Below are 72,089 nucleotides of genomic sequence, written 5' to 3'. Positions count from 1 at the left end.
ATTGCTGAGGGCATGTTTGCCCTCCAATGTCGACTCAGTGAAATGTATTGGTATAGAAGACATTAAGACAAATGTGCATCATAGGGAAGTAGCAGTTTCTGTGTTAATGGATGGTTTAAAAGAAACATTGAGGACTAGGGTACAGACCACAAAACCAGATTGGAGAGGTATGTCAGTGGCTGCTTTGGGAGAGGCCGCTATTGGGCATGATCGGAACATCACCAGACACAGGGAGTCACAGGGTGATAAGCTGATGGCAGTAAGTATACAGGCCCTTACAACAAGGCCTCCTCAGCGTAATCCTCAGACCCCTGTGGGTAAGTCAAATGTGGTAACTTGTTATAACTGTCACAAGGAGGGACATTTTGCACGAGATTGTAGATTTAAAGATACACAAAGGATATATCAAACCCCTAGACAACGACATGACATACGTAATTGGGAGCAAGGACCGCAGAGACGGAGTTATGAGCCACACGCAGGGGAAACAAGAAGGTACCCCCCAAAAAGAGACTGGCAAGTCTCTGACAATTCCCACTTACCCCCTTCACAGGTAATAGCTGCCAGCGCGCTGCGAGGAGGTCACCACCTACAATAGTGGTGGGGCCACACCTGTAATCTGCAGCCATTAAAATTGATTGCGAGCCTTGGAAGTGAACCCGAGGTCACAATTGATGTAGCTGGTAGATCTCTACCTTTCCTTGTAGATACGGAGGCGGCTAAGTCAGTGATAAATTCAACAGCGGGTATGAGAACCACTGGTAAAACAATTCCAGCCATGGGAGTAACAGGAGTAGTACAACACTATCCTTTAAGCAAACCTGCAGAGATTACGATAGGGCCTTTGCATACTAAGCACTCCTTTTTGCTGGCTGCATCGGCTCCGACTAATCTACTTGGGAGAGATTTACTGTGCAAAATGGGATGTGTCATATATTGTACCCCTGCAGGTGTGTTCTTTGACATACCCGAGAATCACGCTCAGGAAGTGCAGGATATGCTAGATTCCCCATCAAGGTTAATGTCACACACTGTTGTTGCAGATAGGTGTCCGTCCAAGGTAGAGGAAATGACTTCACAGATACCGGAGTCACTTTGGACCAAGGATGGACAAGACACTGGATTAATGGCAAATGTAGCTCCTGTAGTAGTGCAAGTAAAAGATGGTAGGATAGCTCCAAAAATCCCACAATACCCTCTAAAGCCAGTTAGGAGTTTACCCAGTAATAGAGCGCTTGCTACAACAGGGCATTCTGGTAAGAACGTCCAGCACTGCCAATAGTCCCATCTTCCCTGTGAAAAAGAGTGGGGGGAGGGGTTATAGGCTAGTGCAGGATCTAAGGGGGATCAACAAAATAGCTGAGAGTCAATTCCCTGTAGTGCCAAATCCAGCTGTCATCCTTATGCAAATCCCTCCCACTGCTAAATTTTTCACTGTGATTGACCTCTGCTCTGCCTTCTTCTCGGTACCTCTGCACCCTGACAGCCAATATTTATTTGCATTTACATAGAGAGGAGTACAGTACACCTGGACTCGTTTACCACAAGGTTTCATTGACAGTCCCAAGTATTTTCTCGCAGGCTTTGCATGATTGTTTACAGTCCTTTCAACCTAAGAGCGGATCAGTATTAATACAGTATGTAGATGACTTGCTGCTGTGTTCTGATTCACTGGAATCGTCCTTGAGAGATACGAAACAGCTTCTGTTTCGTCTTTCAGATACAGGACACAAGGTTTCAAAGGATAAATTACAATTATGCCAGACTAAGGTAAAATATTTGGGACACTGTCTGACACAAGGACTGAGACACCTCACCGCTGATAGAATTCAGGCAATTCGTGACATGACTCTGCCACAAACCCAGCAACAGATTCAAACTTTTCTAGGAATGTGTTAGGGTCTCCTGCCCTGTGCTGCCACGTCGTCATGGCAACCGGGAGACAAGTGCTAGCGGAGTAACCTGAGCGCAGCTGATACTCCGGTTCGGGTCTTTTGCTGTGCAGTGGTTACAGGCTCTGTGCACGGCAGGGGATCCGGTGCTGGTTTTTGTGCTCACAGTCTGTGAGGTCTGAGTGGGGCGTGGACAGCACCTGCTTTATAAACCCTCTTCTCAGGTTAAGCAGATGCTGCTGAATCTTTGTTGGTTAGTTAGTTCCTGAAAGTTAGCCAGTACTGTGTAGCTTTGTATTTGTTGTTGCTTACTGCAAATAGGCCTGGGGATTTGGTACTACACTCTGTCAATCCAGACCTAGCAGTAAGACTGGAGTCAGTCGTTTAACTTGCTGGGGTTCTTTTGCTACTCTGTGAACTTAGCAAGTTTGCGGCTGTATTCTCAGACTTGCCTGCCTAAATCCTTTCTCACTGTGCAAGGTGTTCAGGTGTCAGTTTAGTGGCAGTAAGCTGAACCTGTGCACTGCAAGTGAGGATTAGGATTGTGGAGACTATCCTTGTGTCTATCATTCCATCTCTGACCAAGGAGTTTACTGCCACACCCGTTGGTAACCCTTTAGGGTTTTGCTGTTGCCCTTAGCAACAGCATTTCGGGTTCTCTACGTATTAAAACACAACATCTTGCTTTTTCCATCTGAGCATTCCTAATACTAGGGAGACACCCAGTTTCTTAGCCTCTGGGCTTCTCTGTTCACTTTGTGTTTATTTTGTTACCCTATCACCTTCTGTGTACGTAATGTCATATTCCCCAGTCTGTGAGTTCATTTGTTTTGCATCCCTATCCGTTCAGACACCAGTACATTCCTGCAGGCACTGGTGTGCATAACAGTTCAGACACCAGTACATTCCTGCAGGCACTGGTGTGCATAACATATTCAGCAGCCCAATACTCCTGTTGAAATTTTGTGGGAATATGGAGCATACCCCTCAAACTACATTGCAACAGGTGGTCGATCAGGTGCAGGTCCTGATTTGACAATTTAATGATTTATCCATTAAAATGCACACCTCCCAGGCCGCTGGCGGAGCTCCCGCAGCAGCACCTTCAGGGGTTAAGGAGCCGAAAGTAAATCTCCCGGATCGTTTTTCTGGAGATCGCTCGCAGTTCTTTTGTTTCAAGGAGAGCTGCAAGCTATACTTCCGGCTTAGGCCTCAGTCTTCTGGGTCGGAGATTCAGCGGGTGGGCATAGTGATTTCCTTGCTACAAGGAGACCCACAGGTCTGGGCATATGGGTTGCAGCCTGACTGTCCGTCGCTTAAAAGTGTTGATGCTTTTTTTACGGCACTGGGTATGTTGTATGATGACCCTGACAAGACGGCCTCAGCCGAGGCTCAGATTTCGATCCTTAAGCAAGGGCGAAGGCCAGTTGAGGTTTACTGTACGGAGTTTCGGAGGTTGGCCCATGATACCCAGTGGAATGACCCAGCCCTGAGACACCAGTACCGAAGAGGTCTTTCTATCCAGATAAAAGACCAACTGGTACAATATCCCTTGCCTGATAGCTTGGATCAGCTCATGCAGTTATCCATCCGGGTGGATAGACGGCTGAGAGAGCCTAGGCTTGAAAGGGAGACCGAGGTTTCCTTCTTTCTCAAGGGAACCTCAGACTCTGAGGAAATTTCCGAGGAGCCTATGCAGATTGGGGCTACCCGCCTCTCCTCGCGTGAGAAGACGCGGAGGAGACAGCAGGGGTTGTGTTTGTACTGTGGGAATAAAGGTCATGTTGTAGTATCATGCCCAGAAAAGCCGGAAAACTTCAGGGCCTGAGGGTAATGGGAAATATCCTGTCAGGCCAGAAGTCAGAATTTCCCAAGAAGACTTTTATCATTCCGGTGACCTTGAAGATCCTCGGTCAAACTGTCAAGACTGAGGCCTTTGTGGACAGTGGGGCCGACGGGTTTTTTATGGACCGCCAATTCGCCCTGAAACACTCTGTTCCCTCAGTACCCTTGGCATTGAAAATTGAGATTTGTGGGTTAAACGGGGAACCATTATCCCAAGGTAAAATTACCTCTTGCACTAGCCAGATTTCTTTGTTTATTGGAGCCACACACTCTGAAAAATTGTCCTTTTATGTGACTGTCTGTACTTTTGCCCCATTGGTGTTGGGGTTAACTTGGTTAAGGGCCCACAATCCTCAATTTGACTGGGTCTCTGGGGAGATTCTTAGTTGGGGTACTGATTGTTTCAGGAGTTGCTTGAGCCTTCCAGTCAGGCTCTCGCAGCTAAGTTTGCCAGGATTGCCAGGGTGTTATGCAGATTTTGCGGACGTGTTCTCCAAAAAAGTTGCAGAGGTACTACCTCCCCATCGCCCCTATGACTGTGCCATTGATTTGTTGCCGAATGCTAAGCTTCCCAAGAGCAGATTGTACTCCCTGTCACGTCCTGAGACTCAGGCTATGGCAGAGTACATTCAGGAGAACTTGGCTAAGGGATTTATCAGACCTTCACAGTCTCCAGTTGGGTCGGGGTTCTTCTTCGTGGGTAAAAAGGACGGTTCGTTGCGACCCTGCATCGACTTCAGGGAATTGACCCGTATCACGATTAAAAACTCATACCCACTGCCTCTCATTTCGGTCTTGTTTGACCAGCTTCGTACTGCCACCATTTTTTCTAAGATTGACCTACGCGGGGCGTACAATCTAATCCGAATAAGAGAGGGGGTTGAATGGAAGACTGCCTTTAATACCCACTCAGGGCATTATAAATATTTGGTGATGCCTTTTGGGCTCTGTAATGCCCCGGCAGTCTTCCAGGATTTCATGAACGATGTACTCAGGGAATATTTGGATAGATTCTTAGTTGTATACTTAGATGACATCCTAATCTTCTCCCATTCCCTGGAGGAACATCGGAAGCATGTACGCTTAGTCCTCCAGAAACTCAGAGACCACCGGCTTGGGGCAAAGCTGGAGAAGTGCGAATTTGAAGTTCAGCAAATCGCATTTCTAGGATATATTATCTCCCCAGAAGGTTTCCAAATGGAGGGTTCCAAGGTACAGGCAGTCCTGGATTGGGTGCAGCCCACTAGTTTGAAGGCGCTTCAGCGTTTCCTGGGCTTTGCAAATTTTTATAGACGATTTATCGCTGGATTTTCATCTATAGTGGCGCCCTTGGTGGCACTCACTAAGAAAGGGGCGGATGTTGCTCACTGGTCTTGTGAGGCTAAAGTGGCTTTTGCCCGTCTCAAAAGGGCATTTGTCTCGGCCAAGGTGCTGCGACACCCAGATCCAGAGCGTCCTTTTGTGGTGGAGGTGGATGCCTCTGAGATGGGTATTGGGGCAGTGCTCTCTCAGATGGGAGTGTCTGATAATCGCCTTCATCCCTGTGCTTACTTTTCCCGTAAATTTTCGCCTGCCGAGATGAATTATGACGTGGGTAACCGGGAATTGTTGGCTATTAAGGATGCACTCGAGGAGTGGAGACACTGGCTTGAGGGGGCTAAGTTTGTGGTCTCAATTCTCACCGACCATAAGAATCTGGCATATTTAGAGTCAGCGAAGCGTCTCAATGCCAGGCAGGCACGATGGGCTTTGTTTTTTGCTCGCTTTAATTTTTTGATAACATATCGCCCTGGGTCAAAAAACATCAAGGCTGATGCGCTCTCGCGAAGTTTTGCTCCAATCCAGGAGACCACCGAGGAGCTGTTGCCCATTGTGTCCCCATCATGTATTAAAGTGGGCATTACCCAGGACCTCTTGTCATTAGTCCTTAGAGCACAGGAGCAGGCTCCTCCAGACCTTCCAGTAGGTCTTTTGTTTGTGCCTCCTAGGTTAAGACAGCGAGTGTTCCTGGAATTCCATGCCAAGAAGTCGGCAGGTCACCCGGGTATTGCCAGAACTCGGGAGTTGCTATCTAGGGCGGTGTGGTGGCCCTCGGTGGCTAAGGATGTGGATCAGTGGGTTCAGGCATGTGACATCTGTGCCCGAAATAAGACCCCTAGAGGGGTTCCTGTTGGCCCATTACATCCACTCTCTATTCCATCTAAGCCATGGACCCACATTTCAATGGATTTTGTGGTGGACTTGCCCAAATCCTCGGGGATGACAGCCATCTGGGTTGTCGTTAACAGGTTTTCGAAGATGGCGCACTTCGTTCCACTGGTTGGGCTGCCATCGGCCAGACGCCTGTCTGAATTATTTATGCTGCATGTTGTGCGTCTCCACGGGTTGCCACTTGATGTGGTCTCTGACCGCGGATCCCAGTTTGTGGCCAAATTCTGGAGGGCATTTTGTTCCGATCTCCAGATTTCTGTCAGCTTGTCGTCAGGCTACCATCCGCAGTCTAATGGGCAGACTGAAAGGGTGAACCAGTCCTTGGAGCAGTTCCTCAGGTGTTATGTCTCCAAGTGTCAGACTGACTGGGTTGCTCATCTGTCCATGGCGGAGTTTGCCTATAACAACGCGGCTCACTCAGCTACAGGGATCTCTCCCTTCCTTTGTGTGTATGGGCATCATCCTAAGGCCAATTCTTTTGACCCCCTGGACTCCACGCCTGGTGGTTCCTCTGTGGTTTCGGTCCTTAGAGGTATTTGGAGGAAAGTGAAGAAAGCCCTTGTGTCTGTGTCATTAGTGACCAAAAGGGTTTTTGATAAGCGGAAAAGACCCTGCAGCTTCAAATTAGGAGACTTCGTCTGGTTGTCTACCAAGAATTTGAAGTTGAGACAGCCATCTCATAAGTTAGGCCCCCGGTTCATCGGCCCTTATAAGATCACCAGGGTTATAAATCCGGTGGCATTTCAGTTAGATCTGCCCCGTTCTTTGGGTATCAATAAAACATTTCATTGTTCCCTTTTAAAATGGGCGATTGGTAATCCTTCTTCCAGTGGAAGACCTTCCCCTATTCTGATACGTGGCCAGAGGGAGTTTGTTGTTGAAAGGATTCTTGACTCCACGATGGTTCGGGGTCGGCTGTCATTTTTGGTGCACTGGAAGGGGTATGGCCCGGAGGAGCGGTCGTGGGTGCGCAGTTGTGATCTTCATGCCCCCAGACTGATACGCTCTTTCTTCTCGCAGTTCCCCGATAAACCCGGTGGTAGGGGTTCTTTGACCCCTCGTCAGAGGGGGGGTACTGTTAGGGTCTCCTGCCCTGTGCTGCCACGTCGTCATGGCAACCGGGAGACAAGTGCTAGCGGAGTAACCTGAGCGCAGCTGATACTCCGGATCGGATCTTTTGCTGTGCAGTGGTTACAGGCTCTGTGCACGGCAGGGGATCCGGTGCTGGTTTTTGTGCTCACAGTCTGTGAGGTCTGAGTGGGGCGTGGACAGCACCTGCTTTATAAACCCTCTTCTCAGGTTAAGCAGATGCTGCTGAATCTTTGTTGGTTAGTTAGTTCCTGAAAGTTAGCCAGTACTGTGTAGCTTTGTATTTGTTGTTGCTTACTGCAAATAGGCCTGGGGATTTGGTACTACACTCTGCCAATCCAGACCTAGCAGTAAGACTGGAGTCAGTCGTTTAACTTGCTGGGGTTCTTTTGCTACTCTGTGAACTTAGCAAGTTTGCGGCTGTATTCTCAGACTTGCCTGCCTAAATCCTTTCTCACTGTGCAAGGTGTTCAGGTGTCAGTTTAGTGGCAGTAAGCTGAACCTGTGCACTGCAAGTGAGGATTAGGATTGTGGAGACTCTCCTTGTGTCTATCATTCCATCTCTGACCAAGGAGTTTACTGCCACACCCGTTGGTAACCCTTTAGGGTTTTGCTGTTGCCCTTAGCAACAGCATTTCGGGTTCTCTACGTATTAAAACACAACATCTTGCTTTTTCCATCTGAGCATTCCTAATACTAGGGAGACACCCAGTTTCTTAGCCTCTGGGCTTCTCTGTTCACTTTGTGTTTATTTTGTTACCCTATCACCTTCTGTGTACGTAATGTCATATTCCCCAGTCTGTGAGTTCATTTGTTTTGCATCCCTATCCGTTCAGACACCAGTACATTCCTGCAGGCACTGGTGTGCATAACAGTTCAGACACCAGTACATTCCTGCAGGCACTGGTGTGCATAACAGTTCAGACACCAGTACATTCCTGCAGGCACTGGTGTGCATAACAGAATGTGTGGGTATTGCCGTAACTGGATCCCAGGGTTTTCCATACTAGCCCTACCTTTGCAAGAGATGGTCTCATCAAACAAACCAGAGCGGATTTCGCACACAGATGAGTCTGAACTGGCATTTGAGAGACTTAAACAGTGCCTAACGTAGGCACCAGCATTAGGTATGCCAGATTATGGGAAACCCTTTGAGCTGTACGGAACAGAAAGTGCTCGGTGCGCGGCAGGTGTCTTAACCCAGAAGCATGGTGATGCCAGCAGGCCGGTAGCCTACTACAGCGCTCAGCTAGACACGGTAGCGCGATCCCTCCCCACATGCTTGCGAAGTGTTGCAGCGATAGCATTGCTAGTGAGTAAAAGCGAAGATTTAGTGCTAGGACACAACCTCACAATCCATACACCTCATGCGGTGTCAGCCTTACTGAATTCTGCCCAAACCAGACACGTCTCATCAGCACGGTTTACAAGATGGGAATTGGCATTAATGGCCCCGGTAAACATCACCATAAGGAGATGCAGTGCACTAAATCCTGCAACATATCTCCCAGGTGTGCCTGGACAGGCACAAAGGGTGGAGGATGAGAGTGATGGTGAAGGAGGATTTAGTACAGGAAAAGACACACATGATTGTATGGAATATTTGACCCAAAATGTCACGGCAAGGCCTGACATCAGTGACAACCCACTGGAAGATGTTGATGTTACTTTCTACACTGACGGTAGTTGTCACAGACAGACGGACTCAGGAGACTTGTGTACTGGATACGCAGTCGTAGATGACCAAGGTACCATAGAAGCGGAACCCCTAGGCCCACCACACTCAGCACATGTTGCTGAGCTGGTTGCCCTAACCAGAGCGTGCAAATTGGCTAAAGGTAAGTCAGCCAATATCTACACGGATTCTAGGTATGCCTTTGGAGTAGTACATGATTTTGGGGCCCTATGGCGCCTCAGAAATTTCATGACGGCAGCTGGCACACCCGTAGCGCATGCAACCAACATCAAAAGACTTCTAACAGCGATACAGGAACCCGACAGAGTGGCTGTTATCAAGTGTAAAGCCCACATGTACAGCCAAGACCCAGTGTCACTTGGTAACAGCCGGGCAGACGAAACTGCTAAATCAGCAGCCAGTACCCCCATACAGACAGACCTCACACTGATGGTATTCAATACTGTCAATACACAGAAATTGGGTGAAATGCAAGATTTGTGTTCTCCACAGGAAAAGGCAGTCTGGAGGTCAAAAGGATATGGCCAGGAGTCCTCAGGACTCTGGATAGATGGACAGGGTAAACCAGTGGCACCCAGAGCATACCTTCCAAGTTTAGCGGAAGCGGCACATGGGCTGACTCATCTAGGCAAAGAAGAAATGTGTAAGCTGGTAAGAGCTTATTGGTGCACGCCAGGATTTTCTTCCCATGCGGGTAAAAGAGCGATGACATGTCTCACCTGCTTGAGGAAGAATATCGGAAAGGCAATACCAACAGAGCCATCCCATATCCCTCCTACAGATGGCCCTTTCCAGGTAATACAAATTGATTTCATACAGTTGCCACCTTGTAGAAATTTAAAGTATGTATTGGTTTGTATTGATTTGTTCTCAAATTGGGTTGAACCTTTCCCCACGGCCACAAATACCGCTGTGTTTACTGCAAAGAAAATTGTGCAGGAATTTGTGTGCAGGTATGGTATCCCTAGAATATTTGAAAGTGATAGGGGTACCCATTTTACAAGTGAAGTCTTTCAAGCAATGTGTAAATTAATGGGAATTAATAGTAAGCTGCATACTCCGTACCGCCCCCAGGCGAGTGCGAAAGTGGAAAGAGTAAACAGCACTATTAAAAACAAGTTAAGCAAAGTGATGGCTGAAACAGGATTGTTGTGGCCAGAAGCTTTGCCACTTGTACTGTATAGCATTAGAACCACTCCCAGGTCCCCTCTTAATCTGTCCCCCTTTGATATTCTGTTTGGTCGACAACCCCATGTTATGATTAACCCCCAGGATGATTTGAAATGTAACAATGAAGTAACCGTAAAGTATTTGGTTAAAATGAGTAAGCAATTGAGGAATCAGAATGATAATCTAAAGCTGGTGATTCCTGATCTGCCAGACAGTAATTGTCATGACATTGAACCTGGGGATTATGTAATGATACGGAATTTTCTACGCTCAGGTTGCCTTATTGACAGATGGGAAGGACCATATCAAGTCTTACTAACCAGCACAACAGCATTGAAGGTTGCCGAAAGAGAGACTTGGGTCCATTCGTCTCATTGTAAGAAGGTTGCTGACCCAGAGAAGTCCCGTGACAAAGAACAGACGGTAGAGGAAATTGTATCACTAGAGTGTCTGTTTCAGGAAGGTTGAGACGGCACTTGAGCGCTGAGAATAATAAGATCGGAGGCGGTTGTCGAGCTAAATTTCTTTTTCCCTTTTATTATTTTCTCCACTTCCCATCTCACTCATTTTCTCCTCCCCCCTTCTCATTCTTCTCCTTTTCCTCCTATAAGATGTACTTACCCCAAGAGACTGTGATCCGGATTTTCCTGTTGACCCTGTTGTTGACCAGAGCAGTCTGTTTCGGTGAGAGTACCATAGAAGTCGAGGAAGGATCTGGAATGGGTTCTGATGACAAGGACGGGCTCGTAGGATTCCAAGAGCAACACAATCACCGAGTAAAGGCGAGTATCAGAAAACGACCTGGTAGCCATGACAATAGAAGAAATTGTGAAGGATTGTTAGCTGAAGAGAACTGTATCTGTAGGAACTGTGATAATATAGTTGAGGATGGGTGCATCAAGAAATGTCAGTCCAGTTTTAATATCAACATGGACCGGCATCCATTGGGTGACTATCACTCACTAGTGGGTAAAGTGTTAAACCATACAGACTGTTGGGTGTGCTCTCAAGTACCTCAAGATCATAGCAAATCAGGACTAGTACCATACCCTCTTACGATAGGAGAGGTACTTGAGTTAAGTGGTGGGAGGCCGGTGGACAAGAGATTTAATATCTCTAGTCCTCCTAGTTTGAAGCTCCACCAATATCACGTGGATAGGTCCTTAATATGCTTTAACATTTCCAATCCCCGAAAGCTGGGAAATTGGGAAGTGTCATGGAATAACCAAACCATGACATTCTCACACAGAGCCGACAGAATGCCCACAGACACAGAACTTATACGCCAGATAACCGAAGGTGGAAAATATTTCCGGTATAGGTACACTCTAGGAAGTAGGACTATGCGAGTTGGAGAAGTATCATCAGGATACTGTGCACATATCATACAACCGGATACGTGTACTAGACAGATGAGAGAATTAGGGATATGACAGTTCACATGGAAGGTTTGTAACATGCTTATGTCATATTCCGTCCCATATGTTCTCCCCGATGATGCATATTTCATATGCGGGAGAAAGGCGTATAAGTGGCTTGCCCCAAACTCAGAGGGATTATGTTACATTGGAAAAGTACTGCCTGAAGTAATGACTGTATCCCATAACAAAATGAAAGACATTCACCGCAATGCCCAAGCTCCTTATACTCATACTCATTACGAGCACATCGTTAAAAAAGCACCTTATAGAGAGGACAGAGCATCCGGCCTCTGATCTGATCCACGAATCCACCGGGATTCAATACCTTCTCGCGTTAGATATCACTCGTACCGCCAGAGGAGTGATAAATTTTAGGTATATAAACGCACTCGCGAACCTGATAGACAATATCACCGAAATGTATGACGACACGTTCAGGTATACTGGGAGGGAGTTGCAAGCCTACAAAACGGAGCTGGTCCAGCATAGGATGATTCTCAATTACCTCACAGCAGTGACAGAGGGGTATTGTGTCACCCTAGCAACTCAGTATGGTGTAAAGTGCTGCAATTATATTACTAACAGCACAGAGGACCCGATCGAGGTCATAGATCAAAAGATGGATGATATTTTGCAATTGAAATGGGAGTTCCGAAGAAGGCACAATCTTACACTCGCTGCTGTGGGTAATGAACTGACCGGCTGGGTGTCATGGTTGAACCCACGAAATTGGTTCTCAGGTTTGGGAGAATGGGCCCAAGGCATTATCATGGATGTGGGAAAATTTCTCCTGTGTATCCTGGGAGTCGTCATAGTGATTGGTCTGATATTTAGATGCGTTCGGACTTTAAATGATGTGCAAACGTAGTACCAGAGTGATGAGTCTGAGGAGCGAGGACATTGTAATACCAACTGGTTTGATTTATGACCCAACGATTGAGACAATGTTGTGATAAAATGTGATTCCACGATCCGTTTCTTTCACCCGTTTCTCCTTTGTTTTTCTCCAAGGTAAAAAGACACCCACTTGGAAGAAGAATTTGACAACCCCTTTATACAGACCACTGATGAACTGTGTCTCAGACACCCAATACTTAGTGACTTTAACTATCTACGGAAAACCCAATACTTTAGAGACTGTAATTTTTATGGACACTGGAAGAGCTTTTTGTTTGCAACTTATAGCAAAATCACAGCAAGACATCAACCAAGACTACAACAGACGCCCAAGGACGATCACATACATATTCATAAGAATGTTTTTATAACGCATGTTTCTTATCTTCATTTCTATAACCTTCAGGTAGTACTACACATAGTCGACAGGTGACTTTCACATACTAGCATCCACATATGTTTCCCCCCCTCATGTATCATCAACTAAATGTGCTCCCCCATTTGTTGTAACCTAAAGCCGAAAAGAGCTCGGTAGAGTTTGACAGCCCATCCACAGACCCTTAATACAGGATAAGAAGGATTTAATGTATACTTCGCAATACCTCGAAGCTTATTTAAAACATGTATGGCACGATGATACATGCCCCTCAGACATGGATTCCATGCACACATGCTTTTACTATCTCACTAGGTCATACCTTTCCCACCTCCTCTCCTCCCTACTCCCAATCATAATTAGGTATTTCATGATAACATAGGTATATTTTTCTGTTTGATTGTTTTGATAGTGGCAGTTATTGATGACTGCCAAAGGGTGGACTGTCAAAGTCGAAAAATATTGTGATTCACCATGCCTTGCACTAACCCCAATACATGCCCGCTGCTCGTGCACCCACTCCCCAGTGCGTACGCATCCCCTCAGGTTGCGTAGAGGATGCTCTGACGTCTCCTGCGCATGAAGATGTGTATTTACGGCTGAGTTTGTGAGCGTCTAGCGAGCGACTCGATCGCTACATAGTTAACCAAAATGGTGTTTTATAGGTAATATTCCCCTTAACAATATCAGCGAGTTTGTTTAAAATAAATGGTTCGTGGATAGAGAGATTCCTCTTTGCATGATACGAAGGGTCAGATAGGGGTTGAGTGTTTAGTATCCAATTGTAGAGTATTTTAATAGTAATATTTCGGTGTTGGTTAGGAAGAGATTGATCGCTCCAGCGTATAGTTATATGTAAAAGTAGTTTATGGACATTTACTGTATTTGCTGTTCATTATCCATGCCGTGGGAATCCCGAGGATACCTCCCACCTGAGCAGTTGGAGCTAGACACATCCCACCTGTTCGAACCAACCTATGACCTTTTGTTATAATGCAGAGACACATTCCTGCGTCCAATGAACAATGAGATTGTAGGGACCATTGTATTGTTACTGTATGTTGTGTATATAAAGACCACCAGTGCTGGGCCAGCTCACTCATTCTCTCTACAAGGTTTTCGTCATTGAATAACCGAGGGCTGGTTTCCAGGACTGCGCTTGCGATTCATTCCGACGTGTGTAAGTTCTCTGTGGCCATTTTGTTATCCTCCTATGTTTGCCATTTATTCTCTCTCTGTTTGTTAGTATTTACGATCGTTTTGCTATTGTACATTTTATGTCTAGTTATTCTGTTTAGATATTAATGTTAGGTCTGTAGTGTATAAGCTGTACTGTTATTTCCTTTTGTACTAAACGTATCTTCTAAGAAGGTGTTGGAACCTTACCAGGTCTTGTGTGTTTCACCATTTATTACAAAGGGTATTCTGAGCGTCTCAATCGCACAAACAGCTTCCATATTATCAAGATCAATAAGCGTTACATCATTGTAGTATTACAGTACTAAGGTTTACAGTATAAGCATACCCTTTCAGGGTGTTGTTAACAAGGTTTACTGTGTGTCATTCAGTAAGCGTCTGTGTCGCTCGTGTCCCTCTCTCAGGCACAGCGTCCGCTACACTAATAGCGTAGCATTACGGTATTCGGCCGCCTAGAGCGTGCTCGATACTAAGCGTAAGCCCGCGAGCGTATGTGTTGCTCGTGCGTCGCGCCCTCGGTCTAGCGTCTGCTATGCTAAGTGCATACCATTACGGTACTCCGTGCGCCAATTGCGTACTTAGTCTATAATAAGTATATAGCTTATGTTCAAAGGTAATATTTGACATTATCAATATTTAATTAGCAGGGGTATTGCACAAAGACAATATGGTCTGTCCCCATGCTCTGTGAGGTTTCACTGGTTGCCAGCTATATCTGAATACGCCTAATGGCACGGATTTGCTAAACACAGCATAGAGATAAACATGGGCAATGAAAAGACAATTCTTAACCCTCAGTATGTCAGATCGGAGATTTACAGTAGCTGGAAAAGTGTACCTAGCGGGCCTCTATGCTCATGGCTCATGCTTGTGGGCCTAAAGAGGCTCTTTCCCTAATAATCTCTAAGAGGGTGGCAGAGGCAGGGCATGGATGAACCTTAAAAGGTGGGGAGATGCAGGGATGAGTGAGGACACTGAAGGAAGAAAATGTGAATGACAGACTGACTGTCATGGCCACTCTAGAGGTGCATCTATGCGTGGAGACTGCTGGGATTGGATGCTGAAACCTTAGTGGAGATGGATTTGGCTAGTAGTATGTTCTGTGGGGTAACTCAGGTGTAGCAGGGGTCAGTTTTGGGATTAGTGGCTACATTATCCAATTCTGCCCATCCTATAAAATAAATTCAGCACTGAGAAACCACCTGTGCCTGTAACCTCTTATGGTCTTTACCCGTTAGGAAGAGTGACACTGGCTGCAACATGCACCAGGTGCGCAGGTAATAGGAAAGTGAAGTAATACATGTACAGTCACAGGAAGAGACATCAGGCATTACTGGTCACTTACGCTTGCTGGAAACGTCTCATGCTGTCCAGGATATTGAACTGTTGCCACCGTTTAGAGAAGTTCACTTTCCCATCATTGTGGTCTGGATTTCCCAGGTGCACAAACGTAAGGTCTTGTAAGATTAGACCCCTGGGTGGGGAGGAGAGGAATGAGACAAGGTTAAGCAAAGTCACCTACTATATGGTTAAACAATATTGAAAAGGAACTCTTACAAGTATGGTATACACGGCGGCTCAACTTCAGAGAGCGCTGCACGGTAGGCCCGGAAAGACGACGAGCTGTCAATCAGAGTGCAGTATTCAGCAAGCCCCTGAGGAGTGTCACATAAACCGTATTACTAGACCGCAAGACACTGCCACTTCCTTGTAAGCAGCAATTACTCATGACCTCACCTCTGATGTCTGCTTCTGCCACTCCAGCCGACGGATGGGGGCGGAATCCAGGGCAGAGAGGATGTCAAGGTAGGAATTAAAATTGTTCAGTTTTCTCAGGTGCTAAGGAGCAAAAAAAATGGAGACCAGCCCGTAAGCCTCAAAAGCACAGAAACCACAAAAGGCAACAGATCTAGTGTTCACTTGTGTTGGTCAGAAATGGGGACTCTGCTTAGCACAGCGGCCCAACATTGTCACTCCTGCATCCTGTGTGACCTCACCGGTATAACACCAATGCAAACAAGCAGTGATACGCATGCTTATTTCTCTAACGTCCTAAGTGGATGCTGGGGACTCCGTAAGGACCATGGGGAATTGCGGCTCCGCAGGAGACTGGGAACAACTAAGAAATATTTAGGACTACCTGGTGTGCACTGGCTCCTCCCTCTATGACCCTCCTCCAGACCTCAGTTAGAATTTTGTGCCCGGCCGAGCTGGATGCACACTAGGGGCTCTCCTGAGCTCTTAGAAAAGAAAGTATAATTTAGGTTTTTTATTTTCAGTGAGATCTGCTGGCAACAGACTCACTACTACGAGGGACTTAGGGGAGAGAAGCGAACCTACCTGCTTGCAGCTAGCTTGGGCTTCTAGGCTACTGGACACCATTAGCTCCAGAGGGATCGAACACAGGCCCAGCCTCGGTCGTCCGGTCCCGGAGCCACGCCGCCGTCCCCCTTGCAGAGCCAGAAGCAAGAAGACGTTCCTGGAAATCGGCGGCAGAAGACTTCGGTCTTCATTAAGGTAGCGCACAGCACTGCAGCTGTGCGCCATTGCTCCCTCTGCACACCACATACTTCGGTCACTGATGGGTGCAGGGCGCTGGGGGGGGGGGGGCGCCCTGGGCTGCAATCAGAGTACCTTAAATTGGCAAAAACACATAATATAGTCAGTAGGACTATATATGTGTAAAATCCCCTGCCAAAATATCCATAAAAAAGCGGGAGAAGTCCGCCGTGAAGGGGGCGGGGCTATCTCCCTCAGCACACTGGCGCCATTTTCTCTTCACAGTGCAGCTGGAAGACAGCTCCCCAGGCTCTCCCCTGTAGTTTTCAGGCTCAAAGGGTTAAAAAGAGAGGGGGAGCACTAAATTTAGGCGCAAAAACTGTATATATATATATATATATATATATATATATATAAGGCAGCTATAGGGAAAAATTCACTTTTGTTAGTGTAAATCCCTGATTATATAGCGCTGTGGTGTGTGCTGGCATACTCTCTCTCTGTCTCCCCAAAGGACTTTGTGGGGTCCTGTCCTCAATCAGAGCATCCCCTGTGTGTGTGTGGTGTGTCGGTACGGCTGTGTCGACATGCTTGATGAGGAAGGTTACGTGGAGGCGGAGCAGGTGCCGATAAATGTGATGTCGCCTCCTGCGGGGCAAACACCAGAGTGGATGGATATGTGGAAGGTATTAACCGACAGTGTCAACTCCTTACATAAAGGGCTGGATGACGTAACAGCCGTGGGACAGCCGGCTTCTCAGCCCGTGCCTGCCCAGGCGTCTCAAAGGCCATCAGGGGCTCAAAAACGCCCGCTACCTCAGATGGCAGACACAGATGTCGACACGGAGTCTGACTCCAGTGTCGACGAGGTTGAGACATATACACAATCCACTAGGGACATCTGTTGCATGATTTCGGCAATAAAAAATGTTACACATTTCTGACATTAACCCAAGTACCACTAAAAAGGGGTTTTATGCTTGGGGAGAAAAAGCAGCCAGTGTTTTGTTCCCCCATCAGATGAGTTAAATGATGTGTGTGAAGAAGCGTGGGTTCCCTCGATAAGAAACTGGTAATTGCTAAAAGGTTACTGATGGCGTACCCTTTCCCGCCAGAGGATAGGTCACGTTGGGAGATATCCCCTAGGGTGGATAAGGCATTCACATGTTTGTCAAAAAAGGTGGCACTGCCGTCTCAGGATACGGCCACCTTGAAGGAGCCTGCTGATAGAAAGCAGGGGGCTATCCTGAAGTCTGTATATACACACTCAGGTACTATACTGAGACCTGCAATTGCCTCAGCATGGAGGTGTAGTGCTGCTGCAGCGTGGTCTGATACCCTGTCAGATAATATTGATACCCTCGGCAGGGATACTATTTTGCTAACTATAGAGCATATTAAAGACGTCGTCTTATATATGAGGGATGCACAGAGGGATATTTGCCGACTGGCATCTAAAATTAATGCAATGTCCATTTCTGCCAGGAGGGTATTAGGGACCCGGCAGTGGACAGGTGATGCTGATTCTAAAAGGCACATGGAGATTCTGCCTTATAAGGGTGAGGAATTGTTTGGGGATGGTCTCTCGGACCTCGTATCCACAGCAACAGCTGGGAATTAAAAAAAAAATACATTTTTTTTACCTCAGGTTCCCTCACACCCTAAGAAAGCACCGTATTATCAGGTACAGTCCTTTCGGCCTCAGAAAAGCAAGCGGATCAAAGGCGCTTCCTTTCTGCACAGAGACAAGGGAAGAGGGAAAAAGCTGCACCAGACAGCCAGTTCCCAGGATCAAAAATCTTCCCCCGCTTTCTCTAAGTCCACCGCATGACGTTGGTGCTCCACAGGCGGAGCCAGGTGCGGTGGGGGCACGTCTCCGGAACTTCAGCGACCAGTGGGCTCGCTCACAGGTGGATCCCTGGGTTCTGCAAGTAGTATCACAGGGATACAAGCTGGAGTTCGAGGCGACTCCCCCTCGCCGTTACCTCAAATCAGCCTTGCCTGCTGCCCTCGGAGAAAGGGAGGTAGTACTGGCGGCAATTCACAAGCTGTATCTTCAGCAGGTGATAATCAAGGTACCCCTCCTTCAACAAGGCCGGGGTTACTATTCCAAAATGTTTGTGGTACCGAAACCAGACGGTTCGGTGAGACCCATTCTAAAACTGAAATCCTTGAACACTTATATACGAAGGTTCAAGTTCAAAATGAAATCGCTCAGGGCAGGTTCCATGCAAGAACTTTTCAGTGGGACTTGTTGGACAAGTGGTCCGGATCGCATCTTCAGATGCATCGGCTGATAACCCTGTCTCCAAGGACCAGGGTGTCTCTGCTGTGGTGGCTGCACAGTGCTCATCTCCAAGAGAGCCGCAGTTTCGGCATACAGGACTGGATCCTGGTGACCACGGATGCCAGCCTTCGAGGCTGGGTGGCAGTCACACAGGGAAGAAACTTCCAGGGACAAATCAGGTGATTTCCCTAAATAAATATTCTGGAACTGAGGGCCATTTACAATGCCCTAAGTCAGGCAAGACCCCTGCTTCAGAACCAGCCGGTACTGATACAATCAGACAACATCACGGCAGTCGCCACAAGGATTCTCCGATGGGCGGAAAATCACGTGTTAGCACTGTTAGCAGTGTTCATTCCGGGAGTGGACAACTGGGAAGCAGACTATCAGGTACAGTCCTTTCGGCCTCAGAAAAGCAAGCGGATCAAAGGCGCTTCCTTTCTGCACAGAGACAAGGGAAGAGGGAAAAAGCTGCACCAGACAGCCAGTTCCCAGGATCAAAAATCTTCCCCCGCTTTCTCTAAGTCCACCGCATGACGTTGGTGCTCCACAGGCGGAGCCAGGTGCGGTGGGGGCACGTCTCCGGAACTTCAGCGACCAGTGGGCTCGCTCACTGGTGGATCCCTGGGTTCTGCAAGTAGTATCACAGGGATACAAGCTGGAGTTCGAGGCGACTCCCCCTCGCCGTTACCTCAAATCAGCCTTGCCTGCTGCCCTCGGAGAAAGGGAGGTAGTACTGGCGGCAATTCACAAGCTGTATCTTCAGCAGGTGATAATCAAGGTACCCCTCCTTCAACAGGGACGGGGTTACTATGTCACAATGTTTGTGGTACCGAAACCAGATGGTTCGGTGAGACCCATTCTAAAATTAAAAGTCCTTGAACATGTATATAAAAAAGTCCAAGTTCAAGATGGAATCGCTCAGAGCGGTTATTACAAGCCTGGAAGAGGGGGATTTTAGGATGTCATGGGACATCAAGGATGCCTACCTGCATGTCCCCATTTATCCACCCCACCAGCAGTACCTCAAAGTTGTGGTACAGGAATGTCATTACCAATTCCAGACGTTGCCGTTTGGTATGTCCACGGCAACGCGGGTATTTACCAAAGTAATGACCAAAATATAATGCTCCTCCGAAAGAAGGGAGTCATGATTATTCCGTACTTGGACGATCTCCTTATAAAGGCGAGGTCCAAAGAGCAGTTGCTAGACAGCGTAGCACTATCTCAGGAAGTGCAGCATCAGCAGGGCTGGATTCTGAATATCCCAAGGTCGCAGTTGATTCCTGCGACGCGTCTGCTGTTCTTGGGTGTGATTCTGTACACAGAACAGAATATTTCTCCTGGAGGAGAAGGCCCAGGAATTATCGTCTCAGGTCAGGGACCTCCTGAAACCAAAGCAAGGGTCGGTGCATCACTGCACGCGAGTCCTGGGAAAGATGGTAGCTTCTTACGAAGCAATTCCCTTCGGCAGATTCCATGCAAGGATCTTCCAGTGGGATCTGTTGGACAAGTGGTCCGGATCGCATCTCCAGATGCATGGGTTAATCACCCTGTCCCCGAGGGCCAGGGTGTCTCTGCTGTGGCGGCTGCAGAGTGATCCTCTGCTCGAAGGCCGCAGATTCGGCATACAGGACTGGGTCCTGGGGACCACGGATACAAGCCTCCCAGGTTGGGGGGCAGTCACCCAGGGAAGAAACTTCCAAGGAAACTTCCATACACTTAAATATTCTGGAACTAAGGGCCGTTTACAATGCCCTGAGTCAAGCGGAACCCCTGCTTCAAAACGAATCGGTTCTGATTCAGTCAGACTACATCACAGTGGTCGCCCATGTAAACCGCCAGGGCGGCACAAGAAGCAGGGTGGCAATGGCAGAAGCCACAAGGATTCTTCGATGGGCGGAGAATCAAGTGATAGCACTGTCAGCAGTGTTCATTCCGGGGGTGGAAAACTGGGAAGCAGACTTCCTCAGCAAGCACGACCTCCACCCGGTAGAGTGGGTACTTCATCCAGAAGTCTTCCAGTTGATTGTGAACCGTTGGGAACGGCCACAGGTGGACATGATGGCGTCCCGCCTCAACAAAAAGCTTAAATATTGCGCCAGGTCAAGGGACCCTCAGGCGATAGCTGTGGACGCTCTAGTGACACCGTGGGTGTACCAGTTGGTTTAGGTGTTCCTTCCTCTTCCTCTCATACCCAAGGTACTGAGGATAATACGTAGGAGAGGAGTAAGAACTATACTCATTGTTCCGGATTGGCCAAGAAGAGTGATAAAGCTAAAATATTTATCTTACTTAAAACCCTTTAAGAGGCCTAAGAACACTGTACGCTATTGACGTCTGGAGTACCGTAAGGGTACGCACGTTGCGTAACAATCGCTTAGCCGTAGTCGAGACGCTCGAGCGTCACATTCGCTTACGGCCAAGAGATCACAGGCAGGCACGCTATAGGCTGCCAACTACCGTAATGATACGCTATTAGCGTAGCGGACGCTCGGGACCACGAGGAGATCACCAGCGGCGCAGACGCTCACAATGTTAAACCTTTATAACTATACCATAAACAATGTACTTATACTGTAAACCCTTGTGCAGTGATAAGGTGAAAATGCAACACAGTGTAACCTTGTTTACACTAAAGCTGTTTGAGCGATAGAGACGCTCCTATTACCCACTGCAATATAATGAACACACACAATACCGGTCTAAGGGTCTAACGCCTTTTAAGGAAATGAATGAATGTTCAAAAAGAATAATACAATACAAGTCATACACTACCAATATAACATAGACTACCTAACCAGATAACTACACATGAAATACAATAGCAGTACAATAACAATATAAGGGAAAGAGAGAGAAAGAGGAGAAGAGAGAGAGAGATATGGCCCACAATAACAACAAAGACAATATGATTGCGGAGAAAACTTACGCTCAGGGGAAACAATCGCATGCGCCTCTGGATATCCAGCTCCCGATTATCAGCAATGAGAACCGTTGAAGAGTGAGCTGGATATGATCGGCTTGTCTATTTATGCCCCACACACAATACAATTCAATGGTCCCTACAATCTCATTGTTCATTGGACACAGGAATTCGTCTTCGCATTATAACAAAAGGTCATAGGTTGATTCATACAGGTGGGCTGGGACTATTTCCAACTGCTCAGGTGGGTGGGAAACTAGGTTTCCCGCCGCATGGATAAGTAAGTGCAAATAATAGTAAAAGTACATAAACTTCTTATGTCCATAACTATTCGCACGAGCGATTAATCCGCTTCAAACCAACACCGGAATATTGCTAATTAAATACTCTTCCGATGGATACTAAACACCACTGTATGACCCATGTCTGACCCTTCGTATCAAACAAAGAGGGATCTCTCTGTCTATGAACATGCTACCTTAACTAAACTTTCAGATTCTATCAAAGGGACCATAATCTACAAAATACATTATATAGTTAAAATATGTTACGAACGAGTCGCCCGCCAGACGCACACAAACTTTACCGTAAATGCGCACACTGTGCGCCCGCGGGTGCACGCAACAGCGAGTATGCGCACGCACGGCAGGGCTCATGAACGTGCAACAGGCACTTGCATGAGGTGCAAATATGGCAGTGTGTAGCGTGATATTTTTCTGACTTTGACAGTCCACCCTTTGGCAGTCAACAATAACTGCCACTTCCTAAAACATTTCAAAAAGAGAAAAATATATGTCAAGTGTAAATACATTTCTATGGTTGGGTAGGGGAGGAGAGGAGAAGGTAGGAAAAGGGTATGACCTAGTGAGATAGCAGAAGCATGTGTGTATGAATCCATGTTTGGGGGGTCATGTATCATCGTGCCGTACGTGTTTTAAATCAAGCTTCGAGGTATTGCGAAGTATACATTTGAATTCCTTCTTATCCCGTGGTACGGGTCTGTGGATGGGCTGTCAAACTTTACCGAGCTCTTTTCGGCTGTGGTTGTAACAAAATGGGGGAGCACATTTTAGTTGATGATACATGAATGGGGGAATATGTGATTGCTGATATCTGTGCTGGTATTCCCTATCGACTATGTGTGTAATTACCTGAAGGTTGTAGAGATGAAGATAAGACATAATTATGGTAAATGCAGTGGTATTCTATGTCAGGTTAATGAACATTTGTCGGTTGAAGTCTTGTTCGGTGTCTGTTGAATGCAGTCTTCTTTGGGCTTTTGCCAAAAGGTGTGGGCAAAAAGCTTTGTCAATGTCCATAGACTTACAAAAGTGTTGGGCTAGTGTAATTTTAAAATTTCTAGGGAAACTGGGGGTCTATGGCATAGTTCATCAAATATCTGTGTATAAGGTTGTCAAAACTTCTTCTTTAATCCATCAGTTGTCCGTATACAGGGTCATCAAATTCCTCGTCAAAAGTGGGTCTTTTTACCTTGGAGAAACCGGAAAAACAGGTGAAAGAAACGGACCGTATAATCGCATTTTCATCACATCATTGTTTCTACAGTTGGGTCATAAATCAAATCCATTGGAATTACAATTTCCTCACTCCTTAGACTCATTACCCTGGTACTACGTTTGCACTTCGTTAAAGCCTGACCGCATCTAAATATCAAGCCAATCGTTATGACAACACCTAAGATACATAGGAGAAACTTCCCTACATCCATTATGACTCCTTGAGCCCATTCTCCTAAACCAGAGAACCAATTTCGCGGGTTCAACCATGACACCCAACCAGTCAGCTCATTACCCACAGCAGCAAGGGTGAGATTGTGTCTCCTGCGAAATTCCCACTTTAATTGGAGAATATCGTCCATCTTTTGGTCTATGACCTCGACCGGATCCTCAGTACTATTCGTTATATATGTGCAGCATTTCACGCCGTACTGCGTTGCCAGTGTGACACAATATCCACCTGTTACTGCCGTGAGGTAATTAAGAACCATCCTATGCTGAACCAGTTCTGTTTTATAAGCTTGAAGTTCTCTTCCAGTATACCTAAACGTGTCATCATACATTTCTGTGATATTGTCTAACAAATTTGCAAGCGCAGAGATATATCTATAGTTCAGCACTCCTCTAGCGGTGCGAGTGAAATCTAACGCAAGTAAAACCTGAATCCCGGTGGATTCATGGATCATGTCAGAGGCCGAATGCTCTGTCCTTTCTGTCAGTTGCCTTTTAACTACGTGCTCGTAATGGGTGTGAGTATAAGGAGCTTGGGCACCACGGTGTATATCTTTCATTTTGGAATGTGATACAGTCATTACTTCAGGCAGTACCTTTCCAATATAACACAATCCTTCAGAGTTTGGGGCAAGCCACTTATACGCCTTCCTCCCGCATATGAAGTATGCATCATCGGGGAGAACATATGGGACGGAGTAGGACATAACCATATTACACATCTTCCATGTGAAATCTCCTTACCCTAATTCTCCCATCTGTCTAGTACACGTATCAGTTTGTACGATATGTGCACAGTATCCTGGTGATACCTCTCCAACTCTCGTAATCCTACTTCCTAGGGTATACCTATATCGGAAAAAATTTTCTCTACTGGCTATGTGGCGTATAAGCTCTGTATCTGTCGGCATTCTATCTGCTCTATATGAAAAGGTCATGGTTTGGTTACTCCATGACACTTCCCAATTTCCCGGCTTTCGGGGATTGGAAATGTTAAAACATATTAGGGATCTATCCACATGATATTGGTGGAGCTTCAAACTAGGAGGACTGGAGATATTAAACCTCCTGTCCACCGGTCTCCCATCCTTTAGCTCAAGTACCTCCCCTACCGTTAAAGGATATGGTACTAGTCCTGATTTGCTATGACCTTGAGGTACTTGAGAGCATACCCAACAATCTGTTTGATTTAACACACTACCCACTAAGGAGTGATAGTCACTCAAGGGGTGTCGGTCCATGTGGATATTAAAACTGGATTGGCATTTCTTGATGCACCCATCCTCAACTACATTGTCACAGAGCCTACAGATACAGTTTTCTTCAGCTAACAATCCTTCACAATTCCTTCTATTGTCAATGCTATCGGATCGTTTTCTGATACTCGCCTTTACTTGTTGGTTAAGTTGTTCTTGGAAAACTACGCCTTCATCTTTGTCATCAGAACCCATTCCAGAACCCATTCTCGACCTCCATGGTACTCTCGCCGGAACAGACTGCTCTGGTCAACATCATGGTCAACAGGAAAATCCGGATCACAGTCTCTTGGGGCAAGTCCATCTTATAGGAGGAGAAAAGAAGAAATTTGTAATGGGGGTATAGGAAAACAGTTTGAGGGGGAGAGAAACTTGTTACGATAATAAGTTCTCTAATCTTGTTGTTCTTCTTGTTCTGCTGTCATCTCAAAGGTGCTGTCTCTCAGTCTTCCAACCGAACACTCTGGTGATACAACATTTCTTCCAAACTAGCGATCTTTCTGTAAGGAGCAAAAATCTTGCATTAGCATTTGTCTAACTGAGGTGTGACATACCATCTTTAAAACATGAAAACATGAGTGAGAAGAGGGAGAGGAAAAAAAAACAACAAGAGAGAGAGAACCGTTCATATATGTATATATATCACATAAATCAACAATAAACAACAACAGGGAAAAAACATTTTTCAAACATTTTAAAACATTGTCAGATCATCAGGCTGTCATATCTACATGTCCCATGGTTTCCTTGCGCAGTCCCTCCCACCAGCACCTCCATACTCCACCCTCTGTATCTGGCCAGGATACATTGATGTGGGTAGGTCATGCTGGGGTTTGGTAGACTTCTGCAAAGACCAAGTAGATATGCAATGTTTGAGTCCTATCAATAATCGTCAGAGATGGGGAGAGAAAAAGAAACATTTCACAGATACATTTACAACGTTTCACCCGGTCATTCCTGTGTCTTCAAGGAATGACCTCCCAATTTATTAACCATAGCCTCAGGCTTACCATCAGTCCTAATGACCACCTTTCCTGATTGCATGTTACAGGTGCGGCCCAAACTCCTTCCTATGTGATCCCTGATTACAATTTGGTGTGTCATATTCATGTCTAGGGGGTCTGACTTTATGTGGGCTATTGCAGTTACTGGCATAATGCCCTTCTCTTTTACAAAGATAACAAACCCGGGGCTTCCTCCAAGCGTCAGTGACCTGAGGTTTTGGTTGATTTGATGCCTCCTCAAACGCTCGGATGCTCATCACCATCAACCGTTTTCCCTGTACTTCCCTGCTTTCTTGGATATCATGGTTATGTTGTTGTCTAGGGGATTGATATGACTTTTGTATTTCTCTTGATCTACAATCTCTCGCAAAGTGTCCCTTTTTATGACAATTGTAACAGACTTCCATATCTGAATTTCTCGCAGGGGTGTGGGGCTTATGCTGGAGTGGTCTTGTGGTTAGGGCCTGTATACTTGCTGCCATTAACTTATCACTTTGTGACTCCCTGTGTCTGGTGATATTTCGATCATGATCAATAGCGGCCTCTCTTAATGCGGCCACCGAGATATTTCTCCAGTTTGGGTTGGTGGTCTGTACCCTTGTTCTCAATACCTCCTTTAAACCATTCATTAATACCTTAACCGCTATTTCTCTATGTTGTGTATTTGTTTTGATGTCTGTGATCCCAGTGTTTCTAGCCATTATTTGCAGTGCTCGATTGAAATAATTAGAAATACTTTCCCCTTCGTTTTGTCTTATGGAGAAAATTTCATTCCACTTGACAACGGCAGGGAAATATACTTCCAACTGTCGGTTAATCTGCTTAATACATTCCTGATTGTGTTCCTCCGTTTGAGGTACTTCTGTGTCTAATTGGCAATCAGTAATAAATTTCGCAGGGTCAACACTGGAGGGCAAACATGCCCTCAGCACTGTCCGCCACTCTTTGTTGGCGGGTTCTGTGGAGTTTACTAGTTCTTTAATAAACCTTTGACATGCGACTAGATTTTTCCTAGGATCAGGAAATTCAGACATAATTGATCTCAATTCGGTCCGGGACCAGGGACAGCGCATTGCACTGTCCTTGACGGGAATGATTCCCTGATCGTCAGTCTTCCCATTGGGGACTGTGATCACCCTGACAGGACTAAATTCAATTACATCACCTTGTTTTGGTCTTACAATATGGGGTACATTTGTTTGTGCGTGATATAAAACATTGTACGTACCTGTGGACACGACCTCACCTGACCCTCCGTTAGGGGGTTTGATTATTGCCTTTACCGATTTGGTCGTGTCCACCTGGATGTCTTGTGTGATGGCTGCAGGGAGAGGTGCCGACATCGTGTTGGGCTCACTTTCTTGCTTGTATTCCTGAGGGAAGTTTGACATGGGGTGCAACTTGCATAGGTTAATAGTTGTACATTTAACAGTATTACAATTATCATTGTTATGTTTATTACACTTATTCTTATCATCTATAATACAGTTGCTAAGTGCGTTTTTATTGGTCAACATTGTGCCTTTCTCCGCAACCATAATCCTCTCCATTGCCATGTCTCTCTTCCCAAGATAAGAGTCAGATATGTCAGTTAACTCTCTTTGCAATTGACTTTCCTGTTGCCATAACTGTAAACAATCAAAATGTTTAACTCGTCTCTTTGCTGATTTAATGAGACCTATCCTTCTCCTTAGATTTAGTAACACATCTGGGCTAAAGCTGCCTACTCTTGGGAACTTCTCCCCGTCATGTACCGTCATTCTCTCCCATTCATCACATAAAACCTCTGTGTGTGAACCGTATTTTTCACACATTACGTACCTTGCCGACCCGATTGGTCGGTTTACTGAATCAACCCGAACCGAGGTTGATCGCCCCCTACCTGAACAATTGGCCCCCATAACTTGCAGGTGTTGCCTTTCTTCAGCGAACCCTTACAAAAACCAAGATGTCCGGGGCAGGCTGGCGGCGAAGTTTACCGAGTACTCCACTCACTCCTCGCCCACGTTGGCCAGTACTGCAATCACTGTATCCAGAGCTGTTGTACCCAACCTAGGGCCCCTGTGAACCTTTATTTACTGGGGCGTGTTCCCCAGCAAGTATCGGTTGTTGGATAGTTCCCGAGTGACCAGCGAACTTCCCTTTAGAAAATAAAAAATTACACAAATCACGTCAGAATGTACAAATAGTGTTTATGACCCGTTTCGTACACAAATGGTACTGGTCAGATTAACTAATGCACACAATTACGTGCGGTACAATCGTTCAGCACATAAGCAACTGATCTTATGTGCAGAGCGACCAGTGGAATCGAAAATTACGGCTGCGAATTCCTTCAGCATGAGCTTTAATGGTCTATATGGGTTCTGCACCAACCCCCTGGGTTGTGCTCTTTTCTCTATTTATAGCGGGCTTCCTTGTCTGCTGTACCTGGACCTCCTGGTCTGTTCTGGACCTCCTGGTCTGTTCTACAGTATGACCTCCTGGTCTGCTATACTCTAATACTCAGATTTTATGTTTAACAAGGGATGCCTCCCTAGCCACCATGTACGTCACTTACATGCATGTACCTCACGAGAACTCGACTTCTTTGTGGTTCAACCTCAAAAATTGTATAAACTTATATATACAAAACACTCACTCCTCACATGTACACTTTTGTTTCTATTTCTATTTCTGCGCAGAAATATTCTTTCCTTTAGACCAGATGTGTTGTAAATTTGGAGAAGGATCTGTTAGTCTAAATTTCGGACACTAAAATAGATTTGCGCTATTTATCGCGTTGCCACCTTTTCGCCTGTTACAATAACACTAGCGTGTGATTTGTTACGTGGGCGTACCCGGACGCTCCGTTGCGTAATATACGCTGCGTGCGTCGGCCTTTGAGTTGCGTACGCGAGTCTCACCGTTTGTTAGAGACACGTGTACGCAAAGCAAATATCCACCGTAACACAATTTTACACGTTTATCAATGTAGATGATCCTCGATCATCTACCGAACACCACACCAATCTCTCCTTGTATCTTTAGGCAGAGCTGTGTGCGTGCTTTTCACTTTATCCCTTAATGTATTACTTTTACACTTTAACTATGAAATAGCGACAAATCTCTCTTAGCACGTTTATCAATTATAAAATGGCAAACAGGAGAGTGATATGAAAATACACGAATGAAAAAGAAATGCAGATATGTGCGTGCGTATGCAAGACAGAAATAAACAGTTTTAAAAGACACTAGCGTTTTGTTCTTACCTGCGGTTCCGGATTCCTTCAGCACCCTTTACTAAGCGAAGCAGACGCTTATCCAGACAGCACTACGAGGAATATGACCTCCCGCCCTTTGCTGATGGATAATGTCTGCTGAAATTACCTAGTGCAGATATGTGAAGGACGGACGAGCGGCCAATTGATAAAGCTAAAATATTTATCTTACTTAAAACCCTTTAAGAGGCCTAAGAACACTGTACGCTATTGACGTCTGGAGTACCGTAAGGGTACGCACGTTGCGTAACAATCGCTTAGCCGTAGTCGAGACGCTCGAGCGTCACATTCGCTTACGGCCAAGAGATCACAGGCAGGCACGCTATAGGCTGCCGACTACCGTAATGATACGCTATTAGCGTAGCGGACGCTCGGGACCACGAGGAGATCACCAGCGGCGCAGACGCTCACAATGTTAAACCTTTATAACTATACCATAAACAATGTACTTATACTGTAAACCCTTGTGCAGTGATAAGGTGAAAATGCAACACAGTGTAACCTTGTTTACACTAAAGCTGTTTGAGCGATAGAGACGCTCCTATTACCCACTGCAATATAATGAACACACACAATACCGGTCTAAGGGTCTAACGCCTTTTAAGGAAATGAATGAATGTTCAAAAAGAATAATACAATACAAGTCATACACTACCAATATAACATAGACTACCTAACCAGATAACTACACATGAAATACAATAGCAGTACAATAACAATATAAGGGAAAGAGAGAGAAAGAGGAGAAGAGAGAGAGAGAGAGATATGGCCCGCGGGTGCACGCAACAGCGAGTATGCGCACGCACGGCAGGGCTCATGAACGTGCAACAGGCACTCGCATGAGGTGCAAATATGGCAGTGTGTAGCGTGATATTTTTCTGACTTTGACAAGAGCTTTGTACCCAGAACTTCAAGAAATTATCTCAGAGGACCCATGGCCTCTGCCGCTCAGACAGGACCTGCTGCAGCAGGGGCCCTGTCTGTTCCAAGACTTACCGCGGCTGCGTTTGACGGCATGGCGGTTGAACACCGGATCCTAAAGGAAAAGGGCATTCCGGAGGAAGTCATTCCTACGCTGATTAAAGCTAGGAAGGATGTGACCGCAAAACATTATAACCGCATATGGCGAAAATATGTTGCTTGGTGTGAGGCCAGGAAGGCCCAATGGAGGAATTTCAGCTGGGTCGATTCCTGCACTTCCTACAGTCAGGGGTGACTATGGGCCTCAAATTGGGTTCCATTAAGGTCCAGATTTCGGCCCTGTCGATTTTCTTCCAAAAAGAACTGGCTTCACTGCCTGAAGTCCAGACTTTTGTTAAAGGAGTGCTGCATATTCAGCCTCCTTTTGTGCCTCCTGTGGCACCTTGGGATCTCAACGTGGTGTTGGATTTCCTTAAGTCGCATTGGTTTGAGCCACTTAAAACCGTGGAGCTAAAGTATCTCACGTGGAAAGTGGTCATGCTGTTGGCCTCGGCCAGGCGTGTGTCAGAATTGGCGGCTTTGTCATGTAAAAGCCCTTATCTGATTTTCCATATGGATAGGGCGGAATTGAGGACTCGTTCCCAATTCCTGCCTAAGGTGGTATCAGCTTTTCATTTGAACCAACCTATTGTGGTGCCTGCGGCTACTAAGGACTTGGAGAATTCCAAGTTGCTGGACGTAGTCAGGGCCCTAAAACTTTATGTTTCCAGGACGGCTAGTGTTAGAAAAACTGACTCGCTGTTATTCTGTATGCACCCAACAAGCTGGGTGCTCCTGCTTCAAAGCAGACTATTGCTCGCTGGATCTGTAGCACGATTCAGCTTGCACACTCTGCGGCTGGACTGCCGCATCCTAGATCAGTGAAAGCCCATTCCACGAGGAAGGTGGGCTTTTCTTGGGCGGCTGACCGAGAGGTCTCGGCTTTACAACTTTGCCGAGCAGCTACTTGGTCGGGGTCAAACACATTTGCTAAATTCTACAAGTTTGATACCCTGGCTGAGGAGGACCTAGAGTTCGCTCATTCGGTGCTGCAGAGTCATCCGCACTCTCCCGCCCATTTGGGAGCTTTGGTATAATCCCCATGGTCCTTACGGAGTCCCCAGCATCCACTTAGGACGTTAGAGAAAATAAGGTCTCTCGGCAACCTAGGCAAAACTTTTGCCTACTGCCCCTTCCCCCTACCTGCCCTGCAGGAGAAAAGCATGCTGTTGCTCTCCCCCACCCCGTCTGTTGTATGGCTGCTCCCTTCTCCCCATCTCCCAGCCTGTGTGTGCTCCAGCTTCCCCTCCCCACCACCACTTTTTTACATGTCTTCTGCTCTATCCCCTCCACCATCTGTGTGCATGCCAGCTACTCCCCCCCCCCCCCCCCCCCCCCCCCCAGACTGCTGCTCTCCCTCTCATTTCTTAATTAAGTGCAGAGAGTGCACTGTGCAGCCACCTTACCTGCAGGCTGCGATGCAGAGTTGGGACTGAGTAGTCTGTGAAAGAGTCTGGAATGAAGAGCAGCACCGCATGTCACCCCCAGCCAGGACTCCAGGAGTTGTCAAAGTTACTGCCTGTGCCAGGTGGAGCTGGATGCTGCAATACAGGAGCTTAGCAGTCACGGCTATTGTAGATACGAGTGCCAGGGGGAGTGCGGCTGCTATGAGATGTAGGACCACACTACCTTTTTCATGCAGCTGTAACAGGCCGCCCCTTCAGGTCCCGGCGTCCCTAGGCAGCTGCCTAAAGTTGCCTAGTGGAAGCTCCGGCCCTGATGCTGGGCGCCCATCCAAAAAAAAGCGGGAGAATAGTCTGCGGAAAAGGGGCGGAGCTATCTCCTTCAGCACACTGGCGCCATTTCTCCCTCACAGCTCCGCTGGAAGGAAGCTCCCTGGGTCTCCCCTGCAGTCTACACTACAGAAAAAGGGTAAAAAAGAGAGGGGGGGGGCACTAAATTTAGGCGCAGTATATATAACAGCAGCTATAGGGGACATAATTCAGTTAGTCCCTGCATTATATAGCGCTCTGGTGTGTGCTGGCATACTCTCACTCTGTCTCCCCAAAGGGCTTTTGTGGGTCCTGTCCTCTGTTAGAGCATTCCCTGTGTGTGTGCGGTGTGTCGGTACGGCTGTGTCGACATGTTTGATGAGGATAATGATGTGGAGGCGGAGCAGATGCCTATAGAAGGGATGTCACCCCCTGCGGGGCAGACACCTGAGTGGATGGACTTATGGAAGGAATTGCGTGCACGTGTTGACTCCTTACACAAAAAATTTGACGACATGCCAAATGCGGGACAGCCGGCTTCTCAGCTCGTGCCTGTCCAGGCATCTCAAAGGCCATCGGGGGCTCTAAAACGCACGCTACCTCAGATGGCAGATGCAGATGTCGACACGGATACTGACACCAGTGTCGACGACGATGAGTCTAGTCTAATGTCCACTAAGGCCATTCGTTGCATGATTGAAGCAATGAAAGAGGTGTTACAAATTTCTGATATAAACCCAGGTACCACTAAAAAGGGTATTATGTTTGGGGAGAAAAAACTACCCGTGGATTTTCCCCCATCAGAAGAATTAAATGAAGTGTGTGAAGAAGCGTGGGCTTTCCCTGATAAAAGATTGGTAATCTCTAAGAAGTTACTAATGGCGTTCCCTTTCCCGCCAGAGGATAGGTCACGTTGGGAGACACCCCCTAGGGTGATAAAGCGCTCACACGTTTGTCTAAAAAGGTGGCACTACCGTCTCCGGATACGCCCGCCCTCAAGGAACCTGCTGATAGAAAGCAGGAGGCGATCCTGAAGTCTGTATATACACACTCAGGCATTATACTTAGACCAGCTATTGCGTCAGCATGGATGTGCAGTGCTGCCGCTGCGTGGTCAGATTCCCTGTCAGAAAATATTGACACCCTAGACAGGGACACTATTCTGCTAACCATAGAGCATATAAAAGACTCAGTCTTATACATGAGAGATGCACAGAGGGAGATCTGCCGGCTGGCATCTAAAATAAGTGCATTATCCATTTCTGCTAGGAGAGGCTTATGGACTTGCCAGTGGACAGGGGATGCAGATTCAAAAAGGCACATGAAAGTTTTGCCTTATAAGGGTGAGGAGTTATTTGGGGATGGTCTCTCGGACCTAGTTTCCACAGCAACTGCTGGAAAGTCAGCATTTACCCCATGTTCCCTCACAGCCTAAAAAGGCCCCGTTTTATCAGGTACAGTCCTTTCGGACTCAGAAAAACAGGCGTGGAACGGGTCCTTTCTGTCCAGAGGCAGAGGTAAGGGAAAAAGGCTGCAACAAACAGCAGGTTCCCAGGAGCAAAAGTCCTCTCCCGCTTCTTCCAAGTCCGCCGCATGACGGTGGGGCTCCACAGGCGGAGCCAGGTACGGTGGGGGGCCGCCTCAAAAATTTCAGCGATCAGTGGGCTCGCTCACAGGTGGATCCCTGGATCCTGCAAATAGTATCTCAAGGGTACAAACTGGAATTCGAGGCGTCTCCACCCCACCGGTTCCTAAAATCTACCTTGACGATTACTCCTTCAGACAGGGAGGCTGTGCTAGCGGCAATTCACAAGCTGTAGTCCCAGCAGGTGATAATCAAGGTGCCCCTACTTCAACAAGGACGGGGTTACTATTCCACACTGTTTGTGGTACCGAAACCGGACGGTTCGGTGAGACCCATTTTAAATTTGAAATCCTTGAACACATACATAAAAAAATTTAAGTTCAAGATGGAATCGCTCAGGGCGGTTATTGCAAGCCTGGACGAGGGGGATTACATGGTATCCCTGGACATCAAGGATGCTTACCTGCATGTCCCCATTTACTATCCTCACCAGGAGTACCTCAGATTTGTGGTACAGGATTGCCATTACCAATTCCAGACGCTGCCGTTTGAACTGTCCACGGCACCGAGGGTGTTTACCAAGGTAATGGCGGAAATGATGATACTCCTTCGAAAAAAGGGAGTTTTAATTATCCCGTACTTGGACGATCTCCTGATAAAGGCGAGGTCCAAGGAGCAGTTGTTGGTGGGAGTAGCACTATCTCAGGAGGTGCTACACCAGCACGGTTGGATTCTGAATATTCCAAAATGACAGCTGGTTCCGACGACACGTCTACTGTTCCTGGGTATGATTCTGGATACAGTCCAGAAAAAAGTGTTTCTCCCGGAGGAGAAAGCCAAGGAGCTGTCATCTCTAGTCAGAGACCTCCTGAAACCAAAACAGGTATCGGTGCACCACTGCACGCGGGTCCTGGGAAAGATGGTGGCTTCTTACGAAGCAATTCCTTTCGGCAGGTTCCATGCCAGAATCTTTCAGTGGGACCTGTTGGACCAATGGTCCGGATCGCACCTTCAGATGCATCGCCTAATAACCCTGTCTCCAAGAACCAGGGTGTCTCTGCTGTGGTGGCTGCAGAGTGCTCATCTTCTAGAGGGCCGCAGATTCGGCATACAGGACTGGGTCCTGGTGACCACGGATGCCAGCCTTCGAGGCTGGGGGGCAGTCACACAGGGAAGAAACTTCCAAGGACTATGGTCGAGTCAGGAGACTTCCCTACACATAAATATTCTGGAACTAAGGGCCATTTACAATGCCCTAAGTCAGGCAAAATCCCTGCTTCTACACCAGCCGGTACTGATCCAGTCAGACAACATCACGGCAGTCGCCCATGTAAATCGACAGAGCGGCACAAGAAGCAGGATGGCAATGGCAGAAGCCACAAGGATTCTCCGATGGGCGGAAAATCACCTACTAGCACTGTCAGCAGTGTTCATTCCGGGAGTGGACAACTGGGAAGCAGACTTTCTCAGCAGGCACGACCTCCACCCGGGAGAGTGGGGACTTCATCCAGAAGTCTTCACACTGATTGTAAATCGATGGGAACGGCCACAGGTGGACATGATGGCGTCCCGCCTAAACAAAAAACTAGAGAGATATTGCGCCAGGTCAAGGGACCCTCAGGCGATAGCTGTGGACGCTCTAGTGACACCGTGGGTGTACCAGTCAGTTTATGTGTTCCCTCCTCTGCCTCTCATACCAAGGGTACTGAGAATAATAAGAAAACGAGGAGTAAGAACAATACTCGTGGTTCCGGATTGGCCAAGACGAGCGTGGTACCCGGAACTTCAAGAGATGATCTCAGAGGACCCATGGCCTCTGCCGCTCAGACAGGACCTGCTGCAGCAGGGGCCCTGTCTGTTCCAAGACTTACCGCGGCTGCGTTTGACGGCATGGCGGTTGAACGCCGGATCCTGAAGGAAAAGGGCATTACGGAGGAAGTCATTCCTACGCTGATTAAAGCCAGGAAAGATGTAACTGCAAAGCATTATCACCGCATATGGCGGAAATATGTTGCTTGGTGTGAGGCCAAAAAGGCCCCAACAGAGGAATTTCAACTAGGTCGATTTATGCACTTCCTACAAGCAGGAGTGACTATGGGCCTGAAATTAGGCTCCATTAAGGTACAGATCTCGGCTCTGTCGATTTTCTTCCAGAAAGAACTAGCTTCACTACCTGAAGTTCAGACGTTTGTGAAAGGAGTGCTGCATATTCAGCCCCCGTTTGTGCCTCCAGTGGCACCTTGGGGTCTCAACGTGGTGTTGAGTTTCTTAAAATCACATTGGTTTGAGCCGCTTAAAACCGTGGATCTAAAATATCTCACGTGGAAAGTTGTCATGTTATTGGCCTTGGCTTCGGCCAGGCGTGTGTCAGAATTGGCGGCTTTGTCGTGTAAAAGCCCTTATCTGATTTTCCATATGGATAGGGCGGAATTGAGGACTCGTCCCCAGTTTCTCCCTAAGGTGGTATCAGCTTTTCACTTGAACCAACCTATTGTAGTGCCTGCGGCTACTAGGGACTTGGAGGATTCCAAGTTACTGGACGTAGTCAGGGCCTTGAAAATTTATGTTTCCAGGACGGCTAGAGTCAGGAAAACTGACTCGCTATTTATCCTGTATGCACCCAACAAACTGGGTGCTCCTGCTTCTAAGCAGACTATTGCTCGCTGGATTTGTAGCACAATTCAGCTGGCGCATTCTGCGGCTGGACTGCCGCATCCTAAATCAGTAAAAGCCCATTCCACAAGGAAGGTGGGCTCATCTTGGGCGGCTGCCCGAGGGGTCTCGCTTTACAACTTTGCCGAGCTGCTACTTGGTCAGGGGCAAACACGTTTGCAAAATTCTACAAATTTGATACCCTGGCTGAGGAGGACCTTGAGTTCTCTCATTCGGTGCTGCAGAGTCATCCGCACTCTCCCGCCCATTTGGGAGCTTTGGTATAATCCCCATGGTCCTTTCGGAGTTCCCAGCATCCACTAGGACGTCAGAGAAAATAAGATTTTACTCACCGGTAAATCTATTTCTCGTAGTCCGTAGTGGATGCTGGGCGCCCATCCCAAGTGCGGATTGTCTGCAATACTTGTACATAGTTATTGTTAACTAAAGGGTTATTGTTGAGCCATCTGTTGAGAGGCTCAGTTGTTTTCATACTGTTAAACTGGGTATAGTATCACAAGTTATACGGTGTGATTGGTGTGGCTGGTATGAGTCTTACCCGGGATTCAAAATCCTTCCTTATTATGTCAGCTCGTCCGGGCACAGTGTCCTAACTGAGGCTTGGAGGAGGGTCATAGTGGGAGGAGCCAGTGCACACCAGGTGACCTAAAGCTTTCTTTAGTTGTGCCCAGTCTCCTGCGGAGCCGCTATTCCCCATGGTCCTTTCGGAGTTCCCAGCATCCACTACGGACTACGAGAAATAGATTTACCGGTGAGTAAAATCTTATTTTTTCTTGCTTAGAAATACCCCTCCCTTTCGAGCACCTGAATGATATCAATAAGCTAATTGAGCATCAACCAATATATATGTTTGTTGTGAGAGGCAGAGAGGTTCCTGCAATAGGAGGAGGTGCAGTCCCTGACATGCCACAGGGAGCATTATGGGGTTGCTCCAAGGTAGGTAGCTCTTAGCTTAGACATATTGTAGTAAGGAGCCATTATCATGTGGCTCCTTGCTGGTTAATCTTAGACCCAGATTGGGGTAATGGAGGTGTGAGGTGTGGTGCCTCTGGACTGGCTGAGCTGGATGGCCTTAGTGTGGCATACCTTTACATTCTATTAACACTTTTCACTTATTCATTTCTTAACACTATTTCTCTATTTTAATTGCATTTCATTTTTGTATCACTTTCTCTATAGCTTCGGCTTCCTAAATACTAATTTATTAACACTATATTTTTTCACTGGTATGCTACGCTGGGCTGTCTGGCTTATGCTGGTGTTTTGGGGTGCCACAACCTCCACCTAGATATAGCGCTAGGGACCCCACATATACAGAGACGCCTTGATGCGGCTTTGGGGCTTATTCACACATTTGCGCAAATATGTGTAACGAAGATCTCTGAATTCTGTTATCATGTGGAATTTATATCTGGTTACGGTTATCATTCAGGGTGCTGGGGGAAACAAATGCCTTTTTTTCTTGCTTAGAAATACCCCTCCCTTTCGAGCACCTGAATGATATCACTAAGGCCCTCATTCCGAGTTGTTCGCTCGCAAGGCGATTTTAGCAGAGTTGCTCACGCTAAGCCGCCGCCTACTGGGAGTGAATCTTAACATCTTAAAATTGCGACCGATGTATTCGCAATATTGCGATTACACACCTCGTAGCAGTTTCTGAGTAGCTCCAGACTTACTCGGCATCTGCGATCAGTTCAGTGCTTGTCGTTCCTGGTTTGACGTCACAAACACACCCAGCGTTCGCCCAGACACTCCTCCGTTCCTCCGGCCACTCCTGCGTTTTTTCCGGAAACGGTAGCGTTTTTTCCCACACGCCCATAAAACGGCCTGTTTCCGCCCAGAAACACCCATTTCCTGTCAATCACATTACGATCGCCTGAGCGAAGAAAAAGCCGTGAGTAAAAATCCTAACTTCATAGCAAATTTACTTGGCGCAGTCGCAGTGCGGACATTGCGCATGCGCACTAAGCGGAAAATCGCTGCGATGCGATGAAATTTGCCGAGCGAACAACTCGGAATGAGGGCCTAAGCTAATTGAGCATCAACCAATATATATGTTCCTACTTCAAGGACAAGATTGAGGAGATCTGAAATAAAATGGTATGCCAGTGACCTGCGCAAATCCCTAACTAAACCCTCTGCCACATTCTCTTCATTTGATCACAAAACGGAAGATGAAGTATCATTACTCTTCTCATCATCCTACAAATCATTAAACTCGGTCTCCTGTGCTCATCCCAACCTTAACTAAGGGGGTAATTCAGACCTGATCGTTGCTGTGCGTTTTCAGGTCCAAACTGCGCATGCACCGCAATGCGCAGGTGCGTCGCACGGGTACAAAGCAGATCGCCGCTCAGCGATGGGTTTGTGCGATGGATCTGTTTGCACGGGCGATCGCTAGGAGATTGACAGTAAGAAGGCGTTTGTGGGTGTCAACTGACCGTTTTCAAGGACCGTTGTCTGGAAAAACGCAGGCGTGTCCATGTGTTTGCAGGGAGGGTCCCTGACATCAATTCCGGTCCCGGACAGGCTGATGTGATCACAGCAACTAAGTCCTAAAATCTGTTTGTACAGCTCTGCTGCACATGCGTTCGCACACTTGCACAGTTAATATACACTGCCCCTGTAGGCGGTGACTATCTGATAGCAGCAGTGCAAAGATTGCTTGCTAGCGATCAGGTCTGAATTAGGCCTTAAGTCTGTAATCTTACTGTTCAAGCATGAGATGATTACTCCCATTCTGAAAAAAACAAAAACGGTGACCCTCTCTCAAACTACTGTCCCATTTCTCAGCTCCCATGCACCTCCAAGCTACTTGAGAGACTTGCTTACACTCGCCTTACACACTTTCTTAACTCACACAACTTCCTGGACCCACTTCAGTCAGGCTTTCATTCCCAACATTCCAGAGACAGCACTAACTAAAGTAGTGAATGATCTGGTCAAGTCTAAAGGCCATTACTCACTTCTTTTTCTTCAAGGTCTTTCTTCTACTTTTGACACTGTTGACCACTCTCTTCTCATACAAACACTACAATCCCCAGGACTCCAGGGGACAGCCCTTTCTTGGTTCTCATCCTATCTAATCGCGTTTTCAGTGTTAGGTCTCTCAAATGCACCTCCTCTTCACTACCTCTATCAGATGGAGTACCGCAAGGCTCAGTCTTAGGCCCATTGCTTTTCTTAATCTATACCACATCTTATCACTGACCTGGTTGGAGAGTGTTGTGGACTCGGGGATTCTTCCGGTGACCGGGAAGAGGAACCGCTACTGGATCGCAGTAGAGATGGCCGGATGTAGGTCTTCCTCATACAGGATTAAAACGGTAGGCAGGAGGCACGGAGGAATGCTTGAAGGTCTCCTAAAAGACAAGACTTGAAAAGGTGCTGAGGCACAGAGGTGCTGGAGGTACTGAGGTGCTGGAGGCACAGGTATTGAGGCACAGAGGTGCCGGTGGCACAGCGATGCTGAGTGCTGGAGGCACAGGTATTGAGGCACAGAGGTGCCGGTGGCACTGCGATGCTCAGTGCTGAGGCACAGAGGTGCTGGAGGCACAGGTATTGAGGCACGGAGGTGCCGGTGGCACAGCGGTGCTGAGTGCTGAGGCACAGAGGTGCTGGAGGCACTGAGGTGCTGGAGGCACTGAGGTGCTGGAGGCACAGGTATTGAGGCACATAAGTGCTTGGAGGCACGGAGGTGCTTGGAGGCACAGAAGTGCTTGGAGGCACGGAGGTGCTTGGAGGCACGGAGGTGCTTGGAGGCACGGAGATGCTTGGAGGCACGGAGATGCTTGGAGGCACGGAAGTGCTTGGAGGCACGGAGGTGCTTGGAGGAACAGAGGTGCTTGAAAGCACGGAGATGTTTGGAGGCACAGAGGTGCAGGCACGGTGGGAGCTCTGGAGATCTCAGCTTCTGAAGCAGAATTGAAGATACTCAGGCGCCAGAGCTCTGCCCGGCGTCTGAATTTAAACTTCCCGCCTCTCTCCGATTGGCGGAGAGCGCCAATGACGTCACCCGCCCGTCTGACCCCCAGGGACGCTAGGCGCACTCGCGACGCCCGTCCTCCGGACATCCGCCGGGACCAGCGCCAACAGAGCAGCAGGAGCCGGGGACCACTAGCGGGGACGGCCGCCAGGAAGCCCAGCGCACCCGGAGGGGTAAGCGCAGCGGCCGTGGCGGCATGACAGTACCCCCTCCTCTAGGAGTGGCCTCAGGACACTTTCCTGGTTTAGTTGGGTGTCTGGACTGAAAGATCCGAATTAGTCGGGGAGCGGTGACCTCAGAAGCCTTTATCCAACTTCTTTCTTCAGGTGCATAACCCTTCCATTCCACCAAATATTGTAAACACTTGTGATAGTAACGAGAGTCTAGAATAGATTTGATCTCGAAGTCTGTTCCTGTTTCAGTCTCCATTGAGGTGGGGCTAGAGGCCTTTGAATGGAAATGATTAAGGACGAGAGGACGAAGAAGAGAAACATGGAAGGCATTAGGTATACGTAGGTGAGGGCAAACCCAGCTTACAGACCACAGGATTCAGGACTTGTAGCACAGGGTAAGGACCGATGAATCTTGGAGCTAACTTCATGGTGGGCACCTTCAACCAGAGATTACGTGTGGACAGCCATACCCTGTCACCAACCTTATATTGAGGAGCGGCTCGCCGTTTCTTATCTGCGAAGAACTTGTACCGGACAGAAACCTTCTTAAGATTAGTATGAATCTTACTCCAAATTTGACCGAAGTGTTGTAAAGTGGATGTTACAGCTGGAACCTCTTCTATCGGAAGGCTTGGAAATTCTGGAACACGTGGATGGAACCCGTAGTTGACGAAGAATGGAGACTCCCCAGTGGAAGAATGAAACAAATGGTTATGGGCAAACTCCGCCCAAGGCAACAACTCCACCCAGTTGTCCTGTGAAGGGGAGAGATAAAGACGAAGGAAAGTCTCTAGATCTTGATTGACTCGTTCCGTTTGACCATTCATTTGGGGATGATAAGCAGATGAAAACTTAAGTTTAATCTGTAGAGTCGAACAGAGGGCTTTCCAAAACCTTGCGGTGATCTGTACCCCATGATCAGAGACTATTTCTTGTGGCAACCCATGCAACCGAAAATGTTCTTGGATGAACAGTAGAGCTAGTTTCGGAGCTGTCGGTAGACCAATCAAAGGAACGAAGTGTGCCATCTTCGAAAAACGGTCGGCGATTACCCAGACGGTGTTGCAACCCTTGGAACAGGGCAAGTCAGTGATGAAGTCCATGGAAATGTGAGTCCAGGGTCTCACAGGAATAGGCAAAGGACGAAGTAACCCAGCAGGAGGCAGGTGAGGAGATTTATGTTGTGTACACTGTGGACAAGAATTAACGTAATCCTGTACATCCTTCCTCATGGTTTTCCACCAGTAAGACCTTTGCAGAAACTTGTACATCTTCTGGGCACCGGGATGACCGGAAAACTTGGAGTTATGGACCCACTGTAATATTCTTGGCTGGAATCTAGCTGGTACGGACATTCTTCCAGGAGGAGGAGCTGGAGTAGTTAAAGCCGCGGAGACAGAAACTGAATTTAGAATTAAACTCCGCTCAAAAGATTCATCCTCGTCTGTGGAAACTTGTGAACGGGACAGCGCATCTGCTTTAATATTGAGAGTCCCGGCCCGGTACTTGATAGCAAAAGAAAATCGAGTAAAGAAAAGTGCCCATCTCGCTTGGCGAGGATTCAAGCATTGTGCGGATTTGATGTACAGCAAATTTTTGTGATCCGTGTAAATGGTAAACACATGTTTAGCCCCGTCCAAGAGGTACCTCCACTCTTCCAAGGCGGATTTAATTGCCAAAAGTTCCTGGTCTCCAATAGTGTAATTTCGTTCAGCCGGAGAGAATTTACGAGAGTGGAAGCCACACGGATGTAATTTCTTATCAGAGGAGTACTGAGAGAGAACGGCCCCAACCCCGACTGAAGATGCATCAACCTCTAGGAAGAAAGGTTCATCGAAATTGGGTTGTTGGAGAACTGGAGCGGAAATGAAAGCTAACTTCAAGTGGGAAAAGGCCTCAATGGCTTCGGGAGGCCACAAACCCGGATTAGAGCCCTTTCTTGTCAGGGCTGTAATGGGCGCGACAATGGTGGAGAAACCTCTAACGAATTTCCTATTGTAATTCACAAAGCCCAGGAACCTTTGTATTGCTTTCAAAGAGAGAGGCTGAGTCCAGTCACGAATGGCAGAAAGCTTTTCCGGATCCATGCGAAGCTCCGTCCCCGAGATGATATAACCGAGGAACGGAATTGATGTTACTTCAAAGGTACATTTGGAAAGCTTAGCATAGAGATGATTCTCTCGTAAACGGTGGAGCACCTCTTTGACTTGAGTCCTGTTTTCAACAAGATTCCTGGAGAAAATCAGTATGTCGTCCAAATATACCACAACACTCTGATATAACATGTCTCGGAAAATTTTGTTGACAAATCCCTGGAAGACAGCAGGAGCATTACTAAGACCGAACGGCATCACCAAGTATTCGTAATGCCCATACCGGGTATTGAAGGCCGTCTTCCATTCATCCCCTTCTCGGATGCGTATAAGATTATAAGCTCCCCTCAAGTCGAGTTTGGAGAAAACGCGGGCACCACGAACCCTATCAAATAACTCTGTGATTAGTGGCAAGGGGTATTTATTCTTGATAGTGATATCGTTTAAGCCGCGGTAGTCGATACATGGTCTCAACCCCCCCGTCCTTCTTCTTCACGAAAAAACCCCCCCGCTCCAGCAGGGGAGGAAGAGGGGCGAATAAATCCCTTGAGCAGATTGGACTTAATATATTCCGACATAGCTTGAGTCTCGGGAAGTGACAGGGGATATGTGCGACCACGAGGTGGCATCTTCCCTGGGACGAGGTCAATAGGGCAGTCCCAAGGCCTATGAGGTGGTAACAGATCAGCTGCTTGTTCCGAGAACACATCCTTGTACCCTTGATACGCCTCCGGAATATGCTCTTCATCCGTCTTGGAAGAGACACGGAGCGGACAAACAGGAGTGAGACAATTAGCGTGACAAAAGGAACTCCAGGACAGAATTTGTGAAGACCTCCAGTCAATGTGGGGATTATGAACTTTTAGCCAAGGCATTCCAAGGACCAGATCGTGGTGCATTTCCGGAATCACCAAGAGTTCCAGACTTTCTTGATGTAGAGCCCCGACCTGCAGCTTAACTGGCTCCGTGTGCCACATTATGAGACCCTTGGAAATTCTAGTCCCGTTGATAGCCGTCAACGAAATAGGCCGCTCGATAGGCCGTAACTTTAAACCCGTGCTTTGGACGCAGGAGGAAGAAATGAAGTTCCCCGCAGCCCCGGAATCCAACAGGGCTTCACAAGACTTGGAGGCAGAACCGGTGATTAGAGTTACAGGAAGCAAACAGTCCAAAATTGGAGAAGATTTTGTCATAACCCCCAGCTTGACTCCTCCGGAACAAGCTAGGCCTGCCCGTTTCCCGGACGGGATTTACAAAACTTGAGAAAGTGATCTGCGGCTCCACAGTAAAGGCAAAGTTTACCCTCACAACGACGCTGTCGTTCTTCCGGAGACAGTCGGGATCGGTTAATTTGCATGGGCTCGTCCGAGCTAGGCATAGCCACCGGTCTAGGAGTAGGATTCCGGAACCTGGAACGATCTGAGCGGCTACGTTCTTTTCCACGCTCCTGCATCCGAAGATCCACCTTGACGCAAAGGGAAATCAACTCTTCTAATGGATCCGGCAGATCCCTTGTAACCAGCTCATCTTTCAGCCGGTCGGAGAGACCGTTCCAGAAGCCAGCTCTCAGGGCATCATTATTCCAGCGTAATTCAGAGGCAATGGTCTGGAAATGAACCACGTACTGACCCATGGAACGGGAACCCTGACGAACACGGAGGAAGTCGGAAGCAGCAGTGGTCATCCTGCCGGGTTAGTCGAAGATTCTTCGAAAAGGACGTGATGAAGTTGCTGTAGTTGGAAACCACGGGATCAGATCGTTCCCACAACGGAGACACCCAATCCAACGCTGATCCCTCAAGCAGAGAAATTATATATGCTACCTTAGAGCGATCCGTAGGGAAGTTATGCGCGAGCAGCTCGAAGTGCACCTCGCACTGATTTAAAAACCCACGGCAATTCTTTGGGTTCCCATTGTAGCGGGAAGGAGTAGGAAGCTGAAGACGTGACCTGGTACCGGCCGGAGGTTGGACATTACTGGAAACAGCAACTGGAGCAGTTACGGAAGCTGGAGCCGGAATTGCTGAGGCTAAGGATGCTTGGATTTGATCCAATCGGCCGGACAGTTCCTGGAGATATTGCATCACCTGGCCCTGTGTCGCCTCTTGCGACTGAACTCGGGAAGCCAAACTTTGGATGGCGCTCGACTCTGTGTTCCGATTCCCCGGGTCCATGTGGCCTGAGTATACTATCACTGACCTGGTTGGAGAGTGTTGTGGACTCGGGGCTTCTTCCGGTGACCGGGAAGAGGAACCGCTACTGGGTCGCAGTAGAGATGGCCGGATGTAGGTCTTCCTCATACAGGATTAAAACGGTAGGCAGGAGGCACGGAGGAATGCTTGAAGGTCTCCTGAAAGACAAGACTTGTAAAGGTGCTGAGTGCTGAGGCACAGAGGTGCTGGAGGTACTAAGGTGCTGGAGGCACAGGTATTGAGGCACGGAGGTGCCGGTGGCACAGCGATGCTCAGTGCTGAGGCACAGAGGTGCTGGAGGCACAGGTATTGAGGCACGGAGGTGCCGGTGGCACAGCGATGCTGAGTGCTGAGGCACAGAGGTGCTGAAGGCACTGAGGTGCTGGAGGCACAGGTATTGAGGCACGGAAGTGCTTGGAGGCACGGAGGTGCTTGGAGGCACAGAGATGCTTGGAGGCACGGAAGTGCTTGGAGGCACGGAAGTGCTTGGAGACACGGAGGTGCTTGAAGGCAAGAAGGTGCTTGGAGGCACGGGGGTGCTTGGAGGCACGGAGATGCTTGGAGGCACGGAGGTGCTTGGAGGCACGGAGATGCTTGGAGGCACGCAAGTGCTTGGAGGCACGGAGGTGCTTGGAAGCACGGAGATGTTTGGAGGCACAGAGATGCAGGCACGGTGGGAGCTCTGGAGATCTCAGCTTCTGACGCAGAATTGAAGATACTCAGGAATTTAAACTTCCCGCCTCTCTCCGATTGGCGGAGAGCGCCAATGATGTCACCCGCCCGTCTGACCCCCGGGGACGACAGGCGCACTCGCGACGCCCATCCCCCGGACATTCGCCGGGACCAGCGCCAACAGAGCAGAAGGAGCCGGGGACCACCAGTGGGGACGGCCGCCAGGAAGCCCAGTTCACCCGGTGGGGTAAGCGCAGCGGCCGCGAAACTAATCAGTTTGAATTTCAGTATCAACTGTACGTGAATGATACTCAAATCTACTTATCCTCCCCAGATTTGTCAGCATCTATATCGGTCTGCCTCACTGAATGCCTTTCTGCAGTTTCATCTTGGGTGTCATCTCGCCACCTCAAACTTAATATTTCCAAAACAATGAATTATATTTCCACCGGCCAACAGTAGTTACCAACCTGATATCTCTATCACTTTTATTAACTAGTCAATCAACCCTACCCCACAAGCTCACTGCCTGTGTGTCATCCTTGACTCTGTCTCAAAATCATGTTAGATACATCTAAAAAAACATATCCAAAATACGACCATATCTTACACAAGACACTGCAAAAATGCTAATCCATGCTCTCATTGTCTCCCGCATTGATTATTGCAATAGTCTCCTTACTGGTCTTCTCAAAAACAGAGTCTCACCAGTACAATCCATTCTGAATGCAGCTGCGAGGCTAATCTTCCTCGCTAAACGTTCATCGTCTGCTGATCCATCAGTCCCACCACTGGTTACCTGTTTTCTACCATATTCAATCTAAAATACTTTTACTTACACACAAGGCTAATAACCATACTACACCAACATATCTCTTCGCTTATCCCAAAATATCTCCCAACTTGACCTCTCCGCTCAAGATCTACATCTCTCCTCCACACTCATTACTTGCTTCAGGCTGCACCCACTCTGTGGAATGCCCTCTCCAAACATTAATGCGTTCCCTTAAAAGCCACCTTCTCACACAACCTTCATAAGCTTTCCTACCTAAGTACATCCTCTCTGTACAGTCCACACATATCCTCACATTTTTTCTCTTTTCACATCCTCCTGACCCCTGTACAACATTTCTGTGCGACTATATCATACAGCCCACCAAGAACCTTTGCAATCTGTCAGGACCATTATGCAATAGATAGGCATATACACAAGGATAGGTGCTATTTCCCTATAGACTGTGAGTAGGGCCTTCCTACCTCTATGACTTTCTGTTATTACCCAGTTTTGTTCTAACACCTCTGTATCCAGTTATAAAGCGCAACAGAATATGCTACGCTATTTAAGAAACGGTTAATAAATAACAATTCGTGTTAATAACAGAACACAACTAAAGACAGGACAGTTCTTGTTCTAGATTCAGCAAGTGGGTCATTATATATTTATGGACACCCAGTCCATTGCTCACCTTCATAATTTTGATGAATTTAAGCAGCAACCTCTCCCGGTCCTGTGCCTTCTCCTGAAGCATGATGATAGATTGGACCCTGTCGTAGGACAGGTTTCAGAGTTAATACAAAATATCTGGGCTAGGTTTGTCATTGTGAATACAAGGTAGCGTCCTCTCCACAGGCTTTCCCCAGCTAACCCCCCAGCTATGCCCCCTCTCTCACCAGTAGGACATGTTGTTAAAGTGCTCTGTGAACTGTGTCAGATTTGGGCTCTTCTCCTCGTTTTGCTCTTTTGCCCACAGCAAAACCTCGGGGATCTGGGTTGGGAAATGGGAAGAATATTAATACAAGAGGCCAGGCTTTTACAGTGGACACAAGTCACTTACAGTGGAGGCAGCTAGGAGAATGCAGCCCGTTAATTCACTACAAACCAGCCAGTGTCATTTCTGAGGCAGACACACCTCATACCTCAGTAATATCACTAGATCATATTTGGTTAAACACATCAAATGGACTGCCTCCACAATCTGCAGGCGACGGGTTCAGTTTAATACAACAGAGTTGAAGCAGCTGCAGCCTGGAAATTAATAACTTCACACCCTCCTATCCGGCATCCTCACCTCAATCTTGTAGAAAAGTTCTGCATTCAGGAGAGTAAGTTGTTCGGCAATTTCATGGCTATGAAAGTCATGGAGAGTTCCTGGCCTGCAACAGGAATGTATACTTTAATTCCCTGAAACATCTAGTGAACAGCTAGACTCGAGAGTCAACGTTTTGTGCATGTTAGGCCAGGGATGCAGAAGGTCAGATGCTCAGTTGAACATAAACATCTTTATTGACTATGTGATGTACATGCAACAGAGATCTCTGAATTGGCTGCCACCATGTAGTTTTTGAACTTTGTTGCTGATGTCATCCTGTGTGCTGGGGGATACCTGTTTTTTGCTTCTCGTCTAAAATAACCCCTATCTTTCAGGCTCATGGATGACATTACTAATTGGATTGAGCAGTTACCAAATTTCTTTTTTCTTTTGACTGTTTGATCAGTAAGTGGAGATATTCATGAAACATCTTTGAGCGTCTTTATGGCTTGAAGTTTTGCCAAGCTTCAGAAGCCGCAGTTCATGTCCATTCAGGAGCAGTTTAATCAGAAGGTCGGCTGTATGGAAATGGAGCTGTAACTATAGCCAATGGCTAGTGGTATATAATATATATATATATATATATATATATAGATGTGTCCTAATATACCAGTGCTGCAGTCATGCCAAGCAGCCCCTCTCGGCACGCCATGTTCTGTGAGATCGTTAGCATCAGGCGTCTTTTGCGGAAAATGTGTTAGTCACAATGCAATGCGACTAGGATTCATCAGGAGATTATGCTGATTAATTTGGTGTATCTGTGAGTGACGGAGTCTCTGCATCTGTACATGAAGTGCTACAATGTAGCAGCCGCAGCCTTTTTCCAATACAAGTTCTGTTCAATATGCAGTCTCAGTCACACCACTGGCGGATCCAGCAGGGGGCGATAAGGGCGATCGCCCCCTGTAACACACAGCTCTGCCTTTCATGCGCCGTTGTTGTCATCACCAACAAAAAACTACAACTCCCTGCATGCCATGCAGTGCCTTTGGTCGCCATGTTGGTTGTGGTATTCCTAGAGATCGTTGATCAGACGGATTGAGCCTAGCGGCCAGACGCAACTAGTAAATGTCAGAGAATGTTGCTAAATGCCCTGGGGTCCAGAGTGCAGGGGAGAGCGGGAAGGTGAGTGCGGGTGTGGGGGAGCGGGAAGGTGAGTGCGGGGGAGTGGGAAGGTAAATGTGGTGGAGCAGGAAGGTGAGTGCAGGTTCGGGGGAGAGGGAAGATGAGCGCGGGTGTGGGGGAGCGGGAAGGTAAGTGTGTTGGAGTGGGAAGGTGAGTGAAAGTGTTCGGGAGCAGGATGGTGAATGAGGGGGAGTTGGAGTGAACCTGAGCTATGGGGCAGGGGGTCACTAGGATGCTCCCCTGGAGAATATGACTTTTACAATGGGCATTTTCAGCATTTCCCTCCTTTCTGCAATCATCCTTTATAAGACTGTTGAGGCCAGGGCACAAGGCACAATTTGCACCATAGGTTCTGGTTAGAATGTTATGTTCGGGATGTCGGGCATATTTAAGTTAACTGACCAAGATGCTTAAAATAACTACAAACATTTAGAAAGAAAAAAATCGAGTAAAATGCCACATGCATCTATCCCATTTTCTCCAATGTGTCTTATTCTCCTCCCTCCTCTCTCTCTCTCTCCTACTGTGGCATCTCTCTCCTTCCTTTACGCTTTCTCCAATATCTCTCTTCCAGTCTCTCAATCTGCCTCTCTCTTTCACCCATATCCTGTTCCTCTCACCAACATACTACCTCTTTATTGTCACTCTCATCACTTTCCAATACCCTCTGTCTGTCTCGCTCTGTCTATTTTCTCTTCCTCCTTTCCTATCCCTGTACTTTTCATGCAACAACGTCTATCCCTCTCTCTTGTATTGTCACTTCTGCCCTCCCTCACTGTCTCTCCTCTTCTCTCTCTCCTCGACTTTCTTATATTTCTTTATCAGCAGTTGAACCATCCAACCATCCATCATCCATGTCTCCATCTAGCTTGCCCACCATACTGCCCCTTGCTGTATAACCCCTGCTGTACCCCACTCATACAAATCATCTAGCCCTATCTCCCTCAACCCTCCATAAATGTATCTCCCTGTCCATGTAATTTTTTCCCTCTTGTTGCGCTGTAACAAAATATGGTAAACATGTAAAGCATAATGTATTCATGTGTTCTCACCCTATGTTTTTACCTATCTAGATCCTTTTATACCCGAATCACTTAAAACCAATTATAAAAATATTGGTAGCAACTTTCCCCATACACTCAGATTACAGCACATGGTATTGGTGACTTGAGTGCCGGATTCTTTGGATTCTATATATATATATGATAGGTGATTCACCTTACACTTTCACATGTGCAGAAATTCGGGTGACTGCATGTCATCTCAGGATGGCACACAGTTTCACTGTCAAGTTCCGAAACGTAAGCATTTTTGGAACTTGTTGAATTACTCATTTTCTACAGCTCCTAAAGTATTGGGACTGTGGAAATCATTGTGAAAGTTTGGTATCACGGAGATATGAGTGTTATCTCGATCATTATAGCTTTGATAAATAGGGCTGTCACTTGGAAATGAGAAAAGTGCATGGAAAAATTGTAAATATGGCGAAATTTAGTGATTGGGAGAAATGTGGGAGGAGTAATGAGCAGAGGGGGAGGAGTCAGTATTAATTCTTAAACCGCCCCCCCCCCTAAAAGAAAAGTCTAGATCTGCCCCTGAGTCACACACCATACACAATTGTAATATATCACATTAATCAGCACAATCTCCTGGTGCGTCCTAGTTGCATTGTGTTACGACGAAGATTAATTTTTCGGCAAAAAAAAAAAAAAATTTTACTCACCGGTAGATCTATTTCTCGTAGTCCGTAGTGGATGCTGGGAACTCCGTAAGGACCATGGGGAATAGCGGCTCCGCAGGAGACTGGGCACAACTAAAGAAAGCTTTAGGACTACCTGGTGTGCACTGGCTCCTCCCACTATGACCCACCTCCAGACCTCAGTTAGGATACTGTGCCCGGAAGAGCTGACACAATAAGGAAGGATTTTGAATCCCGGGTAAGACTCATACCAGCCACACCAATCACACCGTATAACTCGTGATATTATACCCAGTTAACAGTATGAACTATAACTGAGCCTCTCAACAGATGGCTCATAACAATAACCCTTTAATTAGGCAATAACTATATACAAGTATTGCAGACAATCCGTACTTGGGATGGGTGCCCAGCATCCACTACGGACTACGAGAAATAGATTTACCGGTGAGTAAAATCTTATTTTCTCTGACGTCCTAGTGGATGCTGGGAACTCCGTAAGGACCATGGGGATTATACCAAAGCTCCCAAACAGGCGGGAGAGTGCGGATGACTCTGCAGCACCGAATGAGAGAACTCAAGGTCCTCCTCAGCCAGGGTATCAAATTTGCAGAATTTAGCAAACGTGTTTGCCCCTGACCAAGTAGCAGCTCGGCAAAGTTGTAAAGCCGAGACCCCTCGGGCAGCCGCTCAAGAAGAGCCCACCTTCCTTGTGGAATGGGCTTTTACAGATTTAGGATGTGGCAGTCCAGCCGCAGAATGCGCCAGCTGAATTGTGCTACAAATCCAGCGAGCAATAGTCTGCTTAGAAGCAGGAGCACCCAGCTTGTTGGGTGCATACAGGATAAATAGCGAATCAGTTTTCCTGACTCTAGCCGTCCTGGAAACATAAATTTTCAGGGCCCTGACTACGTCCAGCAACTTGGAATCCTCCAAGTCCCTAGTAGCCGCAGGCACCACAATAGGTTGGTTCAAATGAAAAGCTGATACCACCTTAGGGAGAAACTGTGGACGAGTCCTCAATTCTGCCCTATCCATATGGAAAATCAGATAAGGGCTTTTACACGACAAAGCCGCCAATTCTGACACACGCTTGGCTGAAGCCAAGGCCAATAGCATGACCACCTTCCATGTGAGATATTTTAAATCCACGGTTTTAAGTGGTTCAAACCAATGTGATTTTAGAAAATCCAACACCACGTTGAGATCCCAAGGTGCCACTGGAGGCACAAAAGGGGGCTGAATATGCAGCACTCCCTTTACAAAAGTCTGAATTTCAGGCAGTGAAGCCAGTTCTTTCTGGAAAAAAATCGACAGAGCCGAAATCTGGACCTTTATGGAACCCAATTTTAGGCCCATAGTCAATCCTGACTGTAGGAAGTGCAGAAATTGACCCAGCTGAAATTCCTCTGTTGGGGCCCTCCTGGCCTCACACCACGCAACATATTTTCGCCAAATGCGGTGATAATGGTTTGCGGTTACTAATTTCCTAGCTTTAATCAGCGTAGGAATGACTTCCTCTGGAATGCCCTTTTCCTTTAGGATCCGGTGTTCAACCTCCATGCCGACAAACGCAGCCGCGGTAAGTCTTGGAACAGACAGGGCCCCTGTTGTAGCAGATCCTGTCTGAGCGGCAGAGGCCAAGGGTCCTCTGATAGCATTTCTTGAAGTTCTGGGTACCAAGCTCTTCTTGGCCAATCCGGAACCACGAGTATCGTTCTTACTGCTCGCCTTCGTATTATTCTCAGTACCTTTGGTATGAGAGGCAGAGGAGGGAACACATAAACCGACTGGTACACCCACGGTGTCACTAGAGCGTCCACAGCTATCGCCTGAGGGTCCCTTGACCTGGCGCAGTATCTTTGTAACTTTTTGTTGAGGCGAGACGCCATCATGTCCACCTGTGGCCTTTCCCAACGGTTTACCAGCATTTGGAAGACTTCTGGATGAAGTCCCCACTCTCCCGGGTGGAGGTCGTGCCTGCTGAGGAAGTCTGCTTCCCAGTTGTCCACTCCCGGAATGAACACTGCTGACAGTGCTATCACGTGATTTTCCGCCCATTGGAGAATCTTTGTGGCTTCTGCCATCGCCATCCTGCTTCTTGTGCCGCCCTGTCGATTTATATGGGCGACTGCCGTGATGTTGTCTGATTGAATCAGTACCGGCTGGTTTTGAAGCAGGGGTCTTGCATGACTTAGGGCATTGTAAATGGCCCTTAGTTCCAGAATATTTATGTGTAGGGAAATCTCCTGATTTGACCATAGGCCCTGGAAGTTTTTTCCCTGTGTGACTGCCCCCCAGCCTCGAAGGCTGGCATCCGTGGTCACCAGGACCCAGTCCTGTATGCCGAATCTGCGGCCCTTTTGAAGATGAGCACTCTGCAGCCACCACAGCAGAGACACCCTGGTCCTTGGAGACAGGGTTATCAACCGATGCATCTGAAGATGCGATCTGGACCACTTGTCCAACAGGTCCCACTGAAAAGTTCTTGCATGGAACCTGCCGAATGGAATTGCTTCGTAGGGAGCTACCATTTTTCCCAGGACTCGCGTGCAGTGATGCACCGAAACCTGTTTTGGTTTCAGGAGGCCTCTGACTAGAGATGACAGCTCCTTGGCTTTCTCCTCCGGGAGAAACACTTTTTTCTGGTCTGTGTCCAGAACCATCCCCAGGAACAGTAGACGTGTCGTAGGAACCAGCTGTGACTTTGGAATGTTCAGAATCCAACCGTGCTGTTGTAGCACTTCCCGAGATAGTGCTACCCCGACCAACAACTGCTCCTTGGACCTCGCCTTTATCAGGAGATCGTCCAAGTACGGGATAATTAAAACACCCTTTTTTCAAAGGAGTATCATCATTTCGGCCATTACCTTGGTAAATACCCTCGGTGCCGTGGACAGCCCAAACGGCAGCGTCTGGAATTGGTAATGACAATCCTGTACCACAAATCTGAGGGACTCCTGGTGAGGATGGTAAATGGGGACATGCAGGTAAGCATCCTTGATGTCCAGGGATACCATGTAATCCCCCTCGTCCAGGCTTGCAATAACCGCCCTGAGCGATTCCATCTTGAACTTGAATTTTTTTATATATGTGTTCAAGGATTTCAAATTTAAAATGGGTCTCACCGAACCGTCCGGTTTCGGTACCACAAACATTGTGGAATAGTAACCCCGTCCTTGTTAAAGTAGGGGCACCTTGACTATCACCTGCTGGGAATACAGCTTTTGTTCCTGGGAACTGGCTGTTTGTTGCAGCTTTTTCCCCCTACCTCTGCCTCTGGGCAGAAGGGACGCGCCTTTCCCCGCCTGCTTTTCTGGGGCCGAAAGGACTGTACCTGATAATACGGTGCTTTCTTAGGCTGTGAGGGGACATGGGGTAAAAATGCTGACTTCCCAGCTGTTGCTGTGGAAACCAGGTCTGAGAGACCATCCCCGAATAACTCCTCACCCTTATAAGGCAAAACTTCCATGTGCCTTTTAGAATCTGCATCCCCTGTCCACTGCCGAGTCCATAAGCCTCTCCTGGCAGAAATGGACATTGCACTTATTTTAGATGCCAGACGGCAAATATCCCTCTGTGCATCTCTCATGTATAAGACTGCGTCTTTTATATGCTCTATGGTTAGCAATATAGTGTCCCTGTCTAAGGTGTCAATATTTTCCGACAGGGAATCTGATCACGCAGCTGCAGCACTGCACATCCATGCTGAAGCAATAGCTGGTCTCAGTATAATGCCTGAGTGTGTATATACAGACTTCAGGATAGCCTCCTGCTTTCTATCAGCAGGCTCCTTTAGGGCGGCCGTATCCGGAAGACGGTAGTGCCACCTTCTTTGACAAGCGTGTGAGCGCTTTATCCACCCTAGGGGGTGTCTCCCAACGTGACCCATCCTCTGGCGGGAAAGGGTACGCCATTAGTAACCTTTTAGAAATTACCAATTTTTTATCGGGGGAAGCCAACGCTACTTCACACACTTCATTTAATTCTTCAGAAGGGGGAAAAACCACTGGTAGTTTTTTCTCCCCAAACATAATACCCTTTTTTGTGGTACCTGGGGTAATATCAGAAATGTGTAATACATTTTTCATTGCCTCAATCATGTAACGAGTGGCCCTATTGGACATTACATTAGTCTCTTCGTCGTCGACACTGGTATCAGTATCCGTGTCGACAGCTGTGTCTGCCATCTGAGGTAGCGGGCGTTTTAGAGCCCCTGATGGCCTTTGAGACGCCTGGGCAGGCACGAGCTGAGAAGCCGGCTGTCCCGCATTTGGCATGTCGTCAAATTTTTTAATGTAAGGAGTCGACACTTTCACGTAATTCCTTCCATAAGTCCATCCACTCAGGAGTCCGCCCCTCAGGGGGTGACATCACATTTATAGGCATCTGCTCCGCCTCCACATAAGTCTCCTCATCAAACATGTCGACACAGCCGTACCGACACACCGCACACACAGGTAATGCTCTGACAGAGGACAGGACCCCACAAAGCCCTTTGGAGAGACAGAGAGAGAGTATGCCAGCACACACCACAGCGCTATATAATACAGGGACTCACTGAATTATATCCCCTTATAGCTGCTATATATATATATATATATATATATATATAGAATGCAAAGCAGCGGCACTCAACAGACTGATGAAAAAGATGAAGCCTTTATTACGGTCCTACGCCGTTTCAGGGTGTTCCCCCGTCTTCAGGGACAAGCAAGACGGGGGAACACCCCGAAACGGCGTAGGACCGTTTCGGGGTGTTGCTTTGCATTCTACATTATGGATACCAAACATCCACAGAAGGCACCACAGCAAGTATTCATCCCCAGCAAGGAGTGCCGAGCCTGATTGCACTATATATATATATATATATATATATATATATATACTGTGCCTAAATTTAGTGCCCCACCTCTCTTTTTTACCCTTCTGTAGCTTTAGACTGCAGGGGAAAGTCAGGGAGCTTCCTTCCAGCGGAGCTGTGAGGGAGAAGTGGCGCCAGTGTGCTGAGGGAGGTAGCCCCGCCCCTTTTTCGGCGGACTTCTCCCGCGTTTGTATAACTCTGGCAGGGGTATTAATTTACACCTATATAGCCTCTGGTACTATATATGGTGTAGATTTTGCCAGCCAAGGTGTGTAATATTGCCCTCAGGGTGCCCCCCCCCCCCCCCGCGCCCTGCACCCATCAGTGACCGCAGTGTGAGGTGTACATGAGGAGCAATGGCGCACAGCTGCAGTGCTGTGTGCTACCTTGGTGAGGACTGAAGTCTTCTGCCGCCGATTTTCCTGACTATCTTCATGCTTCTGGCTCTGTAAGGGGGACGGCGGCGCGGCTCCGGGAACGAACACCAAGGTCGGGTCCTGCGGTCGATCTCTCTGGAGCTAATGGTGTCCAGTAGCCTAAGAAGCCCAAACTACCACCAGTTAGGTAGGTTCGCTTCTTCTCCCCTTAGTCCCTCGCTGCAGTGAGTCTGTTGCCAGCAGATCTCACTGTAAAATAAAAAAACTAAAATATACTTTGTTTCTAGGAGCTCAGGAGAGCCCCTAGTGTGCATCCAGCTCAGCCGGGCACAAGATTCTAACTGAGGTCTGGAGGAGGGTCATAGTGGGAGGAGCCAGTGCACACCAGGTAGTCCTAAAGCTTTCTTTAGTTGTGCCCAGTCTCCTGCGGAGCCGCTATTCCCCATGGTCCTTACAGAGTTCCCAGCATCCACTAGGACGTCAGAGAAAAAAAGATGCTCGATGATCACAGAGTTGCACGGATCCTGGTAGCTCACTAACGCCAGGCATCTTGCACTGTGTGGTGTACTGAGGCTAGATGTACGAGGACGCATTTGCATGGTGGAAGTATGGTCTAAAGAAGTAGGAGTTTCTTTAAGGGCACTTGAGGCTATCCATACCAGGGGATGGTGCCAGGAGGCCACACAGAGTAGGCCACTCAATGCAGATATTACCAGACACTATAAAGCTAATAAAAACTAGGACCCAAAGCCCTATATCCATATCCTATACAGGGCACTGGTAATAAAATGAGGGGGAGCAGGAGGACTGTATGGTAGAGGGTCAGGACATTAAATCCAGGGCTCAGCTTCTGTATCTTCCTACTGCGAGGAAGAAATATAGCATAAATACACCTCAAGTGCAAAACCGTTGCAAATAACATATGTAAATGCAAACTTTTCAGGTGCTTGCAAGAACTGTGTACAAAAGTTAGTTTTGTTTTTTTACTCTCTGACTTATGCTTCCTGCCAGTAACTCCGACGTAGATCCCCGCAGCCTTTATAACTGTAATGGGGTCATGTTACAGGTCCAACATTGCAACTCCTGTCATTATACACAAGCTTTTAAAAATATGTAAGTTAATAATCCTATGAATTAATTTTCACGTTTGGTTCAATTGCCCTTTAAATATAGGTCAGCTTGGTCCTCATGTCATCAGGATAGTGATTACAGTCATGCTGGAAGACCCCCATACCTTGCGGCCACCCCCCTGGCAGCGAGTGGTCTCATAGCAGAGTTGCAGTGACTCTGCATCCTCTTGTTATCCACTTTCTCCAGAATGTTCTTGCGCAGCATGTGAGCCAGGCTGAGCTCTCCTTTACACACCAGCCGGAATACTAGTTCCATCAGCAGCTTCAGGATTTCGTCTGTCAGTTCCACCAAGCTGGAGGGAGGGAAGGGGCAGAAAGTGGTATGAGTACAGTATGTCCAACACACTTACATGTAAGAGCTGCACACATGGTCCTATTAATGTATACAATAAGGGTAAATGGAAAACAATGGGAGCTATTTATGAATACAGAATGTACTGTCAGAGGATGGCTTTTGGGACCACTGGTTGCAGGTTTCATTTGCAAAGGAACAATTTATAGTCCGTTTGGATAGAGGTAGGTAAACAGCCTAAGCTTCATTATTTAGGTACTGAAGTCGGCACAAACTGTCCAGTTTGTACGGAGTCTCTGGGTTTTTTCACCATGTGAATGCAATGACTACCACCACCATGGAGGTAATGTTATCCACTACCTAAATACATCTTGTAAAACCCTAAATACTGGCACTTGCCATTTCTAAATACACAAATTACACTATCCTCAGTGTACAGACACAAAGGATGTGATAAATGAATGTGGGTTGAATGAGAGCAGTACATTTAAAGACATGATGATAACAAATAATGACCGAGTGGCGAAACGCGCAATAAGCAATGCCCTGCCTAGACTTTTATCACAGATCACAACGTGCAAAGGATGTGAGAAGAGGGCAACTATCTGTACAGAAACAATAGCTCACGGGGGCAGGATAAAGGATGTAACGCACGCAAATATAGTAAGTTATACATCCGGAGGAGCGCAACACAACACTGATCTAAATGTATGACACATGGCACTACGCAATTCACACTTACATAGGTGACTGCTCTTACTTACCATAACTCATCCACCACTCGCACCAGCACAAAGAAGGTGTTTTTGCTCACACGCTGCTTGAACGTGTCCTGGAAGTGACAGAATCTCTCATATGTTGACAAGGGTTAAAGAAAATTGTGTGTGTTACCATGACTAATTTAGACACGCATTTCTCCATAGATGCCAAATATATATGGCTTTTGAAGGTGTAAGGATCATCGATTAGGTGAATGGGTTTTCTTTTCTCTCAATGTAAAAAAGTATTTCTACAGATGTGGTGAGGTGATTACAGTAGTAAACAACAGGGGGCAGCACCAGCCCAGCAAACCTACGTACACAGTAAGAGCTCAGCAGGGATTTTCTGTCTTTGTATGAATCATCTTGTGCATGGGCCATCTCAGATTGCTTGTTTTCTACATGACCTCCTAGACAATGCGCCACGTATTATTAGCAGATAAAATATTTAGGTTTTCGTTACTCTGCCATACAAATGCATTGAATACAGAGCAGAGGAAAGTTTTGTTGTATCCCCAAACATGTAAAATATCCAATGTATAGGACAGTAAAATAACTACAGTATTATCGGCACTGTGGGGGAGATGAATCAAGCCTTGGAGAGACAAAGTGAAGTTGCACAGAGTATCCAGTCAGCTTCTATGAGAGACGCTGATTGGTCGCTTCTGGCAACTACTCCCTTTAGCTCTCTCCAAGGCTTGATTCATCTCCCCTTCTGGCTGAAAGTGATCAGCAATCCCTAATCATCACCCTACTGGCTGTATGTAAGGTTGAGCATGTTCCCAGCTGTCCTAGCCCTGTGTATACCTGCCGTAAGACAATGGCCTATACTCAGTAACCACCATAAAGCTGAGCCCCACCCTCTGATCTGCAGACTCGGCAAAGGATATCTATACTGTAGCTTCTGAATCAGCTCCTCTGGTGAGATGAAGGTCCGATAGGTGGTCAGAAAGGCCTCACAATATAGAACCAAATCTGTAAATCAGAACAGAAAGTCATTATAAGTAGGCTGTATAGGCCAGAGTACAAAAGTAAAAAAGCTTAAACACAAACATTTCCAACTCTACATGTAAACACATCAAAGCACCATGAAGACCTATAGTCACTGAAAGGCAGACAGATCAGTACAAGAGATTATCTTCTTGCCTTTACTGAGGAGAACAGATATCCAGATCAACATTGTGGCCCAAGCACAGGGCAATCAAGATACTGTCACAGTGCTTTACTCCGGCACTTTATATCTTACATCTTTACATTTTGAACTTTTAAATATATTATATAATTGTGTGGTTAGAACAGTAAATAGGATAGCGCTGACACACACCCCTTGGTGCCATCCTTTACTCTGGCTCTGTCCTTCTCGCAGACCTGATGCCTCCACCCATGATATATACTAGTACCTCGCAACCTTATCCATTCCATCAGCTACCATCTTATGCATGCTGCCTTCCCCAGCACACAACTCCCAGCACTGGGAACACATTCTCACGGATCAAATTCAAACTACTCATCATGGCCCATAAAGTGGCAAAAATAATTTCATACAATCTACTCTCCTCTCACACCCTCCTAAATCTGGTCTGTTAACCATTCCCACCTAAAAGATCTCCCGCTACCCATCAGGCTTCTCTTCCCAGCCTTCAAATCCTTAAACACAATCTAAATAACCCACCTCCAAAAGCCTTTTCCATGTACCCACCAATACAACTCTAGTACACACTGGCTCCTGTCCCGATCTCCTCTCAGACTCACTTCTCCTGTCTCCTCCTAGATCCAAGCGCTCTCCCTAACCTTCGCTTTCACATCTAGCATTTACTGTCGCTACCTTGTATGTTCCTCTTCTAGGTACGTACGTTGCAGTGGAGCACTGTTATGCCTTTGATAAACATAAGAAAGCACTTCATGTATGTCCGCCCGCAGCTGACAGAAACCATCAGGTCATACATTATGCCCCCACAAGATGAGCCTGGGGTCAGTCCTCATCCAAAATTAATTCAGTAACAGCCTCTCGCCTAACCAGATATTTGAGTGGAATGGTGACAGAAGGCATGAGAAGAATTTGCCAACTAGATCTAGAGTATAGCAGAAAATGACACATCACTAAGAGGATGCACAGCATGCTTGTAACAGTGTATGTATGGATAGAGCACACCAGTGCAAGAGATGGTCTTCCGTCTTTACCTCGAGTGACTTCTGCACGGTAGGTGTCTATATACCGGTGCCCGTCATCCCGGCAGTCAGAATCCCGAATGCGGGTTGTAGAGTGCCAGAATGCCGACAGTGCGGCATGCGCAAAAAAGCCCCTTGTGGGCTCGCTGCCTCCGGTGACGTGCTACGCACACCATGCTGTTTATTCTCCCTCCAGGGGTGACGTGGACACACCAAGAGGAGGAATAGGTGTCGGTATCCCGGCGCCGGTATGCTGAGCGCTGGGATATTGAATACATCTCCTTCTGCCAATGGTAGTTAAAAGTAACAAGTTTTGTTGTGGATATAGCTGGATAATGGAGTAGGTTTCTAGCTGTTAGAGAGAACAGCCCCATAAATGGCCATAGAGATTAACGATCCCATTTTAAAGTTCTGCTGGCAACTCTGCACATAAACTGGGCCCATATATTTCACATTGCATTTTACAAACAGTAAAGTGCTTCAGACCTACGCTCGTCTACAGATCTTTCCAGTCTGATCACCGGTACAAGCAAAACAACAGTGTGTCCGAAGCATGTGTCTGCTTACATAGGACACTGGACACTACAATTACTACAGCTTGTCATCAGCAGTCACATATTAACAAAGGACAATATTTACAGCAGAGCAAAGTCTGCCGCTAGCTGCCCCCTGCATCATCTCCAGGAGGATAGAGCTGGCAAAAGGTCATGCCACTGGCACCCACCCTGTTGGTACAGATGGTAACAGGCTATATAGCACATAATGGTGCATTAATGCTTTTATGTTCCTGTGGTAATTAACAAGACAATTATAGCCCTTTAATACATCATCTACAGCGGCTATAAAAGTATTTTTACATCATGGAATCAAAACAGATTGAATCAGAATTGTAACAAAGTATTCTGTGATGTCAAATGTAATGAACTGTAAGTACTTTTATTTTTTTAATATATATATTTTTTTTCCCCCCAGTCATGCTTTGAATATACTGGTCACCAGAGGCGTAACTAGGGGTTTTGGAGCCCAGGGCAAGATATAAAATGGTGCCCCCCCCCCCAAAAAAAAAAGCACACAAAAAGAAGCATGCCAGGTACATTGCCCCACAGTGCCAGATACAATGCCCCACAGTGCCAGATACAATGCCCCACAGTGCCAGTTACATTGCCCCACAGTGCCAGTTACATTGCCCCACAGTGCCAGATACAATGCCCCACAGTGCCAGATACAATGCCCCACAGTGCCGAAAAAATGGGCGTGGTCACACCCCAGAAGGGGTGTGGCCACGCTCCAGAAGGGGTGTGGCCACTGAAAATGGCCCACAGTGCCAGTTACATTGCCCCACAGTGCCAGATACAATGCCCCACAGTGCCGGATACATGCCCCACAGTGCCAGTTACAGTGCCCCACAGTGCCAGTTACATTGCCCCACAGTGCCAGATACAATGCCCCACAGTGCCAAATACAATGCCCCACAGTGCCGAAAAAAATAAGATTTAATCACCGGTAAATCTATTTCTCGTAGTCCGTAGTGGATGCTGGGACTCCATAAGGACCATGGGGAATAGCGGCTCCGCAGGAGACTGGGCACAACTAAAGAAAGCTTTAGGACTACCTGGTGTGCACTGGCTCCTCCCCCTATGACCCTCCTCCAGACCTCAGTTAGGATACTGTGCCCGGAAGAGCTGACACAATAAGGAAGGATTTTGAATCCCGGGTAAGACTCATACCAGCCACACCAATCACACCGTACAACTCGTGATATTATACCCAGTTAACAGTATGACAACAACGGAGCCTCTGCACAGATGGCTCTCAACAATAACCCTTTTGTTAACAATAACTATGTACAAGTATTGCAGACAATCCGCACTTGGGATGGGCGCCCAGCATCCACTACGGACTACGAGAAATAGATTTACCGGTGAGTAAAATCTTATTTTCTCTGACGTCCTAAGTGGATGCTGGGACTCCGTAAGGACCATGGGGACTATACCAAAGCTCCCAAACGGGCGGGAGAGTGCAGATGACTCTGCAGCACCGAATGTGCGAACTCCAGGTCCTCCTCAGCCAGGATGTCAAACTTGTAAAATCTTGCAAATGTGTTTGACCCCGACCAAGTAGCAGCTCGGCAAAGTTGTAAAGCCGAGACCCCTCGGGCAGCCGCCCAAGAAGAGCCCACCTTCCTCGTGGAATGGGCTTTTACTGATCTAGGATGCAGCAGTCCCGCCGCAGAATGTGCAAGCTGAATTGTGCTACATATCCAGCGAGCAATAGTCTGCTTTGAAGCAGGAGCACCCATCTTGTTTAGTGCGTAGAGGATAAACAGCGAGTCAGTTTTCCTGACTCCAGCCGTTCTGGAAACATAAATTTTCAGGGCCCTGACTACATCCAGCAACTTGGAATCCTCCAAGTCCCGAGTAGCCGCAGGCACCACAATAGGTTGGTTCAAATTAAACGCTGAAACCACCTTAGGCAGATATTGGGGATGAGTCCCAGTTACATTGCCCCACAGTGCCAGATACAATGCCCCACAGTGCCAAATACAATGCCCCACAGTGCCGAAAAAAATAAGATTTAATCACCGGTAAATCTATTTTTCGTAGTCCATAGTGGATGCTGGGACTCCATAAGGACCATGGGGAATAGAGGCTCCGCAGGAGACTGGGCACAACTAAAGAAAGCTTTAGGACTACCTGGTGTGCACTGGCTCCTCCCCCTATGACCCTCCTCCAGACCTCAGTTAGGATACTGTGCCCGGAAGAGCTGACACAATAAGGAAGGATTTTGAATCCCGGGTAAGACTCATACCAGCCACACCAATCACACCGTACAACTCGTGATATTATACCCAGTTAACAGTATGACAACAACGGAGCCTCTGCACAGATGGCTCTCAACAATAACCCTTTTGTTAACAATAACTATGTACAAGTATTGCAGACAATCCGCACTTGGGATGGGCGCCCAGCATCCACTACGGACTACGAGAAATAGATTTACCGGTGAGTAAAATCTTATTTTCTTTGACGTCCTAAGTGGATGCTGGGACTCCGTAAGGACCATGGGGACTATACCAAAGCTCCCAAACGGGCGGGAGAGTGCAGATGACTCTGCAGCACCGAATGTGCGAACTCCAGGTCCTCCTCAGCCAGGATGTCAAACTTGTAAAATCTTGCAAATGTGTTTGACCCCGACCAAGTAGCAGCCCGGCAAAGTTGTAAAGCCGAGACCCCTCGGGCAGCCGCCCAAGAAGAGCCCACCTTCCTCGTGGAATGGGCTTTTACTGATCTAGGATGCAGCAGTCCCGCCGCAGAATGTGCAAGCTGAATTGTGCTACATATCCAGCGAGCAATAGTCTGCTTTGAAGCAGGAGCACCCATCTTGTTTAGTGCGTAGAGGATAAACAGCGAGTCAGTTTTCCTGACTCCAGCCGTTCTGGAAACATAAATTTTCAGGGCCCTGACTACATCCAGCAACTTGGAATCCTCCAAGTCCCGAGTAGCCGCAGGCACCACAATAGGTTGGTTCAAATGAAACGCTGAAACCACCTTAGGCAGATATTGGGGATGAGTCCTCAATTCCGCCCTATCCATATGGAAAATCAGATAAGGGCTTTTACATGACAAAGCCGCCAACTCTGACACACGCCTGGCCGAAGCCAGGGCCAATAGCATGACCACTTTCCACGTGAGATATTTTAACTCCACGGTTTTAAGTGGCTCAAACCAATGTGATTTAAGGAAATCCAACACCACGTTGAGATCCCAAGGTGCCACTGGAGGCACAAAAGGAGGCTGAATATGCAGAACTCCTTTAACAAAAGTCTGAACTTCCGGCAGGGAAGCCAGTTCTTTTTGGAAGAAAATCGACAGAGCCGAAATCTGGACCTTAATGGACCCCAATTTGAGGCCCATAGTCACCCCTGACTGTAGGAAGTGCAGGTATCGACCCAGTTGAAATTCCTCCGTTGGGGCCTTCCTGGCCTCACACCAAGCAAGATATTTTCGCCATATGCGGTGATAATGTTTTGCGGTCACGTCCTTCCTGGCTTTGATCAGCGTAGGAATGACTTCCTCTGGAATGCCCTTTTCCTTCAGGATCTGGTGTTCAACCGCCATGCCGTCAAACGCAGCCGTGGTAAGTCTTGGAACAGACAAGGCCCCTGCTGCAGCAGGTCTTGTCTGAGCGGTAGAGGCCATGGGTCCTCTGAGATCATTTCTTGAAGTTCTGGGTACCAAGCTCTTCTTGGCCAATCCGGAACAATGAGTATAGTTCTTACTCTTCTCCTTCTTATTATCCTCAGCACCCTTGGTATGAGAGGAAGAGGAGGAAACACATAAACCGACCGGTACACCCACGGTGTCACTAGAGCGTCCATCGCTATCGCCTGAGGGTCCCTTGACCTGGCGCAATAGATTTCTAGCTTTTTGTTGAGGCGGGACGCCATCATGTCCACCTGTGGCCATTCCCATCGGTTTGTAATCAGCCGGAAGACTTCTGGATGAAGTCCCCACTCTCCCGGGTGGAGGTCGTGTCTGCTGAGGAAGTCTGCTTCCCAGTTGTCCACTCCCGGAATAAACACTGCCGACAGTGCTAACACGTGATTTTCCGCCCATCGGAGAATCCTCGTGGCTTCTGCCATCGCCATCCTGCTTCTCTTGCCGCCCTGTCGGTTTACATGGACGACCGCCGTGATGTTGTCTGACTGAATCAGTACTGGCTGACTTTGAAGCAGGGGTCTTGCCTGACTTAGGGCATTGTAAATGGCTCTTAGTTCCAGAATATTTATGTGTAGGGACATTTCCTGGCTTGACCATAGTCCCTGGAAATTTCTTCCCTGTGTGACTGCTCCCCAGCCTCGAAGGCTGGCGTCCGTGGTTACCAGGACCCAGTCCTGTATGCCGAATCTGCGGCCCTCCAGAAGATGAGCACTCTGCAGCCACCACAGTAGAGACACCCTGGTCCTTGCAGACAGGGTTATCCTCTGATGCATCTGAAGATGCGATCCGGACCACTTGTCCAACAGATCCCACTGAAAGATCCGTGCATGGAACCTTCCGAACGGAATTGCTTCGTAAGAAGCTACCATCTTTCCCAGGACTCGCGTGCAGTGGTGCACCGACACCTGTTTTGGTCTTAGGAGGTCTCTGACTAGCGATGACAACTCCTTGGCCTTCTCCTCCGGGAGAAACACCATTTTCGGTTCTGTGTCCAGAACCATCCCCAGGAACAATAGACGTGTTGCAGGAACCAGCTGCGACTTTGGAATATTCAGGATCCAGCCGTGCTGTTGTAGCACCTGCCGAGCAAGTGCTACTCCGATCAACAACTGTTCCTTGGACCTCGCCTTTATCAGGAGATCGTCCAAGTACGGGATAATTAAAACTCCCTTTTTTCGCAGGAGTATCATCATCTCGGCCATTACCTTGGTAAACACGCTCGGTGCCATGGACAGACCAAACGGCAGCGTCTAGAACTGATAGTGACAGTCCTGTACCACAAATCTGAGGTACTTCTGGTGAGGAGGGTAAATGGGGACATGCAGGTACGCATCCTTGATGTCCAGGGAGACCCTGTAATCCTCCTCGTCCAGGCTCGCAATAACCGCCCTGAGCGATTCCATCTTGAACTTGAATCTTTTGATATATGTGTTCAAGGATTTTAAATTTAAGACGGGTCTCACCGAACCGTCCGGTTTCGGTACCACAAACATTGTGGAATAGTAACCCTTTCCTTGTTGAAGGAGGGGTACCTTGACAATCACTTGCTGTGAATACAGTTTTTGGATAGCCACCAACACTGCCTCCCTGGCAGAGGGAGTTGCCGGTAAGGCAGATTTTAGGAAACGGCGGGGGGGGAGACGTCTCGAATTCCAGCCTGTACCCCTGAGATACTACTTGAAGGACCCAGGGATCCACCTGTGAGAGAGCCCACTGTGCGCTGACATTTCTGAGATGGGCCCCCACCGTACCCGGGTCCGCCTGAGTAGCCCCAGCGTCATGCTGTGGACTTACCGGACGCAGGGGAGGACTTCTGCTCTTGGGAACTAGCTGTGTGCTGCAGCTTTGTCCCTCTACCTTTACCTCTCGGCAGAAAGGATGAGCCTCTAGCCCTCTTGCTTTTCTGGGGCCGAAAGGACTGTACCTGATAATACGGTGCTTTCTTTTGCTGTGGGGTAGCCTGTGGCAAAAAAGTTGATTTCCCAGCATTAGCTGTGGAAACAAGGTCTGAAAGACCATCCCCAAGCAGTTCCACCACCTTATAGGGCAAAACTTCCATGTGCCGTTTTGAATTGGCATCGCCTGACCATTGCCGAGTCCATAACCCCCGCCTGGCGGCAATAGACATAGCGCTTATTTTTGATGCCAGCCGGCAAATATCCCTCTGTGCATCACGCATGTATAAGACGGCGTCTTTTATATGCTCTATTGTCAGCAAAATATTGTCTCAATATAATGCCCGTGTGTGTGTAAACAGCTTTTAGGGTAGTTTTCTGCTTTCTATCAGCAGGTTCCTTCAGGACGGCCGTATTCGGAGACGGTAGTGCCACCTTTTTTGATAAACGTTTCAGCGCTTTATCTACCCTAGGGGGTGTTTCCCAACGTGACCTATCCTCTGGCGGGAAAGGGTACGCTGCCAATAACCGTTTAGAAATTATCAATTTCTTATCGGGGGAAGTCCACGCTTCCTCACACACCTCATTTAATGCAGGAAAAACTACTGGTAGTTTTTTCTCTCCAAACATAATACCCTTTTTTGTGGTACCTGGGGTATTATCAGAAATGTGTAATACATTTTTCATTGCCTCAATCATGTAACGGGTGGACCTATTGGAGGGTACACTAGTCTCGTCGTCGACACTGGAGTCGGTATCCGTGTCGACATCTGTGTCTGTCATCTGAGGTAGCGGGCGTTTTAAAGCCCCTGATGACATTTGAGACGCTGGAACAGGCACAAGCTGAGTAGCCGGCTGTCCTATGTCGTCAACCTTTTATGTAAGGAGTTGACACTGTCACGTAATTCCTTCCATAAGTCCATCCACACAGGTGTCGACCCCGCAGGGGGTGACATCACATTCACAGGCATTTGCTCCGCCTCCACATCATTATCCTCATCATACATGTCGACACAGCAGTACCGACACACAGCACACACACAGGGAATGCTCTGACAGAGGACAGGACCCCACAAAGCCCTTTGGGGAGACAGAGGGAGAGTATGCCAGCACACACCAGAGCGCTATATACCACAGGGATATCACCTATAGAGAGTGTTTTCCCTTATAGCTGCATTATCATAATATACTGCGCCTAAATTTCGTCCCCCCCCTATCTTTTTAACCCTTTCTGTAGTGCAGGACTGCAGGGGAGAGCCAGGGAGCGATCCCTCCAGCGGAGCTGTGAGGGAAAATGGCGCCAGTGTGCTGAGGGAGATGGCTCCGCCCCTTTCTTGGTGGGCTTTCTCCCGCTATTTTAATAATTCTGGCAGGGGTTAATTTACACCTATATAGCCCCTGGGGTTATATATGGTGTCAGTTTGCCAGCCAAGGTGTTATTTATTGCTGCTCAGGGCACCCCCCCCCCCAGCGCCCTGCACCCATCAGTGACCGCAGTGTGTGGTGTGCATGAGGAGCAATGGCGCACAGCTGCCATGCTGTGCGCTACCTTGGAGAAGACAGAAGTCTTCAGCCGCCGATTTTCCGGACCTTCTTGCTTCTGGCTCTGTAAGGGGGACGGCGGCGCGGCTCCGGGAACGGACGACGAGGTCGGGTCCTGTGTTCGATCCCTCTGGAGCTAATGGTGTCCAGTAGCCTAAGAAGCCCAAGCTACCACCACTTAGGTAGGTTCGCTTCTTCTCCCCTTAGTCCCTCGTTGCAGTGAGCCTGTTGCCAGCAGGTCTCACTGTAAAATAAAAAACCTAAACTATACTTTCTTTCTAGGTGCTCAGGAGAGCCCCTAGTGTGCATCCAGCTCTGCCGGGCACAGAAATCTAACTGAGGCTTGGAGCGGGTCATAGGGGGAGGAGCCAGTGCACACCAGATAGTCCTAAATCTTTCTTTAGATGTGCCCAGTCTCCTGCGGAGCCGTCTATTCCCCATGGTCCTTACGGAGTCCCCAGCATCCACTAGGACGTCAGAGAAATGCTGATTTTCCAGCTGTCGCTGTGAAACTAGGTCCGAGAGACCATCCCCAAATAACTCCTCACCCTTGTAAGGCAAAACTTCATGTGCTTTTTAGAATCTGCATCCCCTGTCCACTGCCGAGTCCATAAACCCCTTCTGGCAGAAATGGACAGTGCATTTATTCTAGATGCCAGCCGGCAAATATCCCTCTGTGCATCTCTCATATACAGAACCGCGTCTTTTATATGCTCTATGGTTAGCAATATAGTGTCCCTGTCTAAGGTATCAATATTTTCTGACAGGGAATCTGACCACGCAGCTGCAAAACTGCACATTCATGCTGAAGCAATAGCTGGTCGCAGTATAATGCCTGAGTGTGTATACAGTAGCGGATCTTGCTACGGGCAAGCAGGACTTTTGCCCGGGGCGCCGCCTTCCGGAGGGCGCTGGCGCCATCCGGAGGGCGCCGCACCGTGGCAAGATCCGCCACTGCTGCCCGCTGTGTCCCACGTCCGCGCCCGCTGCCGTCCCCGTCCGCGGCGCCTCCTGTGAAGGGAACTAGACGCTATGCGTCTAGTTTCCCTTCGTGGAGAGTAACTTTGCTGAGCGGTGCGCGATGACGTCATCGCGCACCGCACAGCAAAGGTCCTCTCCACGAAGGGAACTAGACGCATAGCGTCTAGTTTCCCTTCGTGGAGAGGACCTTTTGCTGTGCGGTGCGCGATGACGTCATCGCGCACCGCTCAGCATTCAAGCGGCGCTAGCAATGTACAGGGGGCGTAACTGACCACGCCCCCTGTATTAGGTCACGCCCCCTTTCCTGCCCGGGGCGCTCTGCGCCCTTGAACCGGCCCTGTGTGTATAAACAGACTTCAGGATAGCCTCCTGCTTTCTATCGGCAGGTTCCTTGAGGGCAGCCGTGTCCGGAGACGGCAGTGCCACCTTCTTTGATAGTTGTGTGAGCGCTTTATCCACCCTAGGGGGTGTCTCCCAGCGTAACCTGTCCTCTGGCGGGAAAGGGTACGCCATTAGTAACTTTTTAGAAATTACCAGTTTCTTATCAGGGGAAGCCCACGCTTCTTCACACACTTCATTTTATTTCATCAGATGGGGGAAAAACCACTGGTAGTTTTTTCTCCCAAACATTATACCCTTTTTCGTGGTACCTGGGGTAACATCAGAAATGTGCAAGACATTTTTCATTGCCGCAATCATATAACGGGTGGCTCTATTGGAATGTACATTAGTCTCCTCGTCGTTGACACTGGAGTCGGTATCCGTGTCGACGTCTCTGTCTGCCATCTGAGGTAGCGGGCGTTTTAGAGCCCCTGATGGCTTTTGAGACGCATGGGCATGCACGAGCTGAGAAGCCGGCTGTCCCACATCTGTTATGTCGTCAAATCTCTTATGTAAAGAGTCGACACTGTCACGTAATTCCTTCCACATTACCATCCATTCAGGTGTCGGCCCCGCAGGGGGTGACATCACATTTATCGGCACCTGCTCCGCCTCCACATAAGCCTCCTCATCAAACATGTCGACACAGCCGTACCGACACACCGCACACACACAGGGAATGCTCTGACTGAGGACAGGACCCCACAAAAGCCCTTTGGGGAGACAGAGGGAGAGTATGCCAGCACACACCAGAGCGCTATATAACACAGGGATTAACACTATAACTGAGTGATTTTTCCCCTATAGCTGCTTATATATATGTAATACTGCGCCTAAATTTAGTGCTCCCCCTCTCTTTTTAACCCTTTGAGTCTGAAAACTACAGGGGAGAGCCTGGGGAGCTGTCTTCCAGCTGCACTGTGAAGAGAAAATGGCGCCAGTGTGCTGAGGGAGATAGCCCCTCCCCTATTTCAACTGACTTTCTCCCGCTTTTACTGGATCTCTGGCAGGGGTATTTTTACACCTATATAGCCTTCCTGACTATATATGGTGTAGATTTGCCAGCCAAGGTATATTATATTGCTGCTCAGGGCACCCCCCCCCCCCCCAGCGCCCTGCACCCATCAGTGACCGGAGTGTGAGGTGTGCATGAGTAGCAATGGCGCACAGCTGCAGTGCTGTGCGCTACCTTGTTGAAGACCGAAGTCTTCTGCCGCCGATTTTCCGGACCAACTTCTTGCTTCTGGTTCTGTAAGGGGGACGGCGGCGCGGCTCCGGGACCGGACGATCGAGGTCGGGCCCTGTGTTCGATCCCTCTGGAGCTAATGGTGTCCAGTAGCCTAAGAAGCCAAAGCTAGCTGCAAGCAGGTAGGTTCGCTTCTTCTCCCCTTAGTCCCTCGTAGCAGTGAGTCTGTTGCCAGCAGATCTCACTGAAAATAAAAAACCTAAACTATTACTTTCTTTCTAGGAGCTCAGGAAAGCCTCCTAGTGTGCATCCAGCTCGGCCGGGCACAAGATTCTAACTGAGGTCTGGAGGAGGGTCATAGGGGGAGGAGCCAGTGCACACCAGGTAGTCTTAAAGCTTTCTTTAGTTGTGCCCAGTCTCCTGCGGAGCCGCTATTCCCCATGGTCCTTACGGAGTCCCAGCATCCACTTAGGACGTCAGAGAAATGGGCGTGGACACACACCAGAAGGAGTGTGGCCACGCTCAAGAAGGGGTGTGGCTACTGAAAATGGCCCAAAGTGCCAGTTACATTGCCCCACAGTGCCAGATACAATGCCCCACAGTGCAGGATACATGCCCCACAGTGCCAGTTACATTGCCCCACAGTGCCAGTTACATTGCCCCACAGTACCAGATTCATGCCCCAGAGTGCCAGTTACATTGCCCCACAGTGCCAGATACATGCCCCACAGTGCCAGGCGCCACTCAGGGCCAGTTACATTGCCCCACAGTGCCAGTTACATTGCCCCACAGTGCCAGTTATATTGCCCCACGGTGCCAGTTACATTGCCCCACAGTGCCGGATACAATGCCCCACAGTGCCGGATACATTGCCCCACTGTGTCGGATACATGCCCCACAGTGCCGGTTACATTGCCCCACAGTGCCAGTTACATTACCCCACAGTGCCAGTTACATTGCCCCACAGTGCCAGATACAATGCCCCACAGTGCCAGATACAATGCCCCACAGTGCCGAAAAATGGGCGTGGCCACACTCCATAAGGGGTGTGGCCATGCTCCAGAAGGGGTGTGGCCACTGAAAATGGCCCACAGTGCCAGTTACATTGCCCCACAGTGCCAGATACAATGCCCTACAGTGCCGGATACATGCCCCACAGTGCCAGTTACATTGCCCCACAGTGCCAGTTACATTGCCCCACAGTGCCAGATACAATGCTCCACAGTGCCAGTTACATTGCCCCACAGTGCCAGATACAATGCCCCACAGTGCCGGATACCTGCCCCACAGTGCCAGTTATATTGCCCCACAGTGCCAGTTACATTGCCCCACAGTGCCAGTTACATTGCCCAACAGTGTCAGATACAATGCCCCAGTGCCAGATACAATGCCCCACAGTGCCGAAAAAATGGGCGTGGACACACACCAGAAGGGGTGTGACCACGCTCCAGAAGGGGTGTGGCCACTGAAAATGGCCCACAGTGCCAGTTACAATGCCCCACAGTGCCGGATACATGCCCCACAGTGCCAGTTACATTGCCCCACAGTGCCAGATACATGCCCCACAGTGCCAGTTACATTGCCCCACAGTGCCAGGCGCCACTCAGTGCCAGTTACATTGCCCCACAGTGCCAGATACAATGCCCCACAGTGCCAGATACAATGCCCCACAGTGCCGGATACATGCCCCACAGTGCCAGTTACATTGCCCCACAGTGCCAGTTACATTGCCCCACAGTGCCAGTTACATTGCCCCACAGTGCCGGATACAATGCCCCACAGTGCCGGATACATTGCCCCACTGTGTCGGATACATGCTCCACAGTGCCAGTTACATTGCCCCACAGTGCCAGTTACATTGCCCCACAGTGCCAGATACAATGCCCCACAGTGCCAGATACAATGCCCCACAGTGCCGAAAAATGGCGTGACCACACACCAGAAGGGGTGTGGCCATGCTCAAGAAGGGGGGTGGCCGCTGAAAATGGCCCACAGTGCCAGTTACATTGCTCCACAGTGCCAGATACAATGCACCACAGTGCCGTATACATGCCCCACAGTGCCAGTTACATTGCCCTCAGTGCCAGTTACATTGCCCCACAGTGCCAGATACAATGCACCACAGTGCCGGATACATGCCCCGCAGTGCCAGTTACATTGCCCCACAGTAACAGTTACATTGCCCCAGAGTGCCAGATACAATGCCCCACAGTGCCAGATACAATGCCCCACAGTGCCGAAAATATGGGCGTGGCCACACTCCAGAGGGGTGGGGGGGTGGCCACGCTCCAGAATGGGTGTGGCCAATGAAAATGGCCCACAGTGCCAGTTACATTGCCCCACAGTGCCAGATACAATGCCCCACAGTGCCGGATACATGCCCCACAGTGCCAGTTACATTGCCCCACAGTGCCAGTTACATTGCCCCAGAGTGCCAGATACAATGCCCCACAGTGCCAGATACAATGCCCCACAGTGCCAAAAATATGGGCGTGGCCACA

At 48.0% G+C, this 72,089-nt stretch overlaps 1 protein-coding gene across 1 annotated transcript; it reads right to left on the bottom strand.

Moving 5' to 3' along the window:
- Positions 1-15,135: 15,135 nt before the first annotated feature.
- LOC134949759 (rap guanine nucleotide exchange factor 1-like) lies at positions 15,136-58,905 on the bottom strand. The gene is made up of 10 exons (XM_063938502.1): positions 58,887-58,905; positions 58,105-58,189; positions 57,221-57,313; positions 56,269-56,457; positions 46,949-47,033; positions 46,551-46,645; positions 46,346-46,424; positions 15,532-15,633; positions 15,352-15,449; positions 15,136-15,268 (listed from the first exon to the last, which is right to left on the bottom strand). The coding sequence occupies exons 1-10, from the start codon at positions 58,903-58,905 to the stop codon at positions 15,136-15,138; spliced, it is 978 nt and encodes a 325-aa protein (XP_063794572.1).
- Between the last annotated feature and the right edge of the window lie 13,184 nt (positions 58,906-72,089).

The sequence above is a fragment of the Pseudophryne corroboree genome, chromosome 8, assembly GCF_028390025.1.
Source record: "Pseudophryne corroboree isolate aPseCor3 chromosome 8, aPseCor3.hap2, whole genome shotgun sequence".
NCBI classification, from domain to species: domain Eukaryota; kingdom Metazoa; phylum Chordata; class Amphibia; order Anura; family Myobatrachidae; genus Pseudophryne; species Pseudophryne corroboree.
Note: the sequence above shows the minus strand (reverse complement) of the source record. Positions and strands in the feature narration are given on the sequence as shown.

What these genes read in the sequence shown, in the direction of transcription:
- LOC134949759 (XM_063938502.1), bottom strand. An exon ending in CGAGTGGTGGATGAGTTATG is followed by an intron (nt 56,458 to 57,220) that starts GTAAGTAAGAGC and finishes CCCTCCCTCCAG; the next exon opens with CTTGGTGGAACTGACAGACG. An exon ending in CCGCCGTGTATACCATACTT is followed by an intron (nt 15,269 to 15,351) that starts GTAAGAGTTCCT and finishes CTCCCCACCCAG; the next exon opens with GGGTCTAATCTTACAAGACC.